This window comes from Gallinula chloropus (genome assembly GCF_964237585.1).
Source record: "Gallinula chloropus genome assembly, chromosome: 28".
NCBI lineage: Eukaryota > Metazoa > Chordata > Aves > Gruiformes > Rallidae > Gallinula > Gallinula chloropus.
Genome location: NC_140113.1, coordinates 5,529,906 through 5,596,669, shown reverse-complemented (window position 1 = coordinate 5,596,669; position 66,764 = coordinate 5,529,906). Strand labels below are relative to the sequence as shown.

The window sequence follows — 66,764 nt, the reverse complement described above, 5'->3', positions numbered from 1 at the left end:
CCCCTGGTCTCCCAAGGCAGAACCCGGGGAGGAGAGGTAATGTGGCTTGGCTTTGAGGAGCAACAGCGAGGTTCTTGAAAGAGAAGGGCTCAGCAAACCAAGGGCAGACTGCAACAAGACTCACTGTGCCTGAAGTGTTTGTACTCACATGGTGTCAAAGCAGGGGAACCTGGCAGTGGCAACCTTGGCTTATTTTCCAGCTTTTATTTGGGAAAAGGGAGAGGTGGCAGTCGAGGAGCAATTGCTTTCAGGGGAGCTGAGTGTGCCAGGGATGTGCCACTGAAGCAGGAGTCATCTGGAGAGGGTTGAGGAGACCCTACCACCTTCTTTTCTCGAAGACGTGGTGGTGAGAGGCAGAGAAAACCCACAGACCAGCCAGCAGCTGAGCGCCAGGCAGTCACAGAGCTCCAGTTCTTCTTCATGCTGGGACAAAATGGGCTTAGTGGCTGCACTGGGGAGGTGGGGAAGGTGGGAGCTGCTCCTGGAGGCTCCAGAGGAGCCGAAGGTGTCTGCTCTGCCCCCCCCGGCGTGCCGCAGGCCGCAGGCCTCAGCCTTTCCTGCCCCCCAGCCCTGCGTGCAGCTGGCGTGTTATTTTTAAAGATAAATTAAATCTGGAGAAGAGCCTCTATCTAGGCCTTCCAGTAGAGGCTTAATTGGCCCCAGTCGCCAGGGAGCGGGCACACCCTGGAGAACACTGTGCTATCACAGTAACGAGCTATTAATACGCGGTGCTGCTCAGCTCCGGGCTTGGGACAGACAGGACTGTGGGGCCCTGGATGTCACTGCAGGGAACTCGGGGCTGCTGCGGGGTGTCCTGGAGCCAGAAGGGACCTGTGAGGGCAGAGCCAACCTCAGCTTCTTGTTCCAGAGCTCCTGTCTGCCAGGTTTTGCCAGGAAGGGGCTCATCCAGCAGCCCTTTGTCCTACCCATGGGTTTTATTGAGGGTGTCGGGGCCAATCCCAACTCCTCTGGGTCACCCACCCATGGGTGGGGGGCTGGAGGCCAACATGGGCAGGTGATGCTCTGCTCTGGCTGTGGAGGGGGATGGAGAACCAGGGCCTGCAGGCCCCGCTCCCCAGCTGCTGGGTAAACAACGCCAGCGGGTTCAGACCGTTGCTTAGAGGATCAGGTGGCCGAAGTAGTAACCAAAAGTGGAGTAGAGTTACCCCAGGCTCATTCATAATGAACACAGCAGAGAGCTGCCACGCTCACAGGCTGCCTCTGGTCCAGTGCCTGTGGCCAGGGAAGGGGAAAGGGCCAGATCTGCCCCCGTGCCCCAGCTCCTGAGATGGCCATGGGCCGAGTGTGGGAGACCCTTAGCCTGGCAGCAGTGCCTGAGTGCATTTATTTAGTTTAGAGACACTAAATAAAAGTGCCAGGACAGACTGGGAGGGGGTTCTTCCTGCAGGTCATGCCTGGGGGCATCCAGCCCCATAGCAGAGCAGGAGTGGAACCTTCTGAAGTCCCAGGGAACCAAGCAAAGCCCCTCAACCCTTCCCCTCACCCTGGAGCTGGCTCTGGTTCCTGAGGCTGCCAGCCAGGCAGAGCAGAGCACACAATGGCTCTTGGCACAGCTGTGAGCAGCCCTGAGGCAGGGCTGTCAGGCAGCTCCAGCAGCATCCCTGCTCTGGCACCCAGGTGGGATCTGGGGACCCCTGGTTGCTGAACATGGTTGGGTGCAAAGGGTGAAGCCTTTGCCATGAGAAGCAGGGCTGGCACAGCAAGAGCAGCCAGAGCACCAATAAATGGTGTCGATGGAGAGCAGGTGGGGAGAGGGATGCTTCTTGCTTCCTGCCCATGAGGAGACACCTGGGAAGGCACAAAGCAAATAAATCCTGGAAGTGAGAGAATGGAGAACACAGAGGACAAGGAGGGGGATGCCAAGACATGCTGAGCATCCTGCTGTGGATGCAGGCATGCCAGGGTGCTTCAGTGGGCACCGTTCTGTGGCGCTGGTGGTGATGCTTTGCCCAAGTTCTTGCCCCCTTCACTGCTTCAGGGACAGGACATGAAGATCCAACCCCAGGAGATGTTGAACCACTTCTGGTCACATCACTCTGCTCATTTGGGAGCTTTCACCCACTCAGCACAGGGCTGAGACCTGCCCTGCTCACTCCACCTCCACAGTGGTGGCTGGAGGGACCAGTTCTGATCTTGGTAACACCCCCAAATTGCCTCTGTTCCCTCACTGAGCCCAGAAACACCTTACAGCACCTCAACCAAGCAGCTCTGCCACTTAATTAGGTTAATGACAGTGCTTCTTTGTGGAAAGGTAGCTGATGAGTTTGTGCTGGCACTGGGCGGTGCGGTTCCAGGCGTGGTGGCAGCCTGGCAGATGTGGGGCACAGAAGGGGAAGGGGAAACAGAGAAAAGGGACAGTGACAGGGAAGTGCTAATCCCTGGAAAGGAGGGCAGCTGGGGCACCGTGCTGCACAAGGTCGGCTTTAATCCTTCATCTGCAAAGATTGTGCCTGTGGCTGCCTTAATCTCCGCTCTGAGAGGGTGACACTGGGGACAAGGATGGGAGAACCGGTCCCTACGTGCAGCTCCAAGCATCCCCCATCTTGCAGGACCTCCCTGAGCGCAGAGGATCCTTGGGAAGGATTTGTGCTGCCAGATGAGACCTCACTGCAGCCACAGAGGGAGCGGAGAGGATGTGGTATCCCACTGCTGTGCACAAGGGCGTGAGGCCGCTGGTGCATCCCTTTGCTCTGAAGCTGCCCTGCAGGTCTGTGTCCCCCCATTGTCCCAGGGAGCTCATGCTCACAGTCCCCTACACCTGTGTGTGCAGCATCAGCAGCATGGAGTGGGTGTGAGCCAAAGATGTGGGTCTGCAGCTGTGTCCCTGGTTGTAAAATATCTCCCCTGCCTCAGTTTCCCTGCTGTCCTGACAGTGTGCGATGGCAGCAAGGCTTGTTTGCATAGGGCACAGTCACCAGGCCACATGTTAGGTGCTGAGAAAGGGGTCTGGAGGGTTTTCTGGGGAGACTGGGACCTTATCAGGGGCACGGGTCACGGTTTGGGGAGCATTTCCCAGTCTCAGCCCACAGACAGGTGATCTGGGGCTGGGCAGGACTTTAGCAGCCTCCCTGGGGCTCGGTGCTGACTCCACATCTCTCTCCCTTCCAGGCACATGGGAGAATGGTAGCGAGCCCATAAGACCATGCTCTACACCATGACATGTTGGCTCCCGGTCCTGGTCCTCCAGCTGGTCCTCCTGAGCCCCCCACGGGTGGCAGCCTGTCCCGCCCGCTGCGAGTGCGCCCCGCAGATCAAGTCGGTGGTGTGTCACCGCAAGCGGCTCACCGCCATCCCCGAGGGCATCCCCACCGAGACCAAGATCCTGGAGCTCAACAAGAACCGCATCCGCTGCCTGAACCCGGGGGACCTGTCCCCGTACCCGCTGCTGGAGGAGCTGGATTTCAGTGAGAACATCATCTCCAATGTGGAGCCGGGCGCCTTCAGCAACCTCTTCAACCTCCAGACCTTGCGGCTGCGGGGGAACCAGCTCAAGCTCATCCCCCCGGGGGTCTTCACCAAACTGACCAACCTCACCCTCCTGGACATCAGCGAGAACAAACTGGTCATCCTGCTGGACTACATGTTCCAGGACCTGCGAAACCTGAAGAGCCTGGAGGTGGGTGATAACGACTTGGTGTACATCTCTCAGCGGGCCTTCTCGGGGCTGCTTGGCCTGGAGCAGCTGACCATTGAGAAGTGCAACCTGACCTCCATCTCAGCAGAGTCTCTCTCCTACCTCCAGAACCTGGAGGTGCTGCGGCTCCGACACCTCAGCATCTCTGCGCTGGAGGACCACAACTTCAAGAAGCTCTACAACCTCCTACAGCTGGAGATCGACAACTGGCCGCTGCTGGAGGATGTCTCTCCCACCAGCTTCCAGGGCCTGAACCTCACCTCACTCTCTATCACCTACACCAACATCACAGCCGTGCCCGCCGCTGCCTTGAGGAACCTGGTGTACCTCCGGTACCTGAACCTGTCCTACAACCCCATTAGCACTGTGCTGAAGGGCTCCTTTAAAGACCTCATCCGGCTCCAGGAGCTCCACATCGTGGGCGCTCTCTTAGTGTCCGTGGAGCCACAGGCTTTCTCCGGCCTGAGACAAATCCGGCTGCTCAACCTCTCCAGCAACTTTCTCTCCACCTTGGAGGAGAGCACCTTCCACTCTGTCAACACACTGGAGACGCTGCGGGTGGACAGGAATCCCCTGGCCTGCGACTGTCGCCTGCTCTGGATCCTGCAGCGAAGGAAGACCCTCAACTTCGATGGGCAGCAGCCCATGTGCTCCTCTCCACCCGAAATCCAGGGCAACGCCCTGCGTGACTTCCCAGACTCCGTGCTCTTCGAGTACTTCACCTGTCAGAAGCCCAAGATAAGGGATCGGAAGCTGCAGCACGTGACAGCCCGGGAGGGCCAGTCCGTGTCCTTCCTCTGCCGGGCGGATGGGGAGCCAGACCCCTCCATTGCTTGGGTGTCCCCCCAGCACCGCATGATCACCACCCGCAGCACGGGGCGGGCGACTGTGCTGCCCGGGGGCACCCTGGAGATCCGCTTCGCCCAGGTCCAGGACAGCGGCACCTACATCTGCATCGCCAGTAACGCGGGGGGCAACGACACCTACTTTGCCACCCTGACAGTCAAGGGCCACCCAGCCGACAGGTCCCACTACGCAAACCGGACTTCATACCTCAGCGAGTTCAACGACACCTCCCACAACGACACGCAGGTCTTCTTGAAGTTCACCTTGGACCTCAAGACCATCCTGGTCTCCACGGCCATGGGCTGCATCACCTTCCTGGGCGTGGTGCTCTTCTGCTTTCTCCTCCTCTTTGTCTGGAGCCGGGGCCGAGGGCAGCACAAGAACAACTTCTCCGTGGAGTACTCCTTCCGCAAGGTGGACGGTCCCACCACCACCACGGGCCAAGGAGGAGCCAGGAAGTTCAACATGAAGATGATCTGAGCCCCTTTCCCAGAGGAGAACACTTGCCTGTCTGCTGCCCAGCCCTGGGCACGGCCACAGCGGGACAGGGGCTGGGGAAGGGGCGGGGGGGGGAGGATGTGGGACAACCAGTGACGTCCCAGGGCTGGTGGCAGGACCTCGCTGCGCCGGGATGTGGCCAGAGACGGGATGTGGCCAGAGGGGTTGGCACCTCACAGACCTCGGTCAGGGTCAAGGTCAGGGAGCAATGACCCTGGCTGGCCCAGCCCCACAGTGAGCCCTCAGGGCAGGATGGCTCAGGGGCCATCCCAGCTCCGGGGGCTCCCGATGTAGCCAATGTTCTTGCAACCAACTATGCATTTCTCTAGCCAAGAGACAGCAGCATTTGGGCCTGGGAAAAACAAACTCCATCCTTTTTTTTCCCCCCTCCCTTTTCCCCTTCTCTTGTTTTAAGAGACTCCCTAGAAAACTTTGGTGGTGGTGGTGGTTCATCTCTTTTCTTCTCGTTGGGGTGGGGTTTGGGGGTTTATTTTTGGCCAATGATTTTTTTTTATTGTTAATGAATTTCCAAGAGAAAAGTCTTCCGGGGCGATGAGGGATCAGGGGAGTCTGTGCTGAGCTGGGGGGGGTCCCCCAGCTCCTCAGCAGACACCCCCACCCTGGGCATGGCTGTCCTTTGAGACCTTCCCATCTGCAGATTTAAGAGGTGGCACCTGCAAACCGTGGGTACCCTGGGCTGCTCCTGCACAAGCAATAACAACCCACCCGAGGCCAGGCTCTGTGGAGGTGACAGCAAGGAAAAAAAAGGGGGAAAACAAGGCTAAATGAGGCCAAGGTCATTAAAATCAGGAGGAGGAGCTCCAGGGGGATGCAAGGTCCCATCTCTGCATCCACTCAAGCCAGTGCAGCGGGGTTGAAGGGATGGGGGGCAGGATTTGTACAAAAAAGGAACTTTTTGGGTCTGTTTTCTCTGGTTTGGAAAGCTGAAATCTGCAGGAGAGCAGGAGCTGGGTCATCCTGTCCAGGGTGGATGTGCAGCCTGGGAAAGAAGAGGAGAGAAAGGCCTGGGACAAGTGCCTCAGGAACTGACAGCGAAGCAGACAGCAGGAGAAGGTCCTGGCTGGCACCCCCATCGTGTCCACCCAGACCCTGCACCCCCCTGCACTGGGGACCACTGGTCGGTGTCCCTGGGCTCCACTCCCTGCTGCTGTGGGAACTGCCTTCCCCTCCACCCCACCCCTGCCCAGGGCACCACCAGCTTCAGCTCAGGGCACGGGGGGTCTGGGTGGGAGAAGGGGGAGAGCCTGGATGGGACCTGGATGGGCCAGGGAGTACCTTGCTTGCTCTTCCTCCTCCCATGTTCACCCTCTGGGATTGCTGCAGGTCCCACCTCTGTCCCCATTCCCTTGGGCACATTCCCCACCTGTATGTCCCCTCTCCAGCTGGCAGCAGTCAGGCTGGGCACACGGGCTTCAGGAGCTGCAGAAGGCAGCTGCCTGTCCCCTGCCAGACATCCCAGACCTGGGGGCTGCTCCAGAGGCAGGAGATCTCGAGGAGTCAGGGCTGTGCCCCCCCCCTCCCCGTGAGCTTTGCTGCATGGGGCACAAGTGAGATCGGTGCTTGGGTCATCCCCTGCACCCCATCCTGCTGCCCCCATCCTGCTCTCACACCCATGGGCACCTCCCTGAGCCCCAAGGGGGAGAAGGACGATGGAGGTGGCCAAGCACCCAGCCCTCCTGCCCAGGGTGCAGCCAGGATCCCACCCCCACCTCTCCCCATCCATCCCCTGCCCTGGATCTGGCCGTCGCCCCAGCCCCCTCGCGTGGCCGGTGCCCCCTCCCTCCCGGGGCCGTGCATGCCGTGTTGTACCAGGGGTCCCACCAGTGTCCCCCACATGCCCTTCAGTGTTTGGGGTGTTTTTTTTACTTGGGGGGGGTGGTGTGGTGGGGAAGGGGTCGGACACAGACCCTTGCAGCCAGGAGCAAAGGTGTGTTTGGGGCAGGGCAGCCCTGGCACAGTTTTATATGTAACGAGCATGTGAGATGATGTATTTTGGGGAGGGGGGGGGGGGAGGAAAAAAAAATATAGAGAGATACTTTTGTGGCTTGTTTGGGTTTTTTTTCCCCCTTTCCTTCACCATGTGGCTCAAATAAGAGAAAGGCAAAGCAGCAGAGAAAGGCTGAGCAGGGCTGAGTGCCAGCGTGGGGCTGGGCAGCACCCAGGAAGGGCCATCCGAGCCGCCCGCTCCCTGTGCAGGAGTTGTGCCTCGGGGCTCTCCAGACCTGCTCCAGCCCCGTGCAAGCCTGAAGTGGTTCAACACCAGAGCTCAGTTTGGGATTGAGCATCCAGCCCAGAAAACCAGCTGAAAAGCCCAGAGTAGGAGAAGTGGGAGGGCTGGAGGTTGGGGTGAAGCACCCCAGGGCATCCCTTGCTGTAGGCAGGGGATGATGCCAAAGAGCAGGGTCCAACCCACCCGTGATGGATGTTTAAAAATTCGGGTGAACTGGAAGCAAATCCCCCAGGTTTAGAGCAGGGATGGCTGGAAACCCCAGTGGGGGTTGGGGTTTACAGCCCATCACCCCCATCAGCCCTGCAAACCCTTTAATAAACGATGCTCAGGCAGCTTTGGGAGGGTACCAAAGCCCACATTAATAACCACTAAATGATTAATGTGCATGTGTTAACAAACTGCCACTGCTATTAATCTAGCATTAATTATTAATGGAGTGTTTATAAGGATGGCTTTAAGCTGAAGGGTGCAAAGCCAGCAAGTCACCTCCTGCATGCAGGGATGGTGGGGGTGCACAGCACCAAACCTCACTGATGACACTGGGGAGTCTGTTCTGCAGCTGGCTGGGTGGAGAAACTGAGGCACAGAGCCAGTAACCTCCTCCTTAAGGGACCAACACCCCTTCCCAGTGGCAGGGGACACCCTGCCCACACCAGTCTGGAGTCCCAGCTTTCCCAGCTATGGGACTGGAATGAGGACTGGGCTAGGGACCAGAGGCCTGCAGGGTGGTGGCAGGAAGCGATGCCCAGCCTCTACACCTCGAAATTCCACGTCCCTCTGCTCCCCAGGGATGCTCCCAGCACTCACCTCACCAGCACAGCAGAGGGTGGTCCTGGTTGCAGAATAAGAGGGGTGCTGCTGGCACCCTGGACCCCCCACAGCTGGAGCAGGAGTGCTCAGGGGGTTGAGGGTCAGGGTTCCCCCTCTGCACTGAAGGGTCTGAGCGCACCGTGGCCTTGGGGATCCCCATGGGAGCCAGGGCTGAGCCAATCTGCCCCCTCAGCACCTTTTGGGGGGTGAGAGTTGCTGGGACACCAGCTCAGGTGGGTGCAGTGTGGGTGCCCACACTGGCCCGGCAGTGCTGCAGGTACTGCTCCAGCCAGCCCTGAGCTGGAGCATCTCACCAACAGTGATGGACTGAGAACAACAACAAAATAACCACCAAAAAACCCAGAAAGAGAATTAGAAAAATGCAATTTTCCAGCAGCTGCTGGAAATTTTCCATCCCTATCTCCTGCTGGGAAGGGAAACCAATTTCCTCACAAATTAAAAAGACTTTGGCTAAGGAAAAGTCCCTGCATCAATTTCCCAAATCCCCTGCACAACTCAAGGTGTGTTCATCACCCCCTGGACCACAGACTGAATTAGCCACCAGCATCCTGCAGCCATCAGCTCTGGATGGGCAGAGGAACCTCGTGGTGGATGCAGGTGCCCAATAGCCTGGACAAGCTCTCTCATCCTGCAAGGCTGAGCAATACAAACTCCCCATCCCTTTTAAGGGCTTGGGTTGCTTTTAAACTCTGTGTTATCTCTTTTATTACCATAGCAAGTGTCAGGAAATTCACAATTAATACTTATTATAGGTAATTCCTGCCTGCCCTTCTCATACCACCTCTCCCTAGCTTGGTACAGTCGCATTTGTTTCATTAATATATTCATCTTCTTTAATTTTACAGCATTATAGCCTTAGCTGATACCAGCCCTAGCCTGCTGGGATGCAGGGATGGGATGCAGGGATGGGATGCAGGGATGGGCTGCAGTCCCTGATGAGGCTGGGATGCAGGGATGGGATGCAGGGATGGGATGCAGGGATGGGCTGCAGTCCCTGGTGGGGCTGGGATGCAGGGATGGGATGCAGGGATGGGCTGCATCAGCAGCAAAGCAGGCAGCATGGTGGGAAGGACCACGCAGGTCCCTGTGCAGGTTGTTTTCTTCCGAAGTCTTGCACATCCTCCCTGAGCCAGGGGTGAATTCAGACATGACTCAGCCCCAGGATGTATTTTTATCAGCTCCAACATACGGCCCCGGCACCACAAACAGCCCTTGGCAGCACCACAGGCCAACAGCTCACTTGGGGCTGGCAAGGAAACACATTGCACAGTATGTGGTGAGGAAACCACCAAGGCAGGTGGTCTCCTTCAACACCCTCAGGGATGGGGCACCCACCCCCTCTCTGGGCAGCCTGTTCCAGCCCCTCACCACTCTCTCTGTACAAAACTGCCCCCTAATAGCTCCTCTAACCCTTCCCTCCTCCAGCTTTAGTCCATCAAAATCCCTGAAGCCGCTTCCCTCAGCTCATGGCATGGGGGACTCACCCATCCAGGCCCATTACTAACATCTTCCATTAGTTATTTGCTAATTAATTCAAAGACTGAATGGAAAGGAGGAGATATTAAAATATTTGAGGGGGTTGGAGTGTGAAAAGAGTGACTTTAAGCCTAGAGGGGACATACCCCAATGCAGGGGAGGGTATTTTTTCTCCAGCAGCTGAGTCATGTGGCTTCATGTTCCCTCAGCACCCCTGAAGCTCTGGAGAGCAAGGATTAATGATGTGGTTTGGGGGGGGGTGTGGGGGGGTTACCATAGAGATCCCCCCCCCCATTTCAATACATCTGTCATCCAGAGAGCAGCTTGGGAGGAGGAGGAGGAGGAGGAAGGAGTGTGAAGCCTCCCAGAACAGCTCTGGGGAAGCAAACCCACTGCAACAGGTCGCACCAAAGGGAATGGAGTTGGTGCAGCTGAAGCAGAAGCCTCTGTGGGCTGCGTGTGGCCCCAGAGCAGCACCGGGGGCTGCTGGGGAGCAAGGCCAAGCCTCCAGCTTCCTTTCAGCCTTGCAAGAAGCAGGTTTTGAAAGAACATCCTCCTGCGAGCAGGGTTGCAGCACGTTGTGCAAGGCGATTCCCAGTGCGGCCATGGCCGGCGCAGGGGGACACTGGGACGGGGACTGGGAGCCGCCGGCGAGGCAGGAGATGGAGCTGGAGCCCCCCAGGCCCCCACCGCTGCCTGGGAAGACTCAGAGGTAACGAATTGCTCTGCAGATGGGACCCCAAAAAGGAACTTCCCAGCAGCACCCCTGCACGGCTGCTCTTGGCCCCGTGCTCTGCACCACAGCCAGAGGCAGGGAGATCATCCCCCGTTCCCTGGGGGAAAGGAGGGGTGGAGGGGGTCAAGCTGGGCCAAAGAGGGTCAAAGCCTGAGGTTGCACAGCGAGGGATGTTCCCCAGAGTTTTTAGAGCAGGCTGACGTGGTTTTGGTGCTGTTTGTGGCAGCAGGGTCAGAGCTGCAGGGTCGCTCTGAGCCCGGCTGGGATGGGGAAGCGAAACCCCGGCTGGGGCTGCTGATGGCTCCTTCCCACCACCCTCCTCAGGGCATCGCTGCGATTCCCTCCCCACGCACAGACCTCCCACAGTCCTGCCCCCCCTGCCAGCCACACACCGGGGTTGTCTGAGGCTTTTCCTGCTCCTGTCCCACACCTCTGCCACCAGCTTGTCATCATGGGACCACAAGGCCGATGTGAACCCATGTGCACACCCCCCCACCCACCCACCCACCCCCTCCGCAGCTGTGTGGGTGACAACCAGCACACGTGAAGCCTCCAAGACACCCCCCCCCCATCCTTCAGGAGCAGGAGCACCCCCAAGACAACCACCCAGTGAAGGAGCTGGAGTCACTGGGCCACCAAACTCTCTGCCTTTGCCCCCAAACCACACAGCCATGGCTCCCCAGCCCACAGCTTCCCCTTCCTCCTTATTCTTCCCCTGAGTCGGCACCGAAAGGAGCCGGAAACCCCCCCGGGGCATGGGGGGGAGGGAGGGGGGGCAGTGCTGACTCTTGGCTCTGTGCAGGGCTGTCGTGCAAGCACAGGGCAGAGTGCACGTCCGCAGCAGCAGCCTGGACCTGGGTGCCCCCGGAGTGACCACCCCCATGCTGGACACCCCAGAGGGGTGCCCGCCTCGGCCCCCTGACCCAGCCCTCATCTACAGCAACGTGGGTGAGTGACACCCCCACTCGTGCTGCCCTTCTGCCCTGCCAGGGTGCCCAGCTGGGGTGGTGGGGAACAAACCTTGTCCTGCTTCTACGGTAGGTACCTGGCCATCACCCCCCCTGTCTGGCACTGGGCATCGCTATGGGGCTGGAAAGGTGCAGTGGGGCAAATAATGTGCTTGTATCCCCATCCCACTCCATCTCCCTCTTCCTCACCGTGACTCTAGGATAGTCTCAGCCCTGCCATGTCTGTTCCTCCTTTCCCAGGAGAGCTGCGTGCCCACCTTGTCCCCTGCAAGGCTAGCCGAGGGGAAAGAGCCAGGAGAAGCCCCTCTCAGCCCGACCAGGACCCCCGGCCTCCCCCCTTGCCAAAAAAGCAGCTCCAGCGAGCAGAGTCCCTCCCAGAACAAAGATCATCCCAGCACTATCAGGGGGACCTCACACCATGGACCAGCAGCATCCTCTACAGCATTCCACCATCCTGTCCACATCACAAGGAGGGGGCTCCCAGCTCCATTCCCCCAAGGGACATTCCCTCCTGGGGCCCCAAGAAGCCCCTGACCAAGTCCCAAAGCCTGGGGGAACCAGTGGCCTGGAGCAGCTTGAAAAATGCTCCATCACCCAGCCCAGAAGATCTGACATTTGGGACGGCGGACGGGGAGCTGGGGCAGGTCCTGCAGAGCCCAGCTGGGGTGTGGAGGATGGTGCTGGGGTGTCAGACAGCTGCCCTGGCCCGGCTCTCAGCTCGCATCCAGGATGAGCTTCTGGGGCCAGAGGAGCAGCAGCAGCTGCTGCAGGCAGAGCTGGCAGGGAAGAGATGGGCAGCGCTCAGCATCCTGCACCCGGAGCCGTGCTGCGAGAGCGGGGACGCCTGGTACTACCGGGTGGGCTTTGCTTTTGAGCAGACCCAGCTGGAGTTTGCAGCCAAGGTAAGCAGGGAATGGGGGGAGACAATCCTGGGTGGTGCTGAGGGAGACGGGTCCTGCAGCACAGGGGGCTGTGGGTGCTGCAGGCAAGCATGAATGAGGAGCACTGGCTTTTCCAGGGCCCCCTGGCACGAAGAGGCTTCCTCATTGTGCACCTAGTTCTGCATTTGCTCAGTGAGGGAACGCTGCTGGCACAGGGGAGGTGAGGGCAACAGGGCCACAGGAGAGCAGTGAAACTGGGGGAGACACCCTGGCATGTGGTCTCGAGGCAGAAGGTGGAGGCTGGAGCAGAGCTGGCTCCTCAGGCAGTGCAGGATGAGACCCATCAAAGCAGATCTGCAGCTCACCTGAGGGGTACAGCCCTCTCCTCCCCCCTCCCATTTCTTGCTCAAAGCCATTCTGGTGGGTTTGGAGGGTGTGGAGGGCACCGTGCATGGGTCAGACCAGGGCTGGGGGTCTTGTAGTGGTGACCTGTTCTGGGAGGAGGTAGCCCATGGCCCGTGCAGCTGGCCTCACTGTCTCTCCTTGCAGGTCCCCAAGACATGCTGCACCAGCCCGGGGGTGCAGAGCTCCTTTGGGGCACACTGCAGCATCCAGCGCCTGATTGGCCGCTTCACTGACCACCTCCCTCCAGAGCTGGTGCTTCCAGGAAGGCCTGGGGAGCAGAATCAGTCCCCTTCCAGACAGGAGCCAGCCCATCTTGGCCCCCACCCCATCGTGCAGGTCCTCATCTCTCCTGAGGTTCCCTACCAGACTCTGGCAGACTTTATGAAGGGATCCCAGAGTCTGCACAGGACCAGCCCTGGGCACTACGAACGCCTGGCTTGCCTCCTCCTCTTGCAGGTGTGCATGGGGCTGGAGCATCTCCAGGTGCAGAACATGGGGCAGGGGGACCTCTGCCCTGAGAACCTGCTGCTGGTGCAGTGCCCGTGTCCCCCCCAAAGCCAGAAAGGCAAGGAGGCATCCCTGGGGCTGTCCCTTCCCAGGCTGCTCATCAGCAGCTTTGTCAGGGTTAAAGACAAGCAGAGACCTTGTTCTACCAGCCAAGAACAGGACTGGAGCAAGGGGCTCGCTGCACCGCCCTCGCCGGCGGCAGACGAGCTGAAGGTAGGCATGCTGATCTATCAGCTCTTGCATGTGAACATCTCTCTGGAGAAGGCCTTGGGGTTCAGGAGCAACAGACTTCCTGAAATTCCCTCCCTGTCCATCTATTCCACGGGACTCAAGCGTCTGGCCACGCTGCTTCTCCACAGAGATCCCTGCAAGAGGGTGTCCATCGAGCTGGCAAGGAGCATCCTGCAGGTCCTGCTCTGGGGGCCTCGCCAGGAGCTCTTTGCCAGGACCAAGAAGACCCTACCCCTGCTGCAGAGCTGGCTGGAGGTGAAAAGGGCTCTGCTGATCATGAAGTTTGCAGAGAATTCAGCTGGGGGAGTGGGGAGCCCCGGCCTCGAGGAGTGGCTGTGCTGCCAGTACTTCAAGGATGCCACTGAACACACGCTCTACCAAGCCACCCAGGCTCTCTATGCTGCCTGAAGAAGACCTCAAGCTCAGCCCACCCAAAAGGTCTCCTCAAAGCCAAGAGCCCGTGAGGACCTGACCAAATCCACCAGCTCACAAGGAACCCAAACTGGTCCCAGTTGGGAAAGTTTGTGTGTAAACCCAAACCTGCTTCCCCCACAAACACATGAAGGATGATGATGATGATGATGAAGCTGGACTCAACCTCCCACCCAAAGCTCCCACCATCCAGGGGGCATTTTTACCCCCTCAACAGATTCTTGCTTGATACTGTGAGTCCAGTTTATTGGAGCATCTCAGGAAAACACAGCAGGGTGGAGGCCATGGGATCAAGCACCAATTTAGTGGTTGATTACCCCAAGTGAAGTTTACAGGGCTTGGACTTTGCCCAAACAGCCCTCTGACCCCTCCTGCAGCCACAGGCCTTTCTCTGTTCAGTGACAACACGAAGCCCCATGTAACAGGTCACCTTAACACAGGGTTTGCAAAGGGGAGATACAACACCTTGTACAGTTTGCTCTGTGTAGAAACAATCTGTGGCACAGTTACAAGTATAAATGTCACTTGAAAGGGGGAAATACACCCCCCCCCCCCACCTCCCAGCTTCAATAAAACCCAGAGCTTGAGCCTCTTAAATACTGGTCCTTTATGTGCTTCTTTGTCAGCATTACACAGCCCAGTGCTGTATCCAGGGAGAAACACAAAGCCGAACTGCACTGCCCAGCGGTGATCAGCCAGAACAGCCTCCGAGGCACCCAGTAACTAACTCGGGCTGCAGGGTCAGTCTCTGCTCACGGGCAGCGCTGGTGGGTCTGCTGCCTGGCCGGTGGGTTCCTGCCTCCTGCCCTGCCTGCTGGGGCAGGCAGCACCCCCATCAGCCGGGCTGCAGCAGGTCTGAAACCCCAGCTGAGGTCTCAGCCCGTGGGTGAGGGTCTCTGCACAGTGGGAGGGGGACAACGAGCCCCTCAGAGCGGCACCCAAACCTCAGTGCAGCCTCATGGCCAAGGCTGGATGAGCAAGGTGGGAGGAACCAGCCCCCCAGCCAAACCCCAACGCAGTCCCCTAAGTGACATTTCAACGTCACTGAAATTCTGGTGGGGGGTCTGGGGCCAAAGACATGCAGGAGGGGTTGTCCCCCCTGAGCCCCAGCCCTGCTGCCCCCACTGTCTCTCCTGTAGTATCTTGGGTGGCTACAAGATGGCAGTAAAGCCCATGACATGGCAGCAGCTTGCCCAGAGCCATCCAGGGCATCCGATCCTGGAAGAGAGCTAAAATCTACTTCTGTTCGGCCCACAGGGCAATCCCTGCCTGGCACCTCTGAGCACCCCCTGCACCCGTTCCTGGTTTCCATCTTGGGAGCCTCCCTTCTGTCAGAAGCAGCTTGGAGCACCCAAGATCAGGGAAACCTCTATGGGGGGCTGTGGCCCTCGAGGCAGGACCACATCCACCTCCTCCCCCACCCATCCCTGCAGAGAGCAGAGCACAGGGCAGGCACAGGCTCCGGAGGAAAAGGAGGATTTCCCTCCTGAAGAACCATCCATGAAGATCAGCCCTTTGCCAGGCTGCTGAGCTGAGGAGGAACACCCTCCCCTGGTCATGCCCACCTCCTCAGGGGCCTTTGGCACACCACAAGTTGAGAGCTTCCCAAAAATACCCCCAGGAAGGACTGACACAATTTTAAGGTCACAAGAAATTTGTCCCAAGACCTGGGGGCAGGAGCCCTCTGGCTCTCTGCCTGCCACTAGCCTCGGCCCCAGCAGAGGGAGCAGAGCAGCTCAACTGGGAGGAGATATAAATACCTGAAACCAATTAAACCTACCATGGAGAACACCCACTTCTCAAGGTGCTGTAAATTTAACAGGCTCTCTGGGATCACAGGATCTGCTACCTGCTCCAGGAGTGTCAGACCCCAGCACACACTCCTGCCCTTCACATCCCATTTACAGCAGCTCAGTGCAAGCACCTGGTAAAACCCCTTCCACGGGCTCACTGCTCCTGATTTTATAGATGCTGGAAGCAGGACTCCTCTCCAGGAACTTCAGCACACACTCTCTACCCCTAGCATTACACCATCATTTCCCCTTTGTTCAGTGCCCCAAACAGCAAGAGGCATTTACAGACCCCAGTGACAGGCACTGCTTGACCACGGCCCCTTCTCCTTCCACTTCAGCCTCCATCTGTCTCCCCAGGAGTTTAAGCTCCTGGTGTGGAGCTCACCCAGCCCCAATGACACTATTCAGCTCCTGAAGTGCCACCAGCCTTCCCAAGATCTCATCAAGCCATCCTGTGTGTTGGCACACACTGGTGTTAAAGACTCTGAGACTTCAGGTACTAAAGCTGCTACTGGAACTCCTGAAGCAGAAGACACCCATGAGCTGTGCTCCTCAGCATTTCCCAACTTAACACCAGCCCTGAAGCACCCTAAGGAACACCAGATCCAACTACCAGTGGAAACAAGACAACCTGCTAATATTTCCACAACAAGAAGGCTCTCACAGCTGATTTCAAGCCCTGGTAGGTGGCAGCCATGATGAGTTCCAGTCGAGTAAAGAATGACCAACATCTTTCCATACCTGCAACTTTAATGGTTGGGGCAGTTCCAGAGGCATCTCTCCAGAGTGCAAGTCTTAAACAGCTTAAAACCAGCAATAAAAAGTAAAATATAAATTTTTATTTAGAATTAAAGCAAATACTTCAGTATCACAAACACGATATTAAAACTTCCAAGAAATATACTGCTAATTTGGAGGGAGCATTTATTTGCACAACCACAACATGCGCACGAAATCCAGAGAAAAAAAAGATGTGGAGTCTGAAATTTTCAACATCTCACCACCACCAGAGCAGCTGGTCACAACATTTCGTACAGAGTTATATATATACTGCAATAGATGTTGACAAAATTTCTACAGAATCATCTTTATAGACAACAAGAAAGCTCTAACAGGCAAACATTGCAATCTAGTCTTCTTCTGAGTCTCTCTCAAACGTGTAGGCCATGAAGCAAGCATCTGGTCTCTTGGGGACAAGGGGATGCCCTGGTCTCACAATCTCAAAGCCCAAAAAGCTGAAAGTACGGAGCAATGCAGCTGGGAAGAACACAGAGAGAAGACATTTCATCCATGTGGTTCTGTAGTTGGAAACCTCCAGCAAAATGGGACTTCAAATCCACATCTCTGAGCAGTGCTATGAGGGAACACCTACCTCTATCATCTCTGTTCTTGTGGAAACAAATGAACACATGATCAACTCGAAGCTGTTCTTCAGCAAACTCCAGAAGAACTGCAAAACTGCAAGACAAACACAAGGTGTTCAATGGGCATGAGGAGCAAGAGCTTCCTTCAGACACTCAGCCCTGTGAGACAAACTCCCAGGCATGAGGGGAGCGTTGCTGGAGGCTCACAGGAAATTCCTCAGCCCCAGGTTTATCTTGAGCCAGGAAGCTTAAATCCACTAACACAGCAAATGTGCTGCAGGTGAAGGGAGAACTGCAGGAACAGACCCAGGTGGGGTTTGCAGTGGAGACAAGGAGCTGGGAACACAACTCATCACAGGCTTGGAGGTCATTCTGCCTGACAACACAGGTAGAAGCAGCCCTCAGCCCAGCATCACTCACTTGCAGCTTCTCACCAGCACAATGGAAGCAAGCCCTGTCACTCCACACCCCTGACAGGCCTTCATGGCACAGGCAAGTTAAAGCCACAGATGCTTCCACTCACCTGTCTTTGCTCCCTTCAGGCAGAGCACCACTGGGAATTTCTATATAGAGGTTGTTGTTGTTCAGCACTGCTCTCCAACTAATGTGTTTGGCATCTGTAAGCCTTGACTGGACATTCAGAATTCTTGTCCTGTTGTTAGATGTTAGTTCTTCTGTTACATTCAGCCGATTATCCTGGAGCAGTGATGGGTGCAAAGTTACTTTCCAGTTATTTTGGAGGAGGGAGAACTCCCACCAACAGGCCCCAGGCAAGAAATGCACTCAAGCTCACTGCAGCAAGCTGCTGAATTATTCATACTCACCGAATAAAATAAATTAGCTGAAAGATTGTGATCCCTCTGACTATTCCCTCGCCCACCTGGGATCTTCAGGGGTGGGTGAGGGACATCAGGAGCACCACCGAGGCCCCGGACCCAGGTTACTACAGCAATTGAAGGGGACCCTGGAACTAGAAAAGGATCACAGTTAGAGGCACACAGGCAGGGCTAGACAAAGCACAATCACTTCTACATTTTAAATAGTGATCAGATGACAAGATGTAAAACAAACCACCCAAACAAGCCTAGGCCAAGGGAATGCCTCCTGCTGCAACCCAGGGGTGTGGAAGACAAAGGAGCCTCCAGAGCAGGGACAGGGAGGCTGCCCTGCACCCAGGCTCAGAAAGCTACTACTGCAGTGTTTTGAGGACTAAGAGGTGAAGATACTCCCAGTATGAGGTGGGCAAGGTGTACACACCTTCCACACCAAGGCAGCAGTGTGCTTGACCTGAGCCAAGAGAATGATCCCTTTTGCATGATCCCATTTTCTCCCAGTGCTCTCAGAAGCTGCCATGACTCTACCAGCCCAGCAAGGTGGGAATCATTTTTCCCAGGGATGTACAGTCCTTGCACCAGCACTCTTGGCTTGAGGTGAGAAAATGACATGAATTAGCCTCACAGGTATCACCACCTCAAATGCATTTTTAACTTCAAGACCACAACTGAACATCCCCAAAAAAACAAACCCCTTTCTCCTCAATTCTTTAACACCATTTTACACTGCTGGGCAAAGCTCAGTTCTCAACGTTAAGGATTTCATCCTCAAGACACAGGTTTCTTGCCTGCTTGAGGTTACCTCGTCCAACACAAGCCTGCTTACACCAAGCCTGCCTGGTGTAGGAAGAGCAAAGGCTGCGCCGAGTGGCCCCTCCCTCTGCACCATCCTTCACCCTGCAGGCTCACTCTGGAGTTGCGTCATCTCAGCAGATGCAGCAACCGAGGCCCTTAGGGAAATTTTCACAATCGTCCTGTCTGTGAGTGCCAGCAGCCATTTGCAAATCAGAATAAACATGTACCAAATAACCCACCATTTTGCACCAGTTCCAGTTGGGTTTGGGGGGTTGTTTGGGGTTTTTTTTTAAATAAGCTTAGAACTTGTCATGAAATAATCTGTATTAGAAAGGCACTGAATGGCCAGGCTGCTCAATTATTATATGCTGGAAGGTATTTGTAAGCACAGCAACTGTCAGGTTTTACTAAAAAACCATAACATTCTCCCTCTCAATTAAACAATCTATTATTTTAAGCTCTTTTTTTGGTACTAGCATTACTTATTCTACCTCGGAATGGCTGCAGAGCTATGCCTTCCTAGGTATGCTCACAAACAAGCCTTCCCACACCCTGATTTGAGGGGTGCAGCAGCAACCCTTCACACCATTTCACCCTTTGCCCAATGAAATGCATAATATGAAGGTCACACTTGGGAATGGAGAATTTATTTCCATCAAGGTGATGTCTGTGTGCATTTACTCCTCTGGAAAAAAAATAAACCTTTGAACAGCAGTCCAGTTTAAAAACAGGGTTTTTTTAAAGAGATAAATAAATCTGAAACTCCTCTCCCAGTCCACATCGGAGGTCTAACCACGGCTTCCTCGGCACAAGGCAGGCTGCTGGCCCAAGCTCTACACCAGTCACCCCAAGGCAGGTATTTTCTTCCCAGCATCTGTCAGGATTGTTTCATCCTTTGAGGCTTAAGCAGTTCTCCTAACGCCTATGCTCTGTACCCTACGAGCTGCACGAGGGTAACAGGCCTCCATCCCTCGAGAGCTTTGCCTAACCGGTCAGATTTTTTCCCCTGGGAGGAGTAAAGCACCTCCAGGCGCTGCCTCCAGCCCGGCTTTTGTCTCCAGGCTCCGGGCAGCCCCTGAAGTTCCTCGGGAGAGGCTCAGGGCCCGGCCGCCCCCCCCATCAGGGCCCGTAGCGCGGCGGTCAGGGCGTCCTGCCGCGGCTGTGACAAGCCCGGAGGCGCGGCGGGAGCCGGTCCCCGGCTAACGTGGCACACGGCGGGAGGCAGCCGGCGCTGTGAGGCGACTCGGGGCGGAGGTGGGAGGGTGGGAAGGGGGGGGGTGGCGGCCGCGGTCAGCTCCCCTCCCCCGCCCCGGGTGACGAGGGGGACGTGTCGCCCGGCACGGCGGCGAGTCCCACGGGGCCGAGGAGCGGGTACAGGCGGCGTCCCAACCCCCTTTCTCCGGATTCCCCCTCCCCTGTGCCGGGGAGGAGGCCAGGCCGCAGCGCCCGGCGCTGAGGCAGCGGCGTAGGCCGCCCCGCCCCCCACCCGCCACGGAGCACCCCTCCCCCCCCGCCCCCCCCCTCCGGTCACGGGGGAGGAGACCGGCGCTGGAGGGACGAGGAGAAGGGTCAGGACCGGGCCCTGAGGGGACGGGGAGGAGGGGGCGGCGAGCGCCCAGCGGTGCCAAGGCTGAGGGAGGCCCCAGCCCCTCACCTGCTCTGTCCGGTACTGAGGCTCAGCACAGCGGGCATGATGGTGCTTTTATTCCCCTCTTTCTCTCTAGCGAAGCAGTGACTGTTGAGTATCCGCTGCAGGGAGGATTTCACCATCCGGCCGCTGTGGTCCGAACCCCGAAACCCTCCGCCGCCCCCGCCGGCCGCTCTCCAGACGCTGCTACACAAAATGGCTCCGTTGCCGCAGTGGGTCCTTATATACCTTTGCCAGGCCACGCCTATCGCTATGGCCACGCCCCCCGGCCAGGCCCCGCCCCCGAGCGGGACACAGCTTCCCTCCTGTGAGCAGCTCGGCCCTGAGACAATCTCCCTTCCCATTGGCTGAAGGGAGTGCGGGGGGGGCGGAACCGCCAGCTGCCTGAGAGGGTCCCGCATTGGTTAAAAGGGACGTCCGTAGGGAGAAGGGAGAGGAATCGCAGCTGTTGATTGGCTGCATCCGTTGCGGGTGGGCGGGGTCTGGCGGGGTTCGGCCGAGAGGCTTCAACGCGGCGCCGCAGCCTTCACTCCCCGTAGAGCCGCCGGTTCGAGTCCCGCGGCAGCGCCCAGCCTGGCCGAGGTAAAGCGCGGAGCAGGGGAGGGGCCGGGCCGGGCGCATGCGTCGGGCCGGGGGAGGAGCGGGGCGGCGGCGGGTGGGGAGCGGCTGTTGCGGGGACAGGGTGGTGGGTTGCGAGGGGGAGTCCGGGTCCCCGTCCGGCCCCGGCCCGGCCCCGCAGCCCCGGGGGTCCTCGGCAGCGGGACGTGCCGTGAGGAGCAGCCCGCGCCGGGCCGGCCGCCGCCACCCTGCGAGCTGCCGAGCAGAGCGGTGATCAGCTCCGTGCTGAGGGCAACTTCAGCGAAATCGAGAGTTTAAAGCGTCTGCGGGGCGCCGGAGGGGGGATCCCCGGCGGGACGGGCTGAGGCGGTGACCGGGCTGCGGGTCCCGCTCTCCCTGGGCCCGGGGCTGCGCCCTGCGCCGGCCGGTGCAGCAGCCCCGGCCCCGGGTGTCTGGGACGCGGGGGGTGGAATCTCCCCAAGGGAACGAAGCTTCGTGCGGTGCCTTCACCAGGAAGCCAGTGAAACCCCGGCTGTTTACATAGCAGAAGCTGCTCTGTGTCCCCGCCCCGCCGGAACAAACACCCCATAATGCTCCCCTGCCTTTCCTCGGGGCCGCTTTGCCTCTCGTCTTCCCAGGGATTTGGGAAATCTGAAGCTTGGGGGGCACAGTTGGGTCTTTCTGCAGCCCACGGGAAGAGCGAGGGCTGGGGGGGAGGATGTGTTTGGAAATCAGACACCCCGCTTACAGGTCATAGGTGAGAACGCCCATTCCTCCCTGTGGGGATGGGGCTCAAGTCTTCAAGATTCATCTGAAAAGCAGCAAACGCATACAAAACGCCAATAGGTTATCGTTTCCATGACAGATGGTCTTTGACTAGGCTATTTCAGCTTGAACACCAGGTCAGCAGCACATCGCAGAAGTCAGGACGTACCCTGAGCAGTGGCTCTCACCTGGATGGAAAGAATGTGCTGAACCAAGTTTCCAGTCATGCCTTGTAAATTAAGTAGGAAAAAGTTTTTAGAGAGGCAGAGAAAACTACCAAAGATACAGGTAATTGTAATTTTTTTCGAAATCACAGTTTTCTTAAAAGAAAAAAATAGGTATGCCTGTATTTCTTCTTCCTTCATTCAGCTGAGGCTGCAGCTCATGTTTTACTGCCCTCAGGTACTATCACTGCATTTAGGGTTTTTTTTTATTTTATTTTATTTTATTTTTTCACCATCTTGCTTGTTTTTATTTGCTTTAAAATATCCAGGAAACTCTGAGCATATGGATGTCCATCGAGTGGTTCCACTTTGCACAAAGATAAGTGTCTAAATGCCCACCCACCTTCTGTGGCCCGAAACTGCTCTGATTGACTATGATGGAACAAAGTGTGTTTGCCAAAAGAAAACACTGTCTGTTCTCCTGCAGCTTAGATGAGAAGCCTAGCCTGGTCAGCAGCCAGTGACTAGATTGGGACTCCTGGTAAGTAAGAGGTACGAGAGGAAAGCCCTTTTCTTGCTGCAGATACCTGCACTTAGCTTGGAGAACACAGTGTAACAGAGACATTAGTACTTTGCTTTCACCCTGCTCTTTAGATTTGCTGTTGATTTATGGAGGGGAAGCTGACTGTCTCTTAATGCATTACCCAGAGACCAACTTGAAACAGTAGGGTAGTTGCAATTCAGGAGTATCAGGACCAAATGAAGCACAGCAGAGAAGAAGGTTTAGCAATCCATGTTTTGTGTGTCGTATTTAGAAAGGTTTTCCTGCTGGGGGGTGGATCTGTTAGTCAGTGGAAGGGCTGCCTTAGCATTTTGTGATGTGTTTTGTTATTTTGAACAATGGCATTTATTATTTATGCAGTAATCCGACTGTAAAGCCTTCTGATGGTACTGTGTCAGAGGACATCAGCTCTGCAGCTGCTCTCCTCCTCACCACAGCACTGGAAACAGCTCTGCCCTTTGGATACCTGTCACTGCAATGGGCCATCCTTCCATTTCACAGCTGAGTGACCTGGGTAACACCAGGGATGCTCTGTAGTCTGCACAAAGCCCAACCATCCTGGTTTGGGTTTCTGCATTACATAGTGTGTGGGATTAGTTCCAGCTGCACTTTTGCTGAGGTAGCCTGACTTTGAGTTCAGCAGTGACAGCAATTCACAGATCCTCACAGAGAAGCCTTTGACTCACAGGATTACCAGCTGAGGTGGTTGGAGGTGTTGCCACCACCAGTTGTTTTTTCACCACTGGTTTGCCATCATTCCCCTGCCCATGGCAGCAGAGTAGGCAGAAGTAACTGTGTGCTGGTGTCTCAGTTGCTCCAGCCCCTTTCCTGGCTCAGCATCCTCAGAGGACAGTCCCAGTTGTTCTGTTCTTACCCAAGCAGGTCAGAGCAATTAGGCTGTGTGAAATGACCTGACAAAATACCTTGTGAAGTCTGAGTTACTGGATAACCAGACCTGTTCACAGAGGAAGCACAGAAGCAGCAAGACACTGAACTCCACGTGAGGAATCAAAGTTGAAATTGTCTCAGTTGAGGAAAGCCAAGGAGTTCCATCTTCTAGAGCTTCATTTGCCTTCCCTTCACCTGTTTCAGCATGCTTTTCTTTAACAAAGAGGTCTCAAACATTAGTCAGAATCACCAGTGATGAATTCTTTGTCAAGCTTTCCTAGACATGAAACAAGTGCCTAGCAAGATGTCCAGGACCTGCAACCCTCACAAGACTTGCTGGTCTTTGAAATCCTGCACATTGAAACCACAGTTGTGTCACATCTTTTCTTTAGAGAAGGAAAGAGAAACTGGCCTGTTGTTCAGGAAACTAAAAGATAGCTAAGTAAGACCTCTGCAAACGTTACTGCTTTCATGGGGTTTTCTGCCACAGGGGTGGCTACTGGAGGGTGGACTGTGTCAGGCTTCATTGAAGCCACCTTGTAGTAAACAAATAATGCTTCAGTGACAGAGAGTGGAAAAAACCTGATGTTTGACACGTAGCAGAAACCCCCATCTGCTTTCTGCTCTGCTGCAGCACGCCAGCTTAGCTCTGGAACATGGAAAGAGGTGTTCACAGCATCCAGCAGCATCACAGGGGTTAATCTGACTCTGATTTGCCAACTAGGGAAACACAACAGAAACACGAGCTCTATCAGAGCACGTGTGGTCCTTACACAGAATCACACACTCAGCACTCCCCAAAGAAAGGATTTTTAAAAATAACTAATAAATGAATCGAGCCAGACTGTAAGATCAAGTTGTTGTGCTTGTCTTTTGTTCTCTGTTCCCAATGCAATAAGACTCTACTTGCTCTCACAATTTATCTAGAGATGTAGCCAAGCACCAGAACAGGACAGAATCTGAGGCAGAGATGTCCATCATGAGGTGTTTTCACAGAAATCATTCTGTGTGATGACTTCCCCCTGTTATTTAGCTGATTTTAGACCCAGAATAATCTAAATGTGCATCTTGGTCAGCTCTGCGTGGAGACAGAGTGCAGCAAAAGCTTGTGAGGTCTTTATCAAGACACTAGACAGGGTTATTTCTAAACTTTATAAGACCTACAGTTTATAAATATTATAAAGCAGGGCTCTTCACTCTACCTGCCTCCTTCCTTAGAAGTTCTGGTTCCATTCCTTACAGGTAACAGTTAACTACCAGTTATCTAATTTCAAATGCTCCCACACTAAAAATGCTATTTGGTGTGTTTGAATCTATTCTGATCTTTGTGGGACATGTAATTAGCACACTTCTCTTTTTCTAGCTGGAAAACTCCTCATTTTCATTATCATCCATGTGAGAACAATTTGATTTGAAGGTCAGGTTTTCTGCAGACCCACTTGTGCTGGAAGGAGATTCTGCAGGAGATTCTGCTCTGGAGTTAAGCTGGAATTCTCAGATGTTTACCAGCACAGGGAAGAATTTCTTTTCCAAGATCTTTGTGAGATACTGAACTAGAAGAAAGCAGTCACTAGTTCATTGGGCCAACAAATGTCTGTACTGCTTCCCAGAGAAACTTTGGATCTCTGCTTTCTCACTTAAAAACAGCTGGTGTGAAGAGGACTATATATTGAATGCAGATGAGGTAATGGATGCTTCAGATGCTTTAACCTCTCATTATCTGATCTCAGGGTGTAATCCAGCATAGTGCTGCTCACCTGATAAGTGCTGAGTTGTTTTCTTCAAGTTTGTAGGATCAAACTTACATTGCAGTCCATATAAAACTAATGTGGGGGTGAGGGGAAGAGTTTGGAGGTCAGGAAGCACAGCTGGAGAGCGGGTGAGAGGGGAGCAAGAGCCAGGAGAGGGATCAGAGGATGGCACCTGAATGTTTCTGGGGAAAGAAGTGTGCTTGAGCAGTTTGTGGTTGAGGTTCTGTAATTTAACAATATGTTCCAGGAGCTTGATTTTCCTATTGATTTTTCTCAGGGTGTTGTTGCCAGTTAGGAACAAATGGCCATGAGGAATTCAGAGGTAGTTACCAAACAATGAAGTGGAAGATGTTGCGACATCCTCCCTGCCACCATCCATCTCCTCTTGTGTTTATGTTGGGCCAGATGCAGCTCACATCTCCATCCCTTCCTCTGCTCCCTCTCCCCAGGTTAATGAGAGGTGATTAAGGTTTCTCTCATGCAAAAGGGGCAGTGCCACAGAGGAGAGATCAGCTCTGGGAGGAGATGGAGCACAGGAGGCAGAGCAGTGAGGTGATAACACCTTGCAGAGCCAGGTCCTGAGAAGACAAACCCCTCTGTGATCACGTGCAACCTGCATTTTGGGGTGCAGCAGCTCTCTGGAATCCTGTTGGTGAACATTGCCTTTCTCTGCCTGACCCCTTTCCCTCCCTTGCTTGCCAGATCCCTTGTGTGGTGGATGTATTCACTGTATTTTTTGCTCAGTTGCCCTTCTTGTGGAAGAGTTCAGCACCATCTGATGCTTCGTTACAGGATGGGCCACTTCCCCACCCTGTGTGTCAGGAAGGTGAGCTGGGTGGCGTGGCTTGTTTCCCTCCACACTGTGCTTGGCTCAGGCAGCCTTAGGGACAAGGAAGTGCACAGCACAGCCTCTGTAACTCCTCATTTTCCTTTGGCAATGTTATCAAAACAAACAGAGGCCAGCAGGATGAGCGTTAAGACCTGTGCAGAATCTGCTCTGTCAGAAGTGTGGGTTCAGAGTCAGTTTTACCTGCCTAAACATTGCACCCAGCAGCTCATTAAAATGGATCTATTCCAAGGCGACTCCCCCCATCCCCCCCATTAGATCATTCCTGTGATAAGGACATTAATGAGCATATTTTCCCATAAATAAAGTGAACGAGCCTCAAGGGCAGGGAAGGTTATTTAACCTGCAATAACTTTTATCCCACAATCGTCCCTCAGAGAGTTGGGAGTAAGGGAACTGGTTTGTCCCCGTGCTGCAGCTGAGAGCCAGCCTGAGAATGGCCTCTGCCCAGCAAAGTGGGAGCTCTGCCAGCTCTGTGTTTGTGCTGCACACTCCTTTCTTTTGGGTGTAATCCCAGAGGATTCAGCATTTAGCAGAGTTGCTGTCTGGAGCTCACCTGGAGCTGCTCTCGGGGTGCTGCACGGGACAGGGGAGGTCCAGCCCCTCCTGGCAGTCGTTTTTACCAGCCTGTTTATTTGAGCTGCATGCAGCCTTGTGCCTTTGCCCATGAGCTATCTGTGTTTGAGCTAATATTTACTCATGGGTCTGTGTACCAGGATAGTCAGCAGTCCCTCTGAGTGAAAGTGGAGCTGGAAGCAGCCATCAGGCCAGCTGAGCAGCTTGGGTTGTTTACTTTAAAGAAAAAAAAACAACCAACAAACCAGAAATAAAAAGAATTACTCTTGAATTTCAGGCTTGTGAAAGATAGCAGCTTGACAGCTCTGGTGAAGCTTTACCCACGCAGCAGGTAGAGTGATGGCAGGGCAAGCTTCCCCTGCAGCACACCCCCTCCAGCCTGCCCACCCCTTGCACCTCTTCAGCCAGGAAAAACCTGTCTGCAGAGCGGGTGGGGAGCAGAGCCCTGACCTGTGCAGGCCCTTGGCATCTCCCCACTCTCCATGTGAGAAACTGAGATCCTCAGACAACTGCTGCTGTCGTGATGTCTGCAAGGGGCTGGCAGCAAACTGCTGCCAAACCAACCACCAGGTTGTCAGCAGGCTTTAAAATGAAGGCAGTTCTATTTAATTGCTAGAATTTTCCAGTTTTCCTGAAAGTGTGTGTTTGTGAAGCTGTTCTAGGCACAAATTAACTCAGCCTGTCTCCTGTTTGTGATTAACGCTGGGAGAAGCCGAGGTTTGAAGGGTTCACTGCTTAGCCTGCAGGAAAGGTGTGAGCCACTGCAAGGCACTGCCAGTTTTTCTAGCTGTGCTTCCATGAGCTTCGTGATGCCTGTCCCTGTGTCTCCAAAGTGACAGGCTTTAGGGGAGCTGTTCACCCCCACGTGTCCTGCTGCAGTGGTAGCCCATCCATCCCACACGTGCACCCCAACCTGGCTTCCCTGCAGAGGCAGAGGAGCCTGATCTTAGGGGAATGCAAAAGCTCACTGCCATGCAGAGCTGAGCATGGCCTTATAACTCTCAGTAAGACCAACAGACTTCCTGAGGTGCTAGAAGATAAAGAGGTGGCCTAAGGAAGGCAGGGAACCTTGAAATCACCGCTCAGGATGGGAGCAATGACCTCGTTAGTTTGATTTCCTGCTTGCAGTGACTTTCACCAAGTGCTTCAGATGACTGATCTGAACAGCTCCTGCTTCAGAGGCACAGAAGGGGAGGGGTTGTGGTTACAGAAAATAAACTGGATAGCAGTTAAGAATTGGGTTTGAAATGTCCTTGTTGGGTATTTTAGCTACTGAAGGTATTCCTCCTGATCCTCTGGACAGCTGATTCCCATAAAAATGTTTGTCCTTTCTTGGATCAGAGCGTTTCCTTTCTGGATTGCTTGGTGGGTACGTCCTTCCAAGTCTCAGTGTGGACTGTACTGGTGCTCTGCCTTCCTGGTGCTTCCCCAGACTTCTGTCCTACAGCACACTGAGCTCTGAGCTCTCCATTCCCATCGTGTTTCCGTGTTTGTTTGACTTCGAGCACAGACATCTCCTGGCTCTCTGCCTGACAGCCACGAGGCAGCCAAAGATCACACACGGTCCAGCCTCAGCCCATCTCCAGACTCACTGAGCTCGTTAGGGAGGCGGATGCAATCAGCTGTCCTTCAAGGAAGAGGATGTGATGGGAAGCAGTGGGAGTCAGCAGGTCAGTCCTCAGCAGCTGCCAGAGCAATGTGCACAGTAGGCAGCTCTGTGCTTCTGCTGAACCCAGTCAGGGGCTCGGTGGGCTGGAGTGTGCACATGAAACCCCATCCCTGCAGGCAGCAGAGGCTGTCACAGCAGCAGCAGGTTCTATACGATCCCTGGGGCAGCTTGTACTGATCAGGCAGTGAAAACAGGGTCTCTGCTGTGCTGGTCTAAGCTCCCAGTGCCACCTCTCAGGCCAGGCAGCCCTCGTGCTCCCTGTGGAGGCTGTAACTTTGCTTTTGTCACTGTGCAGTGGGAAACTGAGGCAGGGAGAAAGGAGTGGCCTCAGGCTGTGCAGAAGCAAAGCTGAGATGGGAGCTGAAGAGGTCTCAAAGCCTCTGCTCCTTTCAGGCTGCCTCCTCTGACCTTGAATTCTACAAGACTGGGGGGGATTAGGGCACTTTTATAAGTCTGGTTACCTCAAAGAACCTTTGAAATAAGCAAAACATTCTCCTGAACCTAAATTATCTGTCCTTATCCTGCCTCAGCTCTCATTGATAATCCTATTTGCTGCTTTTAAAAATATTTATGGCAGATTATTCTTTGACAGTGATAAGACATGTTCAATTCTCTTTCCTGTTATACTGGGGTTTTCTTTCAATGGTTTCCTGATGTCTTGCCATCTGCTATTGTTAGGTTTGTGTATTGCAGTTTTAAGATCTTAAATGGATTCAAAAATCTGCTTCCTGGGGGTAACTGGATACTTTTCCCCATGAACTGTCACAGAGGTGGCTGCAAGATACCAATTTATACAGAACTGTATGGGTTTTAAGTTTAGCATTTCCCTGGTGCTGTCCATTGCCCTGACCAGCATCACAGCACCTTGTCTCTTTGCCAAGCATGTTCCTGCCCTAAAAAAGGTTCAGCTTTCCAGGAATCACTGCTGACAGATGTGTTTAACCTGTTCAGAAAACCTTCAGTGACAGGGAGGCCAACAGCTCCCTAGGCAAAGCTCTTCCAATGCTTCCCTGCCTTTCCTGGTACAAAGTATTTGGGCTTTTCCCCCTTAAATTCACGACTGCTATTCATGTTGCTGTTACCATGGGCAAGAAGAGAGTTTCTCTTCCACTCTCTCTTTGCTGTATTCCTACAGGAAACACTCAAACTCCTTTTCTTCAGCCAAATTCCTTCTCTCAGAGTTCCGATGAGACCTTTTTTCCATGACCTCCAGGTACAACAGCTGTGACACATTTGTTTGGAGGAAACTGTAAGATTGGGAGAAAAAGCTGTTCTTAATTTCCTTTGAAAAGCAGCTGTTGCTGTAATTCTCCAAGAGCCACGCTCCTTCCAGTGCTTTGAAGAGTTACCCATCTCCAGGCACACACAGTCCAGGGGAAGTCAGCTTGTGTGTCAGCTTTGAGTGACTTCTCCTCTGGGGGGATTTCAAGAGGTCTTGACACAGTGTTAGGGGATGTTGAGCACTGGGACTTCCCTGTTTCAGAGACCTGTGTGTGGATTGTCTTTACTGGTGGAGGCACAGGACTAGGAGAGACCCAATCCAGACCTGCTGCCCACATTTGGTCCTGGGACCCTGGCCATAAAGGTACAATGCTTCTCCACCCTCAAAGCCTCCAGCATCTCCCCATAGCCCATTCCACACACTGAGTGCTCTTAAAAGAGTTATGAAGTTCCTTCTTAATCCCTTTTTTTTCCTTTGTAAGCCAATTTTTTCTCAGTTGGTTTCATGCCAACATTGTCTTTAGGCTCAAATCGATGTCTCAGCTCTCTCTTGGGTGCTTTTATGTGTAGCAATCCTGCCACTTCTGGCCTTTGTTTTGTTAGGCTAAGCAAACTGAGATGTCTTCTGTGAAAGCTTCCTTTCTCTTTGTTATGCTTCTTGTCAAGGAAGTATCTGAGCCACCCAAAAGCTTCCCTGCACAAGCTGTGTATGTGGAGTGTCTGTCTCTGTGACTGCCTTAAGCACCATCAGCTCTTAGGTAGAACCCAACTATTTACAAATGCATTTGCTGGGGGTTGGGAAATGAGGTAAAAAAGACACAACCAAGCAGAACAAGGAGTAAAACTCTTGGCACGTCTACCTGGGGGTTATAATTCCACAAGGATGCTGGAGCTTATGCAGTTGTGCTTCATGAAAGGGCTGTGGGAGCCTCAGCTCTGGATCCTGTGATTCATTTGGGTCTCTGCTTTGATGCTTAGTTGAAAGCTGCCTTAAGTAGTCTGGAAAATGGATGCAAAGTGGTATTGGTCTGAACCACTGGCTCAGTAGTATCTAGGTGGAAGGAGTTTGGCAAAACCTTACTCTGCACCACAAAAATGTTGCTTAGAAATCTCCCACCAGTCTGGGCCTGAGTCTGTTTCACCATGTGCTGATCTGTGATAAAGAACTGAGAGTGCTTTTTCTTTGGTTGCATTTCATCTTCCTCTGCACTCAGAGCTGCAGGTCCTCTTGCCTCTGTTCCCACAAGACTGGTGGCATCTTCCCTTCAGCCCTGCCTGCTCCCAGTGAGCAGGGAGTGTCTGAGGATGGTGGGTTTAGGGGGGCCCACTCTGGAAGAGGTGCCAGAAGGGGCTCAGAAACAACCCTGTGACTTGATGTGCAAGAACAGCAAAGCTGCCAGGGGGAATCTCACACCCTGCTGTCCTGTGGGTCCCAGAGCTGGACATTTGAAAGCTCTTCTAGTTGTAAAAGTGTGGACCTGTCATTTGGGGCAGTTCTGTGCTACAAAACCAAGTTGTGCTTCTCCCAGACATGTCCCCAGCCAGGTTCAGGCCCTGAACTGTGCTGTTGAGACAGTGCTGGGGATGCCCACACCCCCCTGCTCCCCTCTAAAGCTCCTCAGCACATGCATGGTACCAACATCCACCCCTAGCACAAGGGAGGGAGCTGGGAGTGATCCCACTGCCAGCTGCTGTTTAGCTTGGAGGGCTGAGGAAGGGTCTCCTGTGTCTGTGAGGTAGTTGAAGACCCTGTATGAGTGGAGAGGCTGGATCCCAGAGAGGAACCAGGCTGGTAGCATGAGAGTGAAGCAAGCACTCTGCAAAGCAACCTGACCCCCTTGTCCAGCCTCCTGTGTGCCCGCAGAGCGACGGCCCCACAGCATCAGCACTGAGCGGGGCCTCCCCCTAAACCCAGGCACTTGTTCCCTCTGTGCCAAAGCTGCCCTGTCCCCTCTGCCCTCTCCAAACCAGCCCACCTACCTGGGCACCGTGGAGGCTGTGCCAGGGCTGAGTAAGGGTGACTCAGAGCTGGGTTCAGCCATCCCCTGCCCGCGCAGGGAGAGGACCTGGAGCGGGTCCAACCTCGTGGCATCAGCATCTCTTCCCCACTCCTCCTCCCTATCACCCTGCACCTCAACTTCTCACCCACGGGCGGGTGGAGCAAGACTAAACTGGTCTCTGCATGCATCTTGCCTTTGTCTGGTGTGGATGAACACAAACTGCTGGAGGGAAGCGTTTTAACGATGAAAACCATGCGGGGCTCCAATTGTTCCTGCATCCGTGGAAAATTACTCCTGCTCACTCCCCCCTTGGCTTGAGCAGCTCCAAAAAACGCTTGTAGGGGAGGGCAAGGAGGAGGGAGGTGTGTGTGCTTGTGGGCCTGAGCTGCTGCTTGTATTTTTGTCCTGCCTCTAAATGATTTATTCTCAAAGCCCCTCACCTTGGTGGCACTGGGAGTAGCACACAGCAACCAGACAGTGGTTTGGGGCCATTTAAATGTCACTGGGAAAAGAAGGGGAAGGAATGAATCCCTGACAGCCCAGTGTGGCCCTATCCCTCCCTACCCTTCCCAGCTGGCACGAGCAAAAACAGATGGGAGAGGTGGCAGTGGTGGGGCTGAGGTGGAGGGTGCTGGTCCCACTGCCTGCCTGGGCTGTGGTCCATCGCTGCTGGTCCTGGACATCCATCAGGCACAAGGTCCCCTGGGGTGGGGGGCACTTCCCTGGTCAGGGCAGCAGGCAGGGAACGGGCAGGGAAGGACGAGGAGGGCACGAGGTTGGGCACGGGGTGGCACAGCAGCCATGGCCACTGCTCTGCTGCTTGGGCTGCCAGTTGATGTCCCTCAAACCCACTCTGGGAGCTCTGTAGGTCCGTCTGACTGTCCCCTGTCCTTTGGGACTGACCAGGTGCTCTCCTCCTGGCTGTCCCCCACAGATTTGCTTTGCCATGGGGCTCCATTGTAATTCTTTCACCTTTTATAGTCCCTGCTTTTTTTTTTGCCTGTACTTCTGGCTCCTTTGTGCACCCACATCCTTGATTCTTTCCCTTTACATTCCCTCTCCCTCCACTCTCAGCTTTGCCCAGATTTCCTCTTTATCTCCTCCTCTCTCTCACTGTGTTTTCTTTGTCATCCCAATGACAGTGTTCTCAGGTATAAGAACAGGCAAACCCCAGTGATGTGTGGCTGTGAGGCTTCCACTAGTGAGCAGGGCTGGTGGGCTGAGTTTTTTAATTCCCTGTGTAAAGCAACCCTCCCTTGCAGCCCCACCTTACCCCTGCTCTCCCCAGCGCTGAGACCCGTGCCGACCCCACCAGCTGCCTCCAGTTATCTGCTCTGGAGGTGGGAAGGATCCTTCCTGGGATCTGGCTCTGTGCTAGGCCTGGATTCCTCCCAAAAATAAGGAAGATGGGAGCAGATGTTGCAGGTCAGCTGAGCAGTCACTGTTGCAGCCAGTCACAGGGGGAGAGGGCCTGAAGGAGGAAGGTAGTGAGTGGTGTGGATGAGGTTGTTGTGAAAGGGATCCAGCTAAATAAATGCAAATTACAGGCTGGGTGTCGATTTCTGGTTGTGGGATGTGGCAAGCAGTGGATCATGTCTGGAGACAGCACAAGAAGACTGTTGTTTGGCTGCTGGAAGCTGAGCTGAACAAAGCTCTGGGAGATCACCATCCTAGAGTCAGGCACCAGGGGTTTGATGCAAAGCAGTCAGCTCATCTGGGCTCCTCAACAGCCTGTCTGAGTGAAGGGGACGTGGGGAGCATGGCAGATATTCCCTCTGCTGCAGCACTGGGAGGCGGTGGGATTGTCCCTGGGTAGAGACCAGGAGCAGCCTCGTGCAGGCTGGTGCTTGGCAGCCTGGGTCTGGCTGTGGGGTGCTTCAGGGATGTCACCTGAGTGCCACTGCAGTTCCTTTCACTCTCTAGGACCCAGACTCAGGTTTGATGCAAAGTCCTGGTTCCTGCAGGGATGGAGGGATGGGAGGGAGCTGGAGGCATCTCTGTACAGTCAGGGAGCCGCTCCTGTCTGCCCCTCTGACCCTGACAAGACCTTGAGCTGTTCCAGCTTCCTCTACGCTGCCCAAGCCTGGACAGGACAGCAGAGAGAGGTATTTAAAGCCTTTGTGAAACTGCAGCTGAGCTCAAGTAGCTCTGCAGTGACCTCCCCTCCCTTCTTGGTCTTGAATTTGTCACCTCCCACTTTTCCATGTAAGTGGAGAGCTGCTCTATTTAGGGACTGGTGAACACCCCAGCAAAGGTGTCTCCAGACACAGGTTTCTGCGGCTCTCAGGTCCTGCTCAGGGTCCCAATTCACTGCTGTGCTCGTGGCTGCTAAAAAAGACACTGGAGAGATGGTGTGGGTGGGCAGGGATGGAGCCAAACTCCTCTGAGGTGTGGCTCTCAAGCCGGTCCCTTTTGCAAGTAATTGCTCACTGCAGCCTCCCCGCTGCCTTCCCCACAAACCCAGCAGCCTCTCCCTTCTTGGTTTTGGAAATTATTTCGCTCAGAAATTAAGAATCATAAAAGTGAGGTCATGGGACCAGCTAGTTACATGAAGGGAAGCAATCCCACAGCATTTTTTCCATGTGAATAACACTGAGAATCCCTTTCTGGGCACATCCCGCCGTGGGCATGGTTACACTGAGAGGCATGCACAGGGCAGGAAAGCCAGAGCCCCAGGGAAACCAGAGCAAGGGTGGGGTGCAGGAGGGTGGTACTGGTGTAAATCCAGCGTAATCCTATCGCTTTCCCTGGAGTGAGCCCAGAAGTGGTGTCCATGGCAGGGACGTGGCAGCCAGGGCTGTTTGACATCTAGGGTTAGAAGCCTGAAGGACACGTGTAACTTAAGCCAAGGGGGAATTTCGTGGCTGGATGAAACCAGTGACCTTCATGCCACTGGTTGAGAGGCTGAGGGAGCTGGGCTGGGTCAGCCTGGAGAAGAGAAGGCTGTGGGGGGACCTCACTGCAGCCTTCCAGTCCCTGGAGGGAGCAGAGGAACAGGAGGGGAATCAGCTTGTTCAGAGGGGAGATAATGGCAGGACAAGGGGGCTGGAGTGAAGCTGGAGGAGGGAAGGGTTAGAGGAGATATTGGGGGGAAGTTCTTTGCAGAGAGAGTGGTGAGGGGCTGGAAGGGGCTGCCCAGAGAGGGGGTGGGTGCCCCATCCCTGGGGGTGTTCAAGGCCAGGTTGGCTGGGGCCCTGGGCAACCTTGTGTAGCTCCAGGCCTGGAGGTTGGTGTCCCTGCCTGTGGCAGGGGGTTGGAGCTCTGGGACCCTTGGGGTCCCTCCCAACCCAGCCCAGGCTGGGATTCTGTGCCAGGAGGCAGAACCTGAGGCAGCAGCAAAAAGAGCAGCTAGAGGAGAGGATCGGTCAGACCCTGCCCAGGTCACTGTTTTCTTCCAACATCTCCACCTGCATCTCATTTGGTTTGTAAATCACCTGCCCTTTGCATAGCTGTGAGATCCTGAACTGGCAGAAGTTACTCAGCTTTACCACTTACACCATTTTCTGGGCTGTTTACGCCCCGTAAATTAAGTCAGTGATGAGCTTGGCATGGGATCTAGAAGTTTCCCACAGCGGGATCAGTGTCTGCCCTTCAGTTAAACACTGCAGGTTCCTCATGAGTCACACTTCACGCTGCTGAACTCCTCTGAAGAGCTTTAACGTGGTAATTTATGGGAAATAATGTTTTGATGTGCAGATCTGGGCCCTGCTTCTCCCCTTGGACACGGTTGCAAAGCTGAGCTGTAAATCACCTGGCTGGGGAAGCTGGGTTTGCTTCCACCCTGCGAGCGCAGCCAGGCTGAGCACACCTCAGCACCAGGGCCAGCTGGCCAACCTTGGGCTCTCCAGGCTGGGTTTGGGCTCTAGATCCCATGCTCCAGGCAGGTGTTTAAACCTTTTCCCAAACTGTGTCTTCACTGGGTTCCCACCCCCTCCATGGCAATCGGTTCCATGGCTCCCTAATGCTCCTGTGCAGAAAACCTTTGCTGCTCTTCAACCTGTTGCTAATTGCATCTGGGACCCCAGTCTTTGTCCCTGGTGAATTGGTGAGGAACTGCTCCCTCTCTGGAGCTCTTCCAGGTTTTTATTTCTCTTCCAAGCTGTCTGGAGATATTCCAGCCCCATCTGGACACCTGTCCCAGGGACCCTGCTTTGGCAGGGGGTTGGACCTGATGAGCTCCTGAGGTCCCTTCCAAGCCCTGTGACTCTGTGAGTCTCTGATCTTCCCCTATTCCATCTTTCCTCATGTGGAAGCCCTGCTGTAGGCACTACCTGCTCCCAGAGCAGATGCACCCAGCCCTTTTCTCACCCATTCAGAGGTGGCCAGAGCTGCTGGCAGCAGGTGAGATGTGAGGGCACAGGGGGTTTATGCAAACACAGGATGGGGTTTTTAGCATCATCTCTGCACCACTTGCAGCAGCTCCCTCAGATGCCTTTGTACTGCTGTGAGCCCTGAGCTGACATTTGCACAGTTACCTCCACAGTGACTGGAAGATCTCTGAGCAGCAGCAGCTCATTTGCAGCCTCTTATTGCAGATGGGTTATTGCTTTTTAAGGAACCAAAGTGTACGTGGTCATGCCAGCTGGCACCCCACCTCTCTTTCTCATAACTCTAGAAGCTCTGACCAGCAGCACATAAACTGGAAGGGGGGCTGAATGTCCCCAGGATGGATTGGGTTTTGGGGTTTTAGGTGAAAGAGGGAGGTGGAGGTCCACCCATCAGCACACAGGCAGGCAGGACTCCTCTGTGCAGCACCCCTGTGGGCAGTGAAGCCATCCCTGCCCACCAGCTCTCCTGCCTGCACCCCAGGCAGGGCACCCTGCTTGTTCCCACTGAGGCACGTGAGGGGCAGTGGAGATGTGGGCTAAGTAAGGGTCTGAAATGAGTAGGAAGGCTCCTCCAGTTCCTCCTTCTCTTCTGGGAACAGCCCACGTGATGGTTTGAGCAACAGTAAGTTTCAGTTGCTGTGCTGGAGCCTTGTCCCACTGGGGTAGGATGGCAGACTGAGCACCACAGGCTCAAGGAGAGCCTTCAGCTCTCTGAAGCCATCTGCTTTACAGAGACAGCCCTATGTCCAGTCCCAAAATGAGGTGGGTGTGGGGTTTCTTTTTTAAAGAATAATGAGGAAAAAAATCCTTGATGTGGATCATTTCCACCCCTTCTCCACATCAAGGGGTTTTTTCCCATTATTCCCACTGCTCTGCCTGCTTAGTCCTATTTATAGAGCACCTTTCACTGGAGTCTCTAGGCTTTTAACCTTTATTCTTGGAAAATTATTCACTTCTTGGACCTGCCATGGAGCAATTACTCACCCACACTCCTCCCCAGCCTGACTTTAAAAGAAATTCCCACGAGGCAGCCCAGAGCTTGGAACCTCCCTGAGGCCAAAGCCCGGCTCTGCCTTGTGCCTGTGACCTGTCCCAGCTTGTCCTGTGGTTCTCAGCTTGGCTCTGTTCATTCACCTGCAGAAATGGTTTGCTGCCTCTGATGCTTCCCCAGTGAGATCATTCACCTCCCAGTACAGGAGGAAAACACTCCAAATGGGATTCTGGCACAGGCTGATGGGTTCCTACAGGCTTTTTCCTCGTTCTCTTGCTCATCATCCGCTGGATCACCACAGCTTCTGTCTCTGGTTCTGGTCACTGTAGGGCAGAAGAGCCCAGTGGTGACCATTAAGCTGGAGGTAGGGCTTGGAAGGGGGGAGCTGCATCTACTGTAACACCTCTGCATTATGTATTTTAGGTCAGAACTCATCACTGAGTTGTTGCTACTCGGGGTGCACCCACCTGGCTCTCAGGTGGTGTGTGGGACCCAGCCAACGCTGCAGGAGGCTGATGGGGATGGAGAGGGCTCTTCCACCCCACAGCTCTGGAAGGGCAGAGGTGGTTGGAGGGAATGTGTCTGGTGCTCTCCTCACTTTGCTGTTAAAATCCCTGGATGAATCACTGCTGCACAGCTTGGAGACTCAGCTCTGCTGGGCTGGTGGGACCTGGCTGTTTGGAGATGGGAGCTGCCAGTGCCTGAAACTCTGCAGCATTCCCTATGGAAAGAAAGCCCTCCTAGTTTGGGATGGTTAATTTGGGGCCTAACATGGGGCTGGAGGAGGAAATTCTTTCAGGCTGTTGTTTGCATTTCACTGGAACCAAAAAAAAAACCCCCAGCAGAAGGACTCAGCTGGTTTTGGTTTCATACCTCCCAGCCTGAGGCAGGCTGGGACCATGTGGGCCGAGGAGATGGGAGGGGGACTGATGGAACTAGGGGTGGCTGTGGTTGAGCCTTTGCCCTGAAGCTGTGGGGCAGCCTGCATCTCTCCAACGGGCTTTGCTCCTGCCCCTGAGACACCACTCGAGGGCAGCCACGCTTCAGAGTCAAATCCCAGTGAGGAGCTGGGAAGGGACAAGGCAATTCCTGCCCAGCGCCCTGCCAACCCCCCCTTCCCCTTCCCCTGGCTGGCCCTGGGTGTTCTTCCTCGGATGGAGCCTACACCTGGATGCAGGTCTCTGGTCATAGAATCACAGAATCCCAGCCTGGGCTGGGTTGGGAGGGACCCCAAGGGTCCCAGAGCTCCAACCCCCTGCCACAGGCAGGGACACCAACCTCCAGGCCTGGAGCTACACAAGGTTGCCCAGGGCCCCATCCAACCTGGCCTTGGACACCCCCAGGGACAGGGCACCCACCCCCTCTCTGGGCAGCCTCTTCCAGCCCCTCCCCACTCTCTCTGGGGTGTACAGGCAAAGTCACAACCCCTCTGTGACCCTGGGGACCCTGGACAAGAGATAGGAGGGTACAGCTGGGGGCCAGGGACGTCTGGTGGGGATGCTGAGCGCCTTGCTGCTGGGAGGAGGCTGGGGAGCAGCTCATCTCCTGCTCTCCCACCCACTCATGCACCAGTGTTGCCATTTTTTAATCATTCCATCATCACTTTAAATAGCTGTTACTACAGAGCCCAGAGGCTCCTGCCTCAGGTCCTGGCTGCACCAGCAAGCCAACAGCGGCACGCTGCCATCTCCCATGCGTGGCTGTGCCTCTACCTGCCCCATCCTGGGGCTCCTCTCATTCCTCTCTGCCTTTCTGCCAAGAAATACCAGACTGATGTCGTAGAGCAACAGGGGAACTAACTCAGTCTGTGCTGGGCTCCTGCTGTTGTGATCCAGGGCGTGAGAACGGAGGGCTACGTCCTGCCCCCAGAGCACGGCGTGGGGTGAGAGCCAGAGTGGGAATGAGGTGCTTTGGTTTCCTCAGGAGGGAAAAGAGAAGGGTCAGTAGCCAGAGCAGGGCTCATTATCCACGTGGCTGTGTGGTGTGGGTGAAAAAACAGCATAAAAACCCAAGGCAGTGCTCCAGACTGAGTGATTGCTTAACTCAGGAGCCTCCCAGGAGGAGCTTCTTGTCCAAGTCCCTTTAAAGACCTTCCCTCAGGTGGGTGGGCAGGACCCCACTCTCATTTAAGGACCCCACTCTCATTCAAGGACCCCACTCTCATTCAAGGTTCATTCTTGACTCTTTCCCCCTCTCATTCCTGAAGAAATCCTGCCTGAGCTTCTGTTAACCACGGTGAGTTGGTGCTGCAGCCTGGCTTTGCCTGGACGTGTTGTTTTCCTCTGGTGATGGCAGGGAGCTGGGAACAAGCATCAGGCCTAAAGGTGGGTCTTTCTGATGCCAAAGAGCCACAGCTCCATAATTCCTTCAAAAATCCAGTAAAAACCCATAGATTGATAGGACCTGCCCTGGGTTTGGGCCCTGGGCACCCTTGTGTAGCTCCAGGCTGGAGGTTGGTGGCCCTGCCTGTGGCAGGGGGTTGGAGCTCTGGGACCCTTGGGGTTGCTCCCAATCCAGACCAGGCTGGGATCCTATGATTCTATGATTCACACCAGTAACACACACTGGAAGATGGGTGATTCTTGAGATACTCTCAGGCTGTTCCAGCTCCCCTCACCCAAAGCTTCTCTTTCCCCTGAATCTCCTTTTGCCTCAGTTTCCCCTGCTGTGTCCATCTCAGGCTGACAGCCCAACAGCCCCCAGCCCTGGCCCTTCAAGGGACAAACATCTCAGCCTCCTTCCCCCTTTCCAAATGGCACTTCCAAGGACAGTCCATTTGAGATGTCCCGTCCAGACGCCGTGGCGTGCTGGTGTCCTCCTGGGAGGCAGGAGCAGCTGTAAACCTTCAAAGAGCATAATGATTAGCCCTAAGTGCTGCTGGGCTGTGGGAAAACAGATCATGGAACAATTACTGAAAGCAGCAGAAACTAAAAGTAGCAATTAATGGGATCTGGCATCTTCTGTTCCCACTGACCTGAATGGGTGAAGGGAGAGAAAACCTCTGAGATGTGTAAGTGGGAGTATTTAGGTCACCCATGGATTAGAGTGTGATCAGATTGGCTTTAATGTGGGGCTACTCTGAATGCCTGTAGATCAGAGAGTGTGCTGGGAGATGGATGCTTCCAAGGGCTCTTGGGAGGGTGAGGGGTGAGCCTGGGGAAAGGCTTCCCCCCCGGCCACACCGCCCGGTGCTGTACCGGCTGCCAGCAGCACAGTGGGTTGGGGGGGTTCCTCCCCTGGGGGGGACCCTGGCTGCTGCGTGGGGAGCAGCAGGGTCAGGAGCCCAGCAGGCAGGACCTCTGCCCACAGCAGAGGATGTCCCTGCTCAGACATGGATGTCACAGTGTGGGACAGAAGGGGCTTCCCATGTGCTGGATGCTGGCTGCTCAGCCCGGGTTCCCTGGGCAGAGGACAGCTTTGTAGGTCAGTGCCTGCTCCAGGAAGGGCCTTGTCACCTCCATCAGCCTTTTGTGGGTGGCAGTGGGTGCTGTCTACTTGGGGCTGCACAGGGAAGGGTCCCCTCCCCGTTGCCAGCTGAGCCACATCAGTATTGGTGAGAAACAATCTTCTTCCCAGTGCTGTTCCCATTACCTCTTCTGCTCCTCACAGGGGGGTAACAAGAGCACATCTGCCCAGTAATCAGCTGGTTACAGATGTGCTTGGCGTGGTGTTTGCAGCCCCTGATCTCTCAGGAACATCCAGCTTTCCATTAGCTGCAGCTCCACAAGGAGAGTGCTCAGCTCAACCCATCTGAAACCTCCCGTGATGACAGGCTGTGATTTGACAGCTGGCAGAGAAAAAACACCCCCTGGCTTCCTGTAACTTCTCAAGCACTTCTTAATAACCCCAGAGGTTGTGAAGGGGGAATAACCCCCTGGCTGATCCTGGTGTGTTGCTGCCTCGGGGTAAGGAGGCAGCAGCTGTGTTTCAGCACACACAGGCTGAGGGTGGGGAGAGCTGGTGAATGCTGAATCCAGCTGACAGAGGAGTTCTGGGTCAGTGGGATGCTGACGTGGCCAGGTTGCTATAGGGACACCTGTGCCTTTAGGGTTTGGATCCTGTGAGGAATCGGGATGCTCTTTCACCTGATGCTCTTTCACCTTGCTTCTGTGATCCTCTCTTCCAGACACCAGCTTTGCTCCCCTCCCATCCCATCTCAGCCCAGTGGCAACCTCCAACCACATCTAAGAGGAGGAGGAGACCCAAAGCACCTACACCAAGCCTGGGCTGAGCACCACCTGCATCTCTGGCAGCTCTTTGGTGCCAGCAGCTGCCAGGCAGCACGTTGCAGCTCAGCTGGGAGGGGGCCCTTCCCTGTGCAGCCCCAATTAGCCACCCACAAGAGGATGATGGAGGTGACAAGGCTCTTTCTGGAGCAGGCACTGACCTACAAAGCTGTCCTCTGCCCAGTAACCTGGGCTGAGCAGCCAACATCCAAGTTTCCCTCTTTAAAAGCAGGTCAGGAGCCCAACGCTGCCTGTGTGAGGAGCTGCAGGATAAATGTTTCAAAGGCTGGAGGGGTGGTGTCAGTTCCCAGGCCTGGGGAACTTGGGTGGGAAGGGCTGGAGGAGGCAGGGATGACATGCAGGGAAAGGACATGCAGCCAGCCCCATGAGCTGCTGGGTTTGGGCTGGGGTGCCAGGAACCCCACCCACACAGCCAGGTCAAGCATCCACCTCCCCTGGTAGTGTGGCAGGGGGAGCTGGAGTGGGGCTGGGAATGCAGGAGCTCTGGGGAGAGGGGAATTGCATGGAGAGAAGGAAAATTCATCCCCAGAGCTAACCTGTGCCGAAAATAATCAGTGACTAATTTTATGCCTTTTAACTCTGAGTTATTAAAGATGAGGAGAGGGAAGATTGTGTCCTGGTGGGAGGATAAATGAGTGTTGCCATAGAAGCAGGGGGATGCTGCAGCACAGCTCAGTCTGGCTGGACCACAAACCATGAAGCCACATGGGCTTTGGGGGCGGGGGGGGGGGATGGTGGCTGATGCTCTGTGGCCACAGACCCCCCCCATGTGAATCTGAGACAAGCTGGCAGCCTGGGAAGCCAGAGGAGATGGAGTTGTGTTGTCAAATCAAAGCCAGAGAGTCAATATTTAGCCTGGACATGGAGCACAGCTTGTGTGCAGCCAGGGCCCCCCCATCCATCACGCTGCTGGGCTGCCCTGCTGGGCTCTCCCTCCGCCTGCACGCGCAGCCAGATCGTGTTTCCCCCCTCTCGGAGCTCACCCTGCTCCAGAGACAGTTTTATCAGTCTCAGGGCAAAGGAGAAGCCAGGATTTGGGGGGGTTTCAAGGGATTAGGAAAGAATTTGCCTCTTGGAGTCTCTTTCCTCCATCTGCATGGGATAAATGGTCTGATGGAGATGGAGGCTGTGAAGCTCAGCAGGGAACTGCTCAGGGCTAAACATGTGGAGGGGAAAAACGCTCCTGGTCCCTCCCCACTGCTGGAACTGGGTGTTGAAAGATCCTGGAAAGGGTGAGGAGAGCTGTCTGTGCAGGGGTCCAGCTCGGGGATGCTTTGCCTGCGCTCTGGCCATGCAGATGTTACCCATTCGACCCCTGGGTGCTTTGCTGGGAGGACCAGCTCTCCCACAGGAGGCAGGAGCAGGCTTCCCAACGTGCAGGCACCACGGGGAACACAATCAACTGGGAGCAGAAGGGATCTTTATTTGGCCTGTTGATGATTTTCTGCTTTCATTATGGCCCTATAAAGCAAACATGCCTTGCCAGTTAACAGCCCTGACCATACTGGAGTGGGAAAAATACCCTTGGTGTGTGTGCCCACAGCCCTGGCTCAGTGCTGGGGAGGGGGGGTTATGGGGAGGGGGGGTTGTGTTTACAGCTCCATCCCTTCCTCCATCTGCCTTCAGCTTCTGCAGTGTGTTATTTATACTGCAGCCCAGTTCGTGGCGTGCTGGGTCCTGTCTCTGCTCTAGAGGGGAAACCCCTGCCCTGGGAAGCAAATGCCTGGTCCTGAGTTAATGAACTGGTCCTGCAGCAGGACCAGGACCAGTCTCACCAGGGGTCTGGAGCCCTGGGAGAAGGCAAAGTCCCCTCCAGGATGTGAGTGCCCAGTTTATTCCTCCTTTGGCTCTTGCAATCCCAAGAGCTTTCCCCAGAAAACTGTCAGCCCTGCAGATGTGAAATGTCTCAGTTTGGGGCTCTGGGGGTTCTTTTTTAAACCTGGAGCCCCTTCAGAAGCAGCTCCCCACAAAAGGGATGTGCCTAAAGCAGCCTCTCTCCAAGGTGTGCCAGCCTGGTGCCAGTCACAGCTGCACCGTGTCCCCTGGGACACTGGCTGTACCTGCCCCTGCTGAGCTGGGGGCTCTGGGAACCACAGGCAGGGACAGAGCCTGATGGTCCTTTCCAGCTCCCCACGTGAGAGATGCTTCATCTCCTCATCACCTCCTGTGGGGAGGACCACATCCCTCTCCCCAGAGGTGGCTGTGGCAGGGCTCCTGGGGACCCGCTGCAGGACCAGGCACCACAGGCTGGTCAGAGGGGTTGGAGGCCAAAGCACCTGCTCTGAATTCTGGCAGAAAGCATTTCCACAGGGGTTATCCCAGCACAGCTGGTCCCAAGGGATTGCTCCTCCTCCTTCCCACAGCACCTTGTTGCCCTGGCAGGTTCACCTGCCTCTCTGCACCCTCATCCATCCCTCTCTGTGCCTTCAGGGGGGCTCGGAGAGGGACAAGCCACATCCCAGGTGCCCTTGAGAGCCCCAGCCCCCTGCACCTGCCTTGCTTGTGGCTTCCAGTGCCTGGGGCTGAGCTGCCTTTCCTGGGGTGCAGCAGAGTGCCCAGGCTCTGGTGATTGGGTGCTATTTTGCTCCAGCACCGATCAGCAGCTGTTGCTGTTTATTACCCTGCAGAGCTGGAGCCAGCCAGGGGGCTGGAGGGGAGGCAGCAGCACTGCTCAAGCCCCAGGTATGGCTTTTAGTGGCTTTTAACCCTTTCAGTTGGCTGGGGGGTGGGGTGGGGTGTGGGGGGGTGCAGCCCATGGGTACAGCCCCCAAAGCAGCACCCAGCCCAGTGCTGGCTGGTGGCAGGTCGGGGGGCTGTGGGGCCTGTGCTGCTGCTGCCCTGGAGTTGCACAGGGAGGGACAGGCAGGCAAGGGGCTATTTTTGGAAGTTTCTTTGATGTGAGTCAGTGGTAGAGGCAACCTCAGGAGTCTGTGTGGGAAAAGGCTCCCTCCTCCCCCCCAGCAGAGAGGAGCCGGTTGTTGGTGGAGCGGCTGTAGGTTTGGGTGTTTAAAGGGAAGAGCTGGCACGTGGAGTGTGTGTCTGAGGGAACAGGAGCATGGGCAGTGCCAGGGAGGGGGGGGATGCATGGGGCAGGCTTATGGGAGGGCTCTGGGGCTGGGGGTGCCCAGCCCTGCGTGGGCAAACCATCCCTGGCATCGGTGGCCATCCCTGCCCTGCCTGGTACTGCAGCTGCTCCGGGTCCTGTGGGTGACACAACTGGTTGGGGATGAGGACCCCACACAGGCTGCAGAGCCCCAAAGTGCATCCCCCTCCCACCAGAGCACAGACCCCACCTCCCATCCTGGGGGGATCAGACCTGGCCATGGAGCCGCTCAGCTCTGGGAGCCAGTGAACAGCCGCTCGGTGCAGGGGGTGTCTGTCTGTCTGTCTGTCTGTCTGTCTGTCCGTGGTGTGGCTGTCACGGAGCCCTGCAGCCACCATGGCAAAGCCTGGAAATGTGCCTGTGGCTGGAGGCAGCTGGGGCTCAGCTGGGGGTCTGGGTCTGCAGGGAGGCCGTGGCAGGGTGGCCGGGTGCCCCAGGGCGCCGCTGCCCACTCCTGCCTGGGATTTCTTTCACCCTTCTTGGTCCAGTGAGAGTCCCTCGAAGTGACACTGCAGCGGGTCCCCGTGGGGTGCTGGAGGTGGATTGGGGTCGCATGGGTGGGTGGGCTGTGCTCAGGGCAGGGTGGGAAAGGAGAAACTCCCCAGGAGCCTGGCACACTGCCTGTCCCTTCCTTGTGCCAGGTCACCACAGACCCCCGAGGACCCTCTGGGTTCCCATCCCACTTCACATCTGGGAAAAGCCCCTGTGTCATACCTGAGCTTCGGGGTCCTCGTGGGTGGTTTGAAGTCTTCTTTGAGGTCTGGTCACTCCAGGGTACCCAGAGCTTGTCCTGCTGCCCAGGCTACAACCTGAGCTGGCTGCAGCCACGTGTTTTCAGGGGGTTGGTTGCTCTGTGGTGGGGCTGTTCCCCTTCTGTGGGCCACACGACCCCAGCCCCTGACAGTCCCACCTGATGGGCTGTTCTGTGCTTGTGTTTGGCAGATGCTGACACACCGGTGAGCAGCCACAGGGAGAGCAGCAGAGCCCATGTGAGTGCTCAACATCCCGGGGCTGGGGGGCTGTGGTGTTCCAGCACGTTCATCCCAGGGGAGCCAAAGGCTGTTCCCTTCAGCTGTCACTGTCACTGATCCGTCCCAATGGGCAGCTCTCTCGTGGCACCGATCTGGTTCTGCTGACACAAGGCAGCAGCCAGCCCATCCCCTGAACCCCCCCCATCCCCAGCAGGGCTGAGCCCAGACCCCAGCACATCGTGCTCTTCCTCACCCCTGCTGGGAAGCAGGTCCTGGATCAAATCCACTGCCCTGCCTGGATGTGTGTGACTCTGCTTCTGTGTGCTGGAAGCAAAGCCCACCCCAGGGGCTGTTCTGGGGATGGGCTTGCTCACACCAGCCCACCTGTGTGCCTGCTCTGCAGGCTGGAGCCAGCTAGTGGCTAAATCCATCCTAGCTGCCCAAAGAAAATGCCCCAGTGTGTTTTTAAGGCTGTGGATGACAATACCTGTGCTGGGGTTTGGTGCTCAGGGAGCCAGTCACAAGCCTGGATAGCCTGGGGCTGGTGGCAACACCTGCTCAGCCATGGGGGGACCCAGGGAGTGTGATGGGGGGCTGCAGAGTGTGGGGACCAGGTCCCTCTCCAGCTGTGCTGAGCACCCCTTCTTTTGGGAGGGGGCACAGACGGGTACCATTACCCTCATCCCTCCCAGCCACACTGTTTGCTTTCCCCATGGGGCCATGCCATGCTCCTGCACCCCCAGCTGTGGCTCCTGCACCCCCAGCCGTGGCTCCTGCACCCCCAGCCATGCTCCTGCACCCCCAGCCATGGCTCCTGCACCCCCAGCCGTGGCTCCTGCACCCCCAGCCATGGCTCCTGCACCCCCAGCCTTGGCTCCTGCACCCCCAGCTGTGGCTCCTGCACCCCTAGCCATGCCTCTTGCACCCCCAGCCGTGCTCCTGTACCCCCAGCCATTCTCGTTCCCTTCCCCTCAGGGGCTAGAGGAGACGAGGACCCGGCTTGGCATCCCTGAGCAGGGTCCAGACGAGCCTGAGCTGAGCATGCCAGAGCCAGCGCCGCTCAGCGTGGACAAGAAGACGGTGGACAAGAAGCGGGCAGAGAGGGTGGGAGCCAAAGGCAGCGCTGCCACACCTCCAGGTAGGAGTGCTGGAAAGCCCTGCTCGGCCCCAGAGAAGCAGCCTGGCCCCGGGTGACCCCAGGGGCAGCTCCCCCAGTAACGGTGCTTTCCTTGGGCATCCCCAGTCCCCAAGAGCCTCCCGGTGCAGAGGAAGGTGGAGCCCCACAGCCTGGACCCCGAGGAGGAGCCGCTCCTCTGGGAAGGTCTCACCCTCAACAAGTGCATCCTGGTGGCCTCCATCGTCGCCCTGCTCAGTGTCACCTTCCAAGTGTTCCAAGGTGAGCTGGGAGCCAGACAGAGTGGGACAGGGTGGCCAGACCCTGCTGCCACCTCCTGCCTCCTCTCTCCTCTCTTCCAGCACCGTGCTCCAGGGAGGGAGTCAGCCCTGGCAGGCAGGACGCTCCACCACCTCCCCTTCATGGTGGGTTTGGATGCTCTGGGCTGCCCCAGTCCCCCAGATCCATCCTGAGATGGGGGTCATGTCTCAGGGTGGGGTGGTCCTGGGACCCCCTCTCTGGGACATCACACCCAGCTGACAGTGGCCTGTCCCTCTCCCTTCCCAGAGGTGGTCAGAGCCGAGGTGGAGCAGGTCCAGGAAACGCTGACTGCCCAGCCCACCCAGCCTCCCCAGCCTCCCCAGCCCGAGAGCAGCATGCTGGAGGACAGTGGTGAGGATGGTGAGGATGATGATGATGACAGCGATGCTGACAGCAACCTGGTATGGATCTGGGGAGGGAAGAGAAACAGCACACCCAGGGCACCTTCCATGGCAGGGAGCATCTCGTTCCCAGGGGGAGGGATGGAGAGGGGTCCCTTGGGCTCTGTCACTGGTACCTGGTCCTTTCTGTCCCCCTCCAGGCAGAGCCCTGGATCTTCAAGAAGTGGTTTGGCCGTTCCACACCAGAGGATGAGGCTGAGGATGAGGCTGAGGATGAGGCTGAAGAGCCCACAGAGATCCCTGAGGTGCCACCGGCTGCGGTGGAGATGAAGAAGAGCCGGGAGAAGAGGCAGGAGAGGAAGGAGGAGAAGAAGGAGGAGAAGGAAGAGAAGAAGGAGAAGGAGGAGGAGAAGAAGAAGGAGGAGAAGTCCCGGGAGGGCCGAGCCGCCCAGGCAGAGCGGAGCAGCCGGAGGGAGGCACGAGCCAAGGACAGGGCGACAGGGGACAAGCCCAGCAGAGCCCCCCGGCCCCCCCGGGACCCCGAACAGCAGCCCCAGAGGAAGCGGGGCCGGGAGGGGAGGGAGAGCCAGCGGGAGCGGGATGAGCCCAGGAAGGAGGGATGGAGAGGCCGCCCCGGCAAGGCCGATGGCAGCAGGGAGACCCCCAAGCGGGACTGGAGGCAGCAGAAGGGCAGGAAGCCCTGGGAAGCAGCGGCTGCCCCGGGGAAGGACGGCGCTGCCAGGCCCAGGGAGGGCAAGAGGCGCAACTGAGGCCGGGGCAACCGAGGGGGCTCCACGATGCCGAATCCAGGGGGGTCCAACCCGGCTGCTGCCCCCAGCATGGGCACCCTGCATCTCCCTGCTCTCCAGGCATCCTTGTGCCGGCAGCGCTCCAGGATCTCCAAGCAGCCTGGGAACCTGGCACGAGCCTCCCCAGGGACTTTGGGCCCCCCTGGATTAGAAGCACAAAGGCAGCCTGAAAGGACGGGGTGAAGGAGCTTCTCTTCATCTGGGCTTCGCGCTACCTCTCCATCCCCACCCCAAATCTCTCCTGCAGTTCCTTTGCAGTTGTGGTCCCTGAGGCATCGGGGCAGCACAAGGGGGGGGGTACAGGGGGTCCCCACAAACAGAGTTTGTCTCCAGACTGGGGAGCACTTCAGTTAATGGTTTTATTCAAAATCAAGAGAGAAGTGTATCGAAGTCAGGCTATGGCCACCTCCAGAGGGACAGCAGGGGAACAGCCACACCAGGCCCCGGTGCCATCGCTGGCAGGGGGTGGGGTGAGAAGCTTGCTGGTAACAAAACAGGGCTGGGGAGCCCATCACCCGGGGATCCCTTCGGGCCTTTGCCTTCACAGAGTCGCTTTTAGGAACAGAACACAAGTGCAACCTCATGCAGCACTGCAGCAGCCCCAGGAGACACTCGCAGCCCCGACCCACGGCAGGTTTAAGGTTTTTGCTAAATGGATAATGGTTAAAATAAACTATTTTCATTTTTAATAAGGAATTAAATTGACTGTTTTAAAAAAAAAAAACAAAGCAAGGAAAAAAATATCTTGTCCCTGGTTCTGTTTGTGTGTTTTCTGTGCTTCCTTATCCCTGATGGACTCAGCTCAGAGCTGGCCAGGGGCCCCACGCGGGCTGTGGGGTGGGGCTGCTGTGTCCCCCTCCCCAGCCCCATGGGGACACTGCAAAGCCAAGGGCTGGTCCCAGCACCAGGTGGGCTGCAGCCAGGATGAGCCCAGGAGCTGCTTTCTGGGGATGCAGACCCTGCAGCCCCCCCAGCACGTCTCCCTGGGAAGATGATCCGGAGGCAGCCGGGTTCCCGGTGCCGCCTGGCGCGGCCGCGGAGCAGGTGCCCTGGCAGCGGGTTGCGCCTGCTCCTATTAATGGTGGGAGCAGCCCGGGAGCTGTAATGGGATCGTTCCCCTTGCTCAGCACTCCCTCCCCTCGCCCCACGGCTCTGGCAGCATCCTGGGAGCGGGGTCAGCATGAGGCAGTTGCAGCCATGACCTGACAGGGACCCAAAGCCACTGCCAGCGGCTCTCCCGGGCCCCCAGCTCACACAGGGACGGGTCTCCAGGAAAAGGCTGAGTCCTGCCAGTGGGGTTTTGCCTCCTGTTCTGCTTCTGCAGGCGGAGTTGTGTGGCTGGGAGGGGGTGGAGTGACCGGCTGTGGGCTGGGAAAGGGCCACAGGATGCTGTGGGGCAAGAGGCTTGGAGGAAGCAACGAATTCCCTCCCCGGCTGCTACAGGAACAGAAGGCAAGGGGTAAATAAGCTGGATCTGCCAAGCCCTGCCCGCTCATGATGCTCCACAGCACCCATATCCAGCCCAAACCCCACTGCAGGGACAGAGCTGCTGTGGGCACCTCGGGCATCCCCAGCATCAGGGGTGGGCACGGGGTAAGGCTGGGCTGCAGAGCAGCCCCCAGGGACCAGCACAGGCACAGACAAACCCAGAAGCAGAGCGACACTAACGAGCCAAACCATGGGGAACAGACACAGGCAGGGAGCTCCTGCCTGGGGGAGAAGCACCAGCTCCCGAGCTGCAAGGGCAAACTCGGGGTGAGTGGGGTGGGGGAAAGGGCTGAGGGTGAGCCGAGGAGGTGGGCAAGCACCTCTTACCGACACCCACACTCCTCTGCCACCATGTTGGGGAACTTGCGGACCTCCAGCCCGGCTGCGGAGAGGCTGATGATGAGCTGGTCGGAGTAGCGGACGGGGACGCAGCAGGGAGCGCGGCGGAGGGGCGAGCCCCGCTCCTGCATGCCCAGCAGCAGCACCGTGTGCGAGGAGTAGCTGGGGACGCGGGTGGAGAGGGGCAGCTTGCAGGGCCCCTCGCAGTTGTTGGCGGTGTAGGCGGTGGGCATGACGATGAACTGGCGGTCGTGCAGGTCGATGCTCAGCTCCTGCAGCCGGCAGTGGGCCTGGTGCCGGGCGCTGCGGTTCTGCCTCAGCACCTTCCTCCTCTCCTGCCAGTGCACCCGCACCGCCTGCAGCGCCTTCAGCAGCAGCAGCGCCTGCAGCTTCCCCGAGCCAGGCGGCCGCTCGCCCACCTGCCCCTCGCCTGGCACCGCTGGGAAGTAGCAGAAGCTCAGGAGATGCTGGAAAAGCCCCATGTTGGCTTGGAAAGCCGGCATGTCCCTCAGCTCCTGGATCACTGCCTGCAGTTTGCCCATCAGCAGCTGCAGGACGGTGTCCTCTGGCTGCCAGTCCCCCAGGTGCTGCTCCAGCAGGGCCCCGCTGTCCTGGGGGAAGAGCAGCACCGAGGGCTCCTCTGACTGCACCAGCCGCTCCAGCGCCGCCTCCTCTGACAGGTTGAGCAGCTGGTGAGGGAGGGTCTCCATCACTTGGAAGTCCAGCCAGTGGTGGGAGCTGGGCTGGGTGGGCGACTCACTGGAGGGGCTCAGGACCTGGCGGATGAACTGGGTCAGGATTCCCAGGAACTGGCTGCTGCCACCAGGCATCAAGGACGAGGTGTTGGCTTGGCTCAGGGTGGTGGGGGACGGCAGCGCCTCGGTCCCAGCCTGGGGTGAGCTGTTAGGAGAACACAAGGAGGGTCACAGGGTCCCCTTGGACCCCGAGGGTCCCACCAGGCCCTGCCCCGCATCCTCCTGCCATGGTCCTGTGGCTGGAGAGCTGGGGCCACCCAGCACATCCCACGGCTGCATAAGTGCCACCCACCTGAGCCGTGGGTACGGAGCCATGTCCACCACCCCATCGGCAGAGAGGTAGGAAGAAGGGGCCAAAGCCGCCTCCTCCTCCTCCTCCGGCCGCGCCTTGGCCAGCAGGAGCAGCACGGGGGTCATCCTGGTGAAGCACTTCTCATCCGAGCCGAAGAGGAGCTGCTGGGCTTCCCGGGGGAGCAAGGGGGCACCTGGTGGGGGGGGAGAGGAGCGGCGAGGATGGGAGGGCAGAGGCTCCCACATGAGCCCACCGCCCCCCACGGCAGCCGGGGGAGGACGATCCTTGAGGGGATCACACAGGGCTCTGGCCACAGAGGCCAGGGGCTGCCCCGGTCCCTACCTCCCTCTCCTCGCCTCCTCACGGCCAGGGACGCCTGGAAGCTGAGCTGCTCCCTGCTGCGGGTCACGGAGGCTGCGACGGCTCCGAGCGCCAGGTACCGGGTGTTCCCGGCGAGGCAGAGGCTCTGCACGGGGCAGAACGCCCCGGGGCACCGGGGACGTGGGTCAGGCATCGCGGGACGGGGGGGGACACGCTCGAATGAGTCCTCCCGCCCCGGTCCCTGCCGCTCCGGGGCCGCCCACGGGACCCCCGGCGGGGCAGAGGGTCCCGGGCGAGCCGGGCATCGGCCCCGCTTCTCCCGGGCAGCGCTGGAGAGTCCTGGGGCGGGGGGCTGAGGGGGGAACCGCGGCTCCCCGCAGCGGGCCGGGGCTCCCGGGCCGCCCCCGTCCCTGCCAGCGGCTGCGGCGGGGGAACAGCACCATCTTCAGGCCCCGCTCGGGGGGCTGGGAGCGGTGGGGATGGGGATGGGGGTGGGAAAGGGGACGGGAGGGGTGGGAAAGGGGCTGAGGGGTCGAGAAAGGAGCTGGAAAAGGGGATTGGGGGGACGGGAAGGGGAATGGGATGGTGGGAAAGAGGGAAGGGGGCTGGGAGGGATGGGAAAGGGGGTGGGAGGGGGGATGGAAAAGTGACTGGGATGGGAAAAGGACTGGGATGCCTTGCGAGGGGCTGGGAAAGGAGGTGGGTGGGATGGCAAAGCAACTGGGGAAGATGGCAAAGGTGCTCGGCCAGCAGAGCCCAGACACCCCCTCCCACCATCCCAGCAGCCAGGACGGGACCCCCCAGCCGCCGCTGCCCACCTGCTCCCATGGCAGCCCCGTGCCAGCCGCCAGCAGCTCCTCTCTGCCCCCGGCGCGGCTGCCCGGGTAGAAGAGCAGCAGAGCCCAGCGCAGCTCCCCCAGCGCCCGGCCCACCTCTGCCTGGAACACCAGCTTGAAGCGCAGCTTCACCTCGGCTTCCCACTTCACTGGAAAGGAGCAGACAGAGTGGGTGAAGCACCCGTCCCACAGCCCGGGAGGAAGATGGGGGAGGAAGGGGCTGTGGGGCCAAGCATCCATCCCACGCAGCCCACAGAGCATCTGGGAGGGAAGCTGCTGGGGCGAAGGGATGTGCCAAACCCCCTCCCCATTTTCAGGGGGGTGCCCAGCTTCCCAACTGCCCAGCACCAGCGAGTTCAGCTGAAAATTCCAGCTCCAGGAGGGGAGGGAGAGGTTTGAAGAGGAGAGAAACAGCCTCGACCCTTTTGCTGCACAGAAGGCCGGGTTACAAACTGAGGGTTGTGCTGTTCCTCAAGCCCAGGGCTTAGGACTGAGGACAGAGGAGTGCAGGGTGCTGATTTTTCCTTAAGGCTGAAGCTGCACAAGCAAACCCAAGACCCAGAGCTCCTTGGCAACACTGAGCATGGGAGATCAGCATGTGCTGCAGCAGACTGGCTGCCAGGCTGATGCCAGAGCTGGCACAGGGCCCTGACCTGTGTGATTAAGGCAGAAAGTGAGAACGCTCAGAAGTCTCAAAAGCAGAGCAGAAGCCACCAAGACTGTGGCACTTGGGGCATTAGGCACAGGCAGGGACAAGGCACCCTGCTGCACACACACAGTGCCATCACCACTAGACCTACAGGGTCTTCAGAGCGTCCCCAGAAAGACATTTTACTGCACCACTTGGCTAATTTTAAAAGGAACCCAACCCCACAATTAAACTCAGTTTAAATCTCTGCCTTAGAGCCAGGAACCAGCACGGGGCTCCCTGAGCTCTGTGCTCACCCCAGCACAGGGATTTCACACCAACCTTCATCCAGGTGCAGCACGAGGAATCGGTCCTGCCCCGGCTCCATCACGTGGGCACGGATGTGCTTCAGGGCACGGAGAGCAGCACCTGCCTCCCCAGCAGCACAGAGCCCAAAGGTCTTCAGGGAACTCTCATCCCAGCTGGTGTGTTGTCTCAACAGCTTGATGAAGTTGCTTTCGTAGCGGGTGAGCACACCCAAGACTTCCAGGTGCCCCGTGGTCAGCCCGTCCTGGTCCATTTTCACCCTGCACACGGGTCCCTCCAGCCCCCCGAACGGCCACGGGTACAGGCTGGAGCGGGACCAGCCGGTGCCCCCATCCTCAGCCACGTCCTGGAGGCATCCTGCTCCTGGGCCAGGCTTAGGGAAGAGCTGGGTAGCAGCAGCCATCCTTGATCCCGTGGCTGAGCTGGGTCTCTCTCTGTCCCGTCCACTCGTGTTCCCTCTCTTCCCCTCCTCTGCCTCCAGTCCCAGCTTCTCCAGCAGGCTCAGCTCCAGCCGGCTCCCCCCAGGAATCCTTTCCCCTGGGCCCCTGTTTCTTGGGAGCGCTGCAGAGGGGACCAACAGCCCCAGGCACAGCACGAGCACCCTCAGAGCACCCTTCATGTCCCCACTTCAGCTCGAGCCGCTCTCACACCTCCCAAGACTCTCAGGCAGAAGGGGAGGACAGCGTCTCCCTTTTAAGAACCGGTGGCCTTGAGTTGACAATGCACAACACACCTCCCTTGAGCAGCCCAGGGGCTGTCATGCAGGAGAGGAGGGAGGGTGATGTTTCAAAGCAACTTCTGTTTGTTCTATTTTTGGGTTTGCATCTAGTATTGGAAACATGCAGAAGCTAAAGCTGTTTTCTCCTGCTTTGGAGGGACGCACGACCTTGACTTCAGATGTTTTCTAAAGGAGGGTGGATGTCTAGATGTGGGTCTTCAGGGGGACTGGCACATACTATTCCCACCAGGAGGGAGGAATTACTGAGGCTGGGAGGAGGGGGATAGAGACAGATAATGGGGCAGAACTAAGTAAATGCATGGAAAGCATTCTCCTCTCTTCACTGGGAAACCTCCCTGCTTGGCTGGCACGGCGCACGCTGCAGCGTGGAGCTGCCTTGCAGGGCTGGTAACACACCCAGGCTCTGGGCTGCTGGAAAGAGAAGCTCATGGGGTGCAGCAGCAGCAGCCTGAGGACTTTGGACACTTCAGACTTGACTTCAAGACTCTCACGTGTGTGAGAAGGATTTTTCCACCTGCGAGGTGCCAACACTCACTGCAGCACTTGGGATGGGCAGTGCCACCCACCCACCCCACCCAAAACTTACCCAAGGGATCTCGTGTTCTCCTGGGGGGTGTGGGGAAAGGCACACCAAGGTTCCAGCTCACCCTCAGATCCTCCTCTGGGTTGGCAGGACTTGGCAGCTCAGAGCTCAGGCTCTGGCTACAGAACCTCACAGACAGGCTGCAGCCCCAAGCCAGAGAGGGACGAAGGGCATCACACCACATCTGCAAGGGCACATCTGGCTGCTGCAGGAGCTGTGATGGAGAACACACACCTGGCAGGGGGAGACCCCCCCCAGACAAGTCAGCTCTGCCCAGCTCCTGCGTTTCAGGGCTCCAGGCAGGACCCATGTCAGGAGGACAGAGGCCCTGAGCCCTCCATGGGAGGGGTGTGAAGCTGCAGCCAGCACAGCCTCCCCCACCACCCACAAAACCAGCAGCTCAGCCCCCACCCAGGACCCTGAGATGTCCCAGTTCAGTCAAATGAACCCTGGAAAAGGACAGAGAGGAGAAACCTCCAAACCTTCTACTTTTCAATGGGAACCCAACAACTGCCTGAAGGGAACACTTAGTATTGAACCCCAGGAGCTGCCAAACTGGAATTGAGAGGTGGGAGGACAAACACAGTTCAACTCCCCCATGGCAGCAGGTGCCTCCTAACGCTGCAGACACTTACTGAGCTGTAAGGATAAACTAGGGTTGAGCAGCACTGCAGCTTTGCTCTTTCCTTTTGCCTCACCATTCCCAGCCATCCCAGCCACCAGCACAGACCAGAGCAGCAGCACCATGTGAACCCACGTGTGGCATGAACAGCCTCTCCAGCAGCAGGCAGGAGCTGGGAAGCTGCACACTGGGAAAGGCTGATTCTTTCTCTCAGCTGTCAATGAAATCCTGCCTGGCACTTCCCAAGGACTCCCCGGGCAGCAGCACAGCTCATTTCCTCAGCAGAGGCGTTCCCATGCTCTGAGCCAGCAACACCCCAGCTACAGAACTCCAACACCAGGAGGAGAAGCTTCCAAAGGCAGCAGGAGCGATGCTCTTCTGATTCCCACCACAATCCAGTGGGAAGATGGAGAAAAATCTGGTTTAGAAAGTTAAAATTCCCCTTGTGCTCCGTTCTGCCCACCCAGGAATTATTTGGGATCCAGCAACACCTAAAGCCAACAGAGCTGAGCTGAGAGGGAGCTCAAGAGGGAGGTGAAGTGCCTGGAGATTCCCAATCCTCTCCTCTTTAGAGGATTGCCAAAATGTAACTGGTTTGGGAGGGTTTTTTATACATTTAAGGGCCAAAGGTGAACAAACAGCAACATTTTTAAACACAGAGGAAGGACAATTGAAAATCATTTAATGAACCGGGGGGGGTTCCTAAAAATCTGGGCATACAAAGAGAAATGCTTCCCCAAACCAGCTGCGGGCTGCGTACAAAAAGACAGGAGCTGGGGGAGTCCAGGAGGGGCTTCAGTTGGAGGGAGGCGGGGGGGGGATAGCGCCAGGCCCCTCTGTGGGGAGGGGAGGCCTCATCATGGGCGGCAGAGGAGCTGGCGGGGGGACGCCGGGTGCTGGCGGCAGCTGTGGTGGCACTGGAGGGGGTGGCACGGGTCCCGAGGGCGGCATGGGAGGCAGGGCCATGCCCCCAGGAGGAGGGGGGGGCATGGAGTCGGGCAGGGGGGGCCGGGGGGGCAGGCCGTTCATCAGCGGGGGCGGAGGAGGCCGCTTCACCGTCGGGGGCCCCGGCGGGAGGTTTGGGGGGGCCGGGGGCTTCTCCATCTTGAAGTGGAATTGAAGGAAGAACTGGGGAGGGGAGAGAGAAGCAGAGATAAAGGAGCAGTCAGTCCTCAGACCCCTCTGTGCAGCCTCAGCCCATTGCCCCTTGGCCCACCTCCTGTCCCCTGGCTGCAGAGACCATCGCCCACCTCTCTGCACCCTCCTGGCAGGGCAGGGGAGGTGGGGAGAAGGGCTCCCCTCAGCCTCCTCTTCTCCAGGCTCAACACCCCCAGCTCCCTCAGCTGCTCCTCAGAGGATTCACCCTCCAGCCCCTTCCCCAGCCTGGCTGCCCTTCTCTGCACTCACTCCAGGACCTCCACACCACAGGCTCACCAGACATCCACGTGCAAGAAACACGTGGCAAGGAGCCAGAGAGGGCACAGTGCCACAGTCACACACCAGCTGCTGCTGCTGCTGGCAGCTGGGGATTCTACACCCCAGGTTAGAATCCCACAGACAGGAAAACCCTCCTGGCAGGAGGAGTCACTGCCCAGTTGCACTGAGGGAATGAAGATTTAAGCGTCAAAGCCAGCTTGGGTATCCCTGTGTGCACCCTTCCTGCACTGCCTTGCCCTGCCCTGCCCTCCTGTCCCCCTCTAACATGGTGCTCCAGCTACCTGCTTGGTTTCCCTGTTCCAGTGGGTCCAAAACTTCCCTTCTGCTTTGTCGATTTCTCTGCTGGGCACCTGTAAGAAAACAGTGTTATTCAACTATTATTAGCAGCACCAGATTAGCTCCACAGCCTTTTTTAGCACCAGAGCCTGCCAGATAAGCAGAGTTATTCCAGGCCCTCGTGAGATGTGCTGGTCTCAGATGTTATTAGATAGAGATGGGGGGCAGGAAATTCAGTTGCTTCTCTATCTGTCAAGGACAAGTGTGCTGGCAAAAAAACCCTTCTTAACATCTGCACAAAGGCTGAGGAGCAAAGCCCAGAAGGCTCCTTTCTGTGCCAGACACCAAGAATTCAATGGCTCCCCAGGGCTCAGCGCACAGCCTGGGTTTCATGCCAGAGTCCTCCACTGAGTTTTAACGACTTCCAGCCATGTCTTCTTGACCCTCCATCCACTCAGTGAACCCCTCCCGAAGGCCCAGAGGCCTGGAATAACATTCAGTGGGAATCAAACACCTTGGAAAAGATGGGAAGGGAGCTTTCCCAAGAGTCAGCCCCACAGCTCACCTTGAAAGCTATGGTCTCATAGGGCTCTGCTGCCATCAGGAGGTACTGCCAGCGCCGGTCGGGGGGCTCGATCCTCTGCTCGTAGGCTGACATGAACCGGTGCCGGGGCATGATGCTCTCTGCAATCTCTGGGTAATCAATCTGTGGGGACAACATCCCCTTTCACCCCCATTTTCTACAAAATAACACCCCCCTCAGCTACAAAGGGAGACCAGAGACAGAGAACTGAGGGCCACCAAAGGACTCCCATCGTGGATTTGCTGAGTGCAAACCCCAGCAGAAGACTAGGGAGGTAAAGCCTTTAACTGTAACTGATTTAATTAACCCTGCAAGGAACTGCTCCTTTAGCAGCACTTCTACCTGGATAACCCAGACAGCAGGGATTTTAACACTGCCCTTACCTGGAAGAGGAGGCTCTGCTGGCCTGTTTCTGGATCTCTCTGTTTGGTCACTGCAAAGGAAGTAAGAAAGTTCAGCCCATCACACACCAGGGTTGGAGGAACATTATTTATACACAGGAAGCACACAGAGCTTCCAACAACAACATCTTCCAGGATTTCCCTCCCATTTATCAAAAAATAATGCCACATTGTCTTTAACTGAAGCTACTACTGTGTGCAGGTTGTAGGGAAGGGCCCAAAGGAGGACACTGGGGTGCTGGAGTGTGTCCAGAGAAGGGCAATGGGGTGGTGAAGAGTCTGGAGAACAAGTCCTGCAAGGAGCAGCTGAGGGAACTGGGGCTGTTCAGCATGGAGAGAAGGAAGCTCAGGGGAGACCTGATTGCTCTCTACAACTCAGAGGATGTAGGGAGGTGGGGGTCGGTCTCTCCTCCCAAGTGACAAGTGACAGGACAAGGGGAAACAGCCTCAAGTTGTGCTGGGCAGGTTTAGATTGGGTATCAGGAAAGATTCCTTCACCCAAAGGGTTGCCAAGCGCTGGGATGGGCTGCCCAGGGACGTGTTGGAGCCCCCATCCCTGGAGGGGTTTAAAAGACACATAGATGTGGTGCTTGGGGACAGGGTTTAGTGGTGGGCTTGGCAGAGTTAACAGTTAAACTCAACAATCTTAAAGGTCTTTCCCAATCTCACTGTTTCCAAGGATCTCCACTGGAATCCAGGTGCTGTGGGGCAAAGACACCAGAGCAAAGCTGAGAGAAACCTGCCAGGTTTTGTACTGAAGGCCAAAACCATGGGGAGTTCACTGAAAAAAACTTAAGCTATAGATACAATGAGAGATTTATGAGCAGCAGTGAGACAGTACAGCACAACAGAGGCTGTAACATCACCATCTGCATGAGCACCACTACGGGCTGAACCACTGAGACACACCAATCTATTATTAAACTGCTTCTCCCTCGACTGTCAGCAATGAAGAGATGTTCCATGGGCAATTTAAACAAGAAAGGACATCAGGAGATAAGCCCATATCTTATTCATGGGCAGATCTGCTAAAAAGACTGATTAATAATGCACATCCCCAGCCCTGTGCTTCAGGCAAGCTCCAGCAGGCATCTGGTGACAGACACCCTGATGCTGAGGTACCTTTATAACCTGGTCGTCCAATTTTCACAAACTTCTTCACTTCCACTTTGACTTTTTCTGGGGCAGGCTGGGCAGGGGCCTCCTTGGCTTCCTTGGCAGCTCGGCGGGCCCTGGATTAGTTTGGAACAGGCCAGATTTAGGTTAGCCATGCTTGCTTGTGAAGGGGAAGCCAGGAGCAGTTTGAATCCCTGAGTGTGGGCTGCTGAGGGCTTCACAGAAAGCACAGCAGGACAACCTGCTGCTTCTCTACCACCTGCAACATCCACGCCTGACACCCTGACTACAGAGGGCATCTCAGTTAACTCATCCACTCCCAGGATGATCCACAGATGGATCTGTGATTTATTGGAATAAAAAAGCAAAAAGCAACCCCCCCAGCCAGACTTCTCAAGCAAAGCAAACTGCTCCTCTTAAAAAACATCTCTCAACCCATCTCCACAAAAGCAGATCCTTGTAACCAGCCTGTTGGCCTTTAAAACTTGTTCCTCCTCCTTCCTTCAGAAGCCCCTCAACTGGCTTTGAAATTGAGCTCCACAATTCTTTTTGGAGCAGATTTAGTCCACACCCGATGGCAAGTGCCAGGCTGGTCACTAGGAGACACACACAGTCAAAGAACACACAAGTGTGGTGTGTTCAAGGGGTGCAGATGCACACAATGGTTATTTTAAAGTGCTGAGGTCAGAGAGAATAAAGCTACAGCAGGGAATGACTTACAGGTTGGTCTGATGCTTCTTCCCCTGGGTGTGTGCTAAGTAACTTCCCTGGAATAAAAAACCCAAGGAAAGTTAAATGAAGACAGGGCTGTTCCCACACTGCCTTGTGCCTCACATTGAGGAGGATATTTTAATCCTTTGCAAAGAGGAACCTTACTCAAAACCTGCAGATTCCTCTCAGCTACTGAACTGTCACAACCCATCAGGCTTGACACATCCAGGCTGCTTCCCACCCATCACTTCCACAGCAGCCAGGTCACCAGGCATGTCCCAGGTGCTGGCACTTGAAGGTGTTATTAGTAATTATATATTATTGTATATGTATAAGATTATATTATATATATAACTATATGTAGTACTATTATTGTAGTTATTCTATATAGTAATAATAGGAGTACCTGCTGCTGAGATGAGACCCACAGCCCCTCAACTCACCTCATTGTTGTGCAGGGTTAGGCAAAGCTTGCATTCATAAGAGCCCAAGTGGTTTTTCATAAAATAGGGGTCCTAGGAAGAGAATTGTTAACAAGTTACAGACAAAATACACAGCAAAGTAACAGAATAATGAAAAGATTTAAGGCTGAACTACTCCTGTGCTGGAAGAACTGAGTTTGTAGATTTAAGTTAACAGCAGGGCAATGCTTTAGGATTCTAAACCCAGAGAGGAATGACAGCAGCCCTGTTAACTGGTGTCAGCACACCCAGCTGCTGGCAAGAAAGAGCAAAATATGACCCAGCCTCAAGAAAATCAAACCCCACAAGTAGCAGCACTTGCACACAGGAGTGCTGGCAGCTCTCTGATCAGCCCTGCCACAAACATCCCTCGTTCCACACCCACACTGCCAGAAAACAGACTATCCCATTCCAATCCACAACCCTCCACTAAACCTCTTGCCCTCTGAGCTGCACCACGCAGGCCACGCTCAGTGCTCACCCCCCAGCACCGTGTGGGATGGAGCCAGGTGTCTGTTGCTCCCCAGGCAGGCAGAGGCCAGGGCTCACCTTGTTGATGTCGATGGTCTCCAGCGCCAGCTGCCGCAGCCTCTCCCTGCGGTCCCGGTTGCTCTCTGAGGCAGAGGCGACGCCTCCGCTCCCCGTTTTACCTCCAGGACGATGCTGAAAATCCATGTTGGGGGCTGCTGGGGTTCAGCTACTGATGGAGAAAGAGAGCCTGGGAAAAGGAGGCCCAGCAGCGTGAGCTGAGCACCAGCTGTGCCCTGCACACCCCCTGCGCGGCGCCTGTTGAGACAGAGCCACGCTTGTGCCACACAGTGAGCTGAGCAGCAGTGAAACGACCCCCAGAAACGAGCCCCCCATCCCATCCCATCCCATCCCATCCCCATCCCATCCCCATCCCCATCCCACCCCATCCCATCCCCATCCCATCCCCATCCCATCCCCATCCCCATCCCATCCCACCCCATCCCACCCCATCCCACCCCACCCCATCCCATCCCCATCCCCATCCCACCCCATCCCCATCCCCATCCCCATCCCCCCCCATCCCCATCCCATTCCATCCCATTTCCATCCCATCCCATCCCACCCCATCCCCTCAGCTGCTTCTCCTCAGAGACACGTTCCCCCCAGCCGGCCCAGCAAAGCCCCAGTGAGGCGCAGCACCCACCCCAGTGACTCTTCCCCCTCTCCCCACCCCCTCAACAGAAGCACCTCCAGGACCCCCCAACCTTCCCTCCGCACAGCAAACAGCCCCAGGACCTGCCTGGAGCCGAAGCCCCTCTGCATCACCACCCCCTGAGGCCCCAAAGCCAGCCCCGAGGCCAGGGCTCTGCCCCAGCAGCCAGTGAAGCCCCAGAGCCCCCCCCCCCCCTTTTACCCAGTAAGGGGCAGCCCCAGAGCCCCCACTTCCCCACGCACATACCAGGACCCCCCAGCCCGGGTCAGAGCGCCGCAGGAAAGCCACAGAGACCCCCCAGCCCCTCTAGAAGAGCAAATGTCCCTCTCGACCCCCCCCAGCAGGCTCTGCGCCCCCTCCCACACCCCAGCCGGGGGGGGGGGGGTGTCCCAACCACCCGCACACCCCCAGCCCGGGCCAAAGGCGCTCAAGCATCCACCAAGCGCCCCTCGGCAAGCGTGAGGCGACCCCTCAGAGCCCGCCAAGGCTCCCGCCCCCCCCCCCGCGGGTCAGACCCCGCAGCCCCCCCCCCGCCGCACCTCCAGCCCGCTGCCCGGGCCCGCTCCGCGCATGCGCACGGCTGCCGCGGCCCGCGCCGAGCGCTTCCGGGCGCGGGGAGCGGTTCCGGGCCGCGGGCGGGGCCGGGGCCATGGGGCGCTGAGGGGCTGCGGGGGGGAGGGGAGGGGGGTTCGCCATGAGGTACAACGAGCGGGAGCTGCTGTCCCTGGCCCGGCAGCCCGCCGAGAAGGCGGCGGAGATCCTGATGCGGGTGCCCAAGAAGGGGAGCGGTGAGAGGGGGCGGGTTGGGGAGGCCTGGAGGAGGAGGAAGGGCCGGGGGGGCCGGGGCTGGGGGGGCTGGGGAGGGGGGGGGGGGGACGGGGGACTGGGGACTGGGGGAACTGGGCGGGTGCGGGGTTTGGGGGGGCTGGGGAGGGGGGACTGGGGGGACTGGGGAGGGGGGACTGGGCGGGTGCGGGGCTTGGGGGGGGAGCTGGGGAGGGGGGACTGGGGGGACTGGGAGGGTGCGGGGCTTGGGGGGGCTGGGGAGGGGGGACTGGGGGAACTGGGTGCCCTGGGAGGGGGAGAGGTGCTGGGAAAGGGGGGGTAGGGCCAGGGCTGGAATTGGGGGGGGGGGGGCGGTTAGGGTTGGAGGGTAGTGTGAGGTAGGACTGGGAACAAACTGGGAGGACTGGTGTGTGGGGAGCAGGGACAGGCAGGGAGGGGCACAGGGGCAGGGGGCTGGCAGGGAGGGATGGGGCCAGGCTGAGGCAGCGGGGCCGGGAGAGGCTCTGAGGGGGGGGAGGCTCTTCCCTGGCAGCTCCCAGCAGGTTTCCCCACAACCAGTGCAGCACTGTGAGACTTAAACTGGTTCCTCTGCCCCGGGACCTGCAGCCTGAGCTTTGTCCCTCCATGGTGCTGCCTGTGCTGACAGCCCCAGGCAGGGCTCCCCGGGGTCCAGACGCTCCCAGGGGGTGTGAGGTCCCATCAGCCCAGCAGCTGCCTTGTCTGTGTGTCAGGGCCCCAGTGTCACAGGTTCTGTCAGCCCAGCAGCCCCCTGAGGAGCTGCACAGTGTCACCCTGCTCAGCCTCAGTGCAGGGGATGGGCTGTCACCAGCTCTTCCAGGAGCTCAGGACTGTGTCAGTGCCCCCCTGAAGGCCTGGTGGGACCACTGCCATGCTGGTGGGGTGAAGGGGCTCCCCTCTGCCTTCCCCTTTGGCTGGCTCAGCCCTTCTCCTCACCCCCACCCTCTCCCTTTGCAGTGCTGAAGAAGCGCCTGGTGAAGCTTGTTGTCAACTTTCTCTTCTACTTCAGGACAGATGAAGCAGAGGTATGGAATCTGCTGTGATTTGTCTCTGTTGTTTTCCTCCCCCTCTCTCCTTTCTCTACAGCTTGATGACGTGGGCTTTGCCAGGGCAGAGCCAGGGCAGAGCCTCTGTGCTTCCTCATCCAGCAGCTCAGCAAGCACAGGGCAGGGGAAGCAGTGCTGCCACCTGTCCCCAGCCAGGTGCTTCCCTTGGGAGCCTGGAACAAGCCCTTTAAACATCACCCTGAAACTGCAGAAGGTGGATTCTCTACTCTTTGTGCCTTGTTGACTGGGAGGGGAACCTTACATTTTGCTGTCCCAATTAAAGAATTAGCACTGCTGCTGCTTCTTTTGTGCCACGATTCTGTGTACAAGGCTGGGAGATGTTTGGGGCTGTACCCCTCTCAGTGCTGTTGTTTTGGGCAGGAGCCCTGCTGAGGTCTATGAAAAAGCAGTGATGGCACCTTTGGGTTCTGTTTGGGCTTTGCCACTGCTGAGATCTGCTGATTTCTAACTAATCCCTTGATAACTTGTTAGAGAAATTAATATAAATATATTTATACATGTTTTATATTATCTTTATATATATATTTTAATAATGTGTGTGAGGACAAGTGCAGGCTGGTGCTACAAACAAAGGAACTGCAAAGATTTTAGTGGCCTTTTTAGCCTCAGTCCATCATAAATATTCTACCTAGCTCATGGCAAGTGCTCCTTCCCTGCCAGTCTGCTGCTGGCTTTTGGGGAGCACCCTGTGTGTTCTGGTGAGGGGTGAGAGTGATCTTGAACACACCAGGAATGGTTCAGCAGGTTGGTGGAGGGTGCTGGTGTTGTGGTGCCAGAAATACAGAGTGAAGGGAGCAGAGGAACAGGAGGGGAATCAGCTTGTGAAGAGGGGAGATAATGGCAGGACAAGGGGGCTGGAGTGAAGCTGGAGGAGGGAAGGGTGAGAGGAGATATTAGGGGGAAGTTCTGTACAGAGAGAGTGGTGAGGGGCTGGAAGGGGCTGCCCAGAGAGGGGGTGGGTGCCCCATCCCTGGGGATGTCCAAGGCCAGGTTGGCTGGGGCCCTGGGCAACCTTGTGTAGCTCCAGGCTGGAGGTTGGTGTCCCTGCCTGTGGCAGGGGGTTGGAGCTCTGGGACCCTTGGGGTCCCTCCCAACCCAGACCATCACATGATAACCCCAGTTTTTCAGTCTCTTCCCTGCTGCCTCATTTGCCCCTCACATTTGCTTTGCTAGGATAAAACAACTTGCTTGTGGGTTACATCTGTGTGTGGCTGGTGTCCCCCTGGGGTTCCAGTGTCCTTGGCTGGCAAATTGTCCCCACAGTTTGTCTGTCTGTCTGTTTGTCCTGAGCTCCTCTGCTTCCCCCACCCGCTGGGCTCAGCCTCCTGCAGTGTGAGCTGTTCTGTGTGTCGTGTTTCAGCTCTGTTTGAGTTACTGAGCAGGGAAAGGAACTTCTGGGCTGCCTTTGCACAGAAGGAATGCTGAAACCCAGCAAGGGGACACGTTTGCACCTGGGTAATGCCTGTTATGGGTGCAACTGGCCCAGGGAGGGGTGTCAGCACCCACAAAAAAGGTGGATTCAAAGGAAATGGGACTCTGATGCAGTTACTGAGTTACTGTAGGTTATGGAATGTGCTTAAAGTCACTGGGCAGACTGGGGGGGTTGGGAGGATGGGGGTTTAAAGGGTCTCTCTGGGTCTTTTCCAGCCCATTGGAGCTCTGCTGCTGGAGCAGTGCAGGATCACCAAGGAGGAGGAGAACGTCTTTTCCATCAGTGAGTTCTGCCCCTGCCTCCCCTTTGCATCTCCCCCCCAGCAAACAGCCCTGGGTAAAGGGAACGTTCTCCTGCTTAGTTCCTGCTGTTCCCTGGTGACAGTGGGTTAGTGCTGTGCAGCCTTCCTCCTCCTCCTCCTCCTCCTCCTCCTCAGGGGCTGGCTGTTGCTCTGCCCCCCCTGAGCCCCGCGCTGCCTCGCTGCTGGCTGAACTGCCTGCGCTGTGCAGAGGGGGAGAGAAGCAGGAATGGCAGGCTGACCACAGCTCAGTGCTGCTGGAAATCCCTCTCTGGGAGGGGCTGCTGCTGACAGATTGCTGCTTCTGTGCTAGTGCAGCTCATCAAAGGAGGGTGGGGGGGAGAGCCAGCCTCAGATAAAGCATCTGCTGGGCTGATGGAGCCCCTGTCCTCCCGCCGCGCTGTTTGTCCTTGTGCTGATAGCCCTGGCTCCAGCTGGCTGCTGGTGCCTCCTCCTTTGTGAGCAGCCTTTCATCCAACAGGCAGTCCTTGTGCCAGAGGTATGTGGCAGGAATAACAGGATGTTTCTCCAAGGCCATCCCTGTATCTTTTGGCCTGGGTGCTGCGTGCAGCTGCTCTCTGTGCAGAGCTTTGTCTCCTCTTTTAGCTGGTGTTCTCACTGTCTCCAAAGGGCCCTCAGCCTGAGTGCTGCCACCTCCCTGAGCCCCACACTCTGAATTTCTGGGGGGTTTGGTACTGTTGGGAGCTGTGGTGGATTGAGGATACCTGAGGAAAGTGTTAAGCTGATGGCAGTTGCTGCCAGGCTGTGTGGGATGCAGTCTGACCCAGTTACTTTGCAGCAGCAGGCTAGATCTCTGTGGACTCTGTACTAAAGAGCAGAGCTCTGGGGACAGTGGAATTAATTAGCTGTCCTGATTCTGTCTTGGTAAAGAACTGGAGTTGCACAGGGACTTGTTTTCTACTGTGCAGAGTTACCACATTCCCAAAAGCCTCCAGCAAAGACAGGTCAGTGTCTCCTCTGCAGCTCACCTTGGATGGCTGCTCCCTGCACGTCCCAAATCACTTCCTTGGGGCCATTTTCTGCTTTGCTGAATAAATCTCTGGTGACTGTTTGCAAGGTGGCTCTGGGAGTCCCAGTCCCAGCTCTGGCTGTGTTGGTCCAGTTCAGTTCCAAGCTGTTGTTCTCCAGTTGAGAAGTTCTTTCCTCTCTCAAGTCTTGGACTGCTGTGAGCTGACAAAGGCTGCAGGCAGCTGCTCTGGGGCAGCTGGGAGCCACCCAGGGGGAGGGAGAGGAGACACAGACCCGGGTGACCACCTTGTTCAAGACCATCTTAGCTGAGCAGAGGTGCTGATGGTGGCCTGGCAGAGCCTGGCTCCTGCTGGGGAGGGAGACAGTGATGCCAGGACCTGCCTTAAGCCTTTTCCTTGTCCCTGGCAGGTTTCATTGAGGAGCCAGAGAGGAAATACTGCTTTGAATGTGACAGTGAAGAGCAGTGCCAGGAGTGGATTGAGGCGCTCAAGAGAGCCAGGTAGGTTGGGCCACTAGTGCAAGGTCTGCATCGAGCTGTTTGTGTGCTGGGACCAGCTTGTGGTCAACCCTGGGAGGAAAGTGCTTGTCTCTTCCCAAACAAGCTTCCCTTCAGCTCAAAATAGCATCAGAAACTTCCCCACATCCTTTCCTGCTCAGCTTCTGCACGGTCTGTTCCTGTCTCCAACAGCTACGAGTTCATGAGGAGCAGTTTGATCTTCTACCGGAACGAGATCCAGAAGATGACAGGGAAGGTGAGTCCCTTGGAGGGGCCTCTGGCTGGTGGTGACAGAAGGGTTGGGCCTGGGGTTGGGGCTGGTGATCCAGGTGGTGCTGCTGCCTGTGCTGCACAAGGCTGCCTGCCTGGGAGAGCTCCTGCAGACAGCCAGTTCCTCAAGCCACTGCCAGCCTCCAGACCAGAGTCTTTCTCTGCTGTCGGTGGCACCCACGCCCTGCCAAGGTTTGTGTGGTTTGTAGCCACACAGGTCTGGCCTGGGCCAGCCCAGACTCTCCCTCTGGAAGAGTTTGCAGCAGATCAGGGTGTGTGTGGGCTGAGATCCTGCTCACAGCTCTGCCAGGCTCCTCAGAGCGTCCCTGCTGCAGGTGACAAGTGGCTCACTACACACCGAGGGGACAGAGCAGAGCCTGTGGGCCCTGGCTGGGCCAGGACAAATCCAGCACAGGACTGGACCAGGTGCCCAGCCCAGACTGGTTGAGGGACTGTCCTGGCTGCCCCCTTGTCTGCATCTCACCGGTGCCTTCTCTGTGCTCCTCTGCAGGACCCCCTGGAGCAGTACGGGATCTCGGAGGAAGCCCGTTTCCAGCTGGGATCACACCAGCACTGATCCCCTCTCCTGGCTGAACTGGCTTCTGGCCCCAGAGGGTCACCCCAGCACCCCCAGGACAACAGCAGCGGTTCCCCACAGCGGTGACCAAGTGACTCTTTAATTTATTAGATCATTTTGTATGATTGTTGGAATTCAGTTGGAATTCACTGCACATTCCTGCTTGCCCCAGCTGTGGAGCCAGCCTGTCCCAACTGCTCGAGCTCACACTGGGAGTGAAACCTCCTCCTCCTCCTCCTTCTCCTTGCAAGAGCGGAGGAGGCAGGAACTGAACAGAGCTCCCAGCACCTGCTGGCCCCCCAGCACTGGCTGCAGCCCTCTAGCCTGGAGCTTCTGGAACAGGCCCCAGCCAGCTC

General features: G+C 56.7%; 7 protein-coding genes and 1 long non-coding RNA gene across 9 annotated transcripts; 5 read left to right on the top strand and 3 right to left on the bottom strand.

Moving 5' to 3' along the window:
• Positions 1-3,163: 3,163 nt before the first annotated feature.
• LINGO3 (leucine rich repeat and Ig domain containing 3) lies at positions 3,164-4,981 on the top strand (the record flags this gene model as incomplete). The annotated part of the gene is made up of 1 exon (XM_084276508.1): positions 3,164-4,981. One exon carries the CDS (start codon positions 3,164-3,166, stop codon positions 4,979-4,981), a length of 1,818 nt encoding a protein of 605 aa, XP_084132634.1.
• A 5,181-nt stretch (positions 4,982-10,162) lies between these two features.
• PEAK3 (PEAK family member 3) lies at positions 10,163-13,693 on the top strand (the record flags this gene model as incomplete). Its single annotated transcript, XM_084276159.1, has 5 exons — positions 10,163-10,269; positions 11,096-11,241; positions 11,502-12,163; positions 12,692-13,083; positions 13,204-13,693. 5 exons carry the CDS (start codon positions 10,163-10,165, stop codon positions 13,691-13,693), a joined length of 1,797 nt encoding a protein of 598 aa, XP_084132285.1.
• Positions 13,694-16,327: 2,634 nt separating this feature from the next.
• OAZ1 (ornithine decarboxylase antizyme 1) lies at positions 16,328-20,330 on the bottom strand. Its single transcript, XM_084276292.1, is given in 6 exon segments — positions 16,328-16,767; positions 16,883-16,968; positions 17,398-17,570; positions 17,699-17,785; positions 17,787-17,844; positions 20,157-20,330. Coding segments are annotated over 6 exon segments (648 nt in total). The 5' UTR covers positions 20,273-20,330; the 3' UTR covers positions 16,328-16,639.
• A 1,282-nt stretch (positions 20,331-21,612) lies between these two features.
• LOC311201903 lies at positions 21,613-22,654 on the top strand. The gene is made up of 3 exons (XR_014617892.1): positions 21,613-21,761; positions 21,967-22,178; positions 22,560-22,654. It is a non-coding gene; the product is annotated as an uncharacterized lncRNA (long non-coding RNA).
• A 20,638-nt stretch (positions 22,655-43,292) lies between these two features.
• Positions 43,293-48,068, top strand: JSRP1 (junctional sarcoplasmic reticulum protein 1). Its single transcript, XM_084276226.1, has 7 exons — positions 43,293-43,399; positions 44,763-44,809; positions 45,767-45,929; positions 46,035-46,187; positions 46,268-46,330; positions 46,473-46,627; positions 46,768-48,068. Exons 3-7 carry the CDS (start codon positions 45,833-45,835, stop codon positions 47,335-47,337), a joined length of 1,038 nt encoding a protein of 345 aa, XP_084132352.1. The 5' UTR covers positions 43,293-43,399; positions 44,763-44,809; positions 45,767-45,832; the 3' UTR covers positions 47,338-48,068.
• A 995-nt stretch (positions 48,069-49,063) lies between these two features.
• On the bottom strand, positions 49,064-52,981 carry AMH (anti-Mullerian hormone; the record flags this gene model as incomplete). Its single annotated transcript, XM_084276331.1, has 5 exons — positions 49,064-50,103; positions 50,251-50,443; positions 50,593-50,716; positions 51,390-51,556; positions 52,378-52,981. The coding sequence occupies 5 exons, from the start codon at positions 52,979-52,981 to the stop codon at positions 49,188-49,190; spliced, it is 2,004 nt and encodes a 667-aa protein (XP_084132457.1). The 3' UTR covers positions 49,064-49,187.
• A 1,990-nt stretch (positions 52,982-54,971) lies between these two features.
• Positions 54,972-61,061, bottom strand: SF3A2 (splicing factor 3a subunit 2). 2 transcript variants are annotated; one of them, XM_084276401.1, is made up of 9 exons: positions 61,014-61,061; positions 59,841-60,009; positions 59,274-59,345; positions 58,840-58,886; positions 58,126-58,235; positions 56,986-57,035; positions 56,585-56,725; positions 56,025-56,093; positions 54,972-55,434 (listed from the first exon to the last, which is right to left on the bottom strand). In XM_084276401.1, exons 2-9 carry the CDS (start codon positions 59,964-59,966, stop codon positions 55,102-55,104), a joined length of 948 nt encoding a protein of 315 aa, XP_084132527.1. In that variant the 5' UTR covers positions 59,967-60,009; positions 61,014-61,061; the 3' UTR covers positions 54,972-55,101. The 2 variants fall into 2 exon arrangements, with proteins under 2 accessions (XP_084132527.1, XP_084132528.1); XM_084276402.1 differs by having other exon boundaries at positions 59,841-59,991; positions 61,014-61,030.
• A 92-nt stretch (positions 61,062-61,153) lies between these two features.
• Positions 61,154-66,533, top strand: PLEKHJ1 (pleckstrin homology domain containing J1). The gene is made up of 6 exons (XM_084276220.1): positions 61,154-61,262; positions 62,236-62,303; positions 63,993-64,059; positions 65,474-65,564; positions 65,754-65,817; positions 66,343-66,533. Exons 1-6 carry the CDS (start codon positions 61,169-61,171, stop codon positions 66,406-66,408), a joined length of 450 nt encoding a protein of 149 aa, XP_084132346.1. The 5' UTR covers positions 61,154-61,168; the 3' UTR covers positions 66,409-66,533.
• Positions 66,534-66,764: the final 231 nt, after the last annotated feature.

Excerpts from the sequence above, each read along its gene's own strand:
- JSRP1 (XM_084276226.1), top strand. The coding sequence starts at position 45,833 with ATGCCAGAGCCAGCGCCGCTCAGCGTGGACAAGAAGACGGTGGACAAG. Across the intron at positions 45,930-46,034 it reads CAGCGCTGCCACACCTCCAG|TCCCCAAGAGCCTCCCGGTG; the intron begins GTAGGAGTGCTG and ends GGGCATCCCCAG. Across the intron at positions 46,188-46,267 it reads CACCTTCCAAGTGTTCCAAG|CACCGTGCTCCAGGGAGGGA; the intron begins GTGAGCTGGGAG and ends CCTCTCTTCCAG.
- SF3A2 (XM_084276401.1), bottom strand. The coding sequence starts at position 59,966 with ATGGATTTTCAGCATCGTCCTGGAGGTAAAACGGGGAGCGGAGGCGTC. Across the intron at positions 57,036-58,125 it reads TGGACGACCAGGTTATAAAG|TGACCAAACAGAGAGATCCA; the intron begins GTACCTCAGCAT and ends CTTCCTTTGCAG. Across the intron at positions 56,094-56,584 it reads ATGAGACCATAGCTTTCAAG|GTGCCCAGCAGAGAAATCGA; the intron begins GTGAGCTGTGGG and ends GTTTTCTTACAG.
- PLEKHJ1 (XM_084276220.1), top strand. The coding sequence starts at position 61,169 with ATGAGGTACAACGAGCGGGAGCTGCTGTCCCTGGCCCGGCAGCCCGCC. Across the intron at positions 62,304-63,992 it reads TCAGGACAGATGAAGCAGAG|CCCATTGGAGCTCTGCTGCT; the intron begins GTATGGAATCTG and ends GGTCTTTTCCAG. Across the intron at positions 65,818-66,342 it reads TCCAGAAGATGACAGGGAAG|GACCCCCTGGAGCAGTACGG; the intron begins GTGAGTCCCTTG and ends GCTCCTCTGCAG.